This window comes from Pocillopora damicornis, chromosome 9 (assembly GCF_964200805.1).
Source record: "Pocillopora damicornis chromosome 9, jaPocDami1.2, whole genome shotgun sequence".
In the NCBI taxonomy this organism is placed as follows: Eukaryota; Metazoa; Cnidaria; class Anthozoa; order Scleractinia; family Pocilloporidae; genus Pocillopora; species Pocillopora damicornis.
This window is the reverse complement of record NC_142678.1, coordinates 21,744,245-21,812,895: the sequence shown is the minus strand read 5'-3', so window position 1 is coordinate 21,812,895 and position 68,651 is coordinate 21,744,245. Positions and strand designations below refer to the sequence as shown.

Sequence of the window (68,651 nt, the reverse complement as noted above, 5' to 3'; positions counted from 1 at the left end):
GGAACAGTTCGCCGCACCATATTAGGAAGTGTGAGTGATTATGTCGTTCACCATGCCCACGTACCAGTGATAGTGGTACCAAAGGAATAGGGCGAACAGCCGACTCGCAGTACCCCCCTAGAGTGAGTTCCAGATGCATTTTAAAGATAGAGGAGGTTCTCAGCCCATTTCATTTTACTCTTTGACTTTTGTAAATAAGTATACCGATCGTGCGAGAACAACAGTGTTTGGTATTGAATTAGTTTGGTCATTTAAGGCCTGACTGAATTCTCCAAACATAATGAAAACATACTATTCAATTATGAACCCAGCTAACAATTTTAACAAGTCCTTTGTCGTACAAGAGGTCTTAACATATATATCAAGAAGTGTTGGTCAAGGAACTGTGATTAAAATGTGTATATTTTTATCAGATATTCAGTAGAATACGTGTGGTTCAGTAAAAGATTTGTACTGTAAATTAAAACGCGTTCTTCAAATTAAAATTGGCTCTATTGTTTTGCTTTTGTCTGCACCGCGGTTTCAATTACAGATACATCCTCTATTACTCTGTGAAAATTGAGTTAAAATCAAATGGTGTTGGTATTAAACTGAACTAAAACCTGAGGAATCAGGAAAATAGGAAACAGCAGATCAGATATGGCCATGTTTGCAATAAAATAGTTGACGGGATTTCTCAGACTTCGGGTTCTGTACACAATAATTCCAATCAAGGCATTTCCAGTCAGCGAAACAGTAAATAGCAGACAGTCAATCTAAGAAATCCGAAGGGGTAAAAAATTTAGAACACAGCAATTCTCTAACCCTCCTCTCCCATAAATAAAATGCCCGTCAAAGACATGCAAGTTCTCATGCGCGCTGTCACGCGTCATGCATTTGAGTGAACACATTGGCTGGTAAGTCGTAAAGAGTAAATACACCTGATTTCAGTGAATATCATTCGTCGTTCAACTATCAACGGTAACAACATGGCGAGTTCTGAAGCAAGAGTTGTGTGTATAGCAGTAGATGGAAGCGAGCATAGCGAGAAAGCGTTTAACTGTAAGTTCCCTAACTAAATTGATTAGATACAGTTGCTCAGGTACACTGAATAATGATATCGTAGTCACCCGAAATATCGGGAGATCTTAGAGGTGGTTCGCTTTCAAAGGATTTTTATTGGTAACGCCTCTTTAGACTTATTATTTTCGAATAGCGCAAATAGGACGGTAAAAAATTACTGTTTCGATCGAAAGATTCTCTATTGTATCATCTGTATTGGTAAGCGAACGTCAGTTTATTCCATAACCTTGGACGCGTGTGATCAATACTGTTTAAAAACAGCTGTTAACGCTATATTTTGACTAGACCGCATAAAACGAGCTCGAAAAATCAACAGCTCTTAAGGTAAATTAAGATGATCTAGAATTATGGAAAAAAATTGTCATCTAGCAAGTCCAGTTAATTTGCGTGTCCCTTATCACGCGTCGCTCCAGCCTAGATTATTACGGAAAACAGTCACGCTTGAATCGAAACTGGTATTCGTCAGTGTATTTATGGAGAATCATTTTGCCTGTCATTTCTGTCTCTTAACGATTTTAGCAGCATATTTACGGCTTGTAATCGCCCGAAGAGGTTGTTATAAAATGATGTCTACATTACATGTAGTGCAACGTGACAAAAATACCCCACCCTTGACAATCTCGTAAACCTCCTAGATCAAATTTGTAATTCCCCTCACTGTCAACCATACAATTCTTATAATGTTAGTTCAGAGAATTTAGTATGAGATCAACTAATTATCCCAAAATTGATATTTTTCTTTATTCGAATCATTTATCTGGTTGATATTGTATTGATATTGTAAGGAGAAATTCTGTCCTGGTCACTCATGTGAGTTAAAGGGTTAAATTCTGTCTGACGAGTGCTATGGAGGAAGGAATTGATGCTCCTTCTTGGAAATTTTAAAAACATTAGAAGCTTACAAATCAGGGGCTAAACATCAAGACCTGAACATTGACAGACCCACCCTAGCAGAGACTTGCCATTACTAATGGTTCGATGGCAGCTGTGTGTGCAAAGCTTTGAGGTGGGGAGGATAGTTTTGGTCACTTTTGTCACCTTTCTCCTAAGGATCTTTCTTGGCAGACATCATGCATGTTTTTAGGCTAAATTCCATGGTTGGAAGCCAGCTATGCCACAACTCAGCTAATGGGCTTTGTCTTTGTTAGTGAAGTGTGGTTCACTGCTTAAAGCACAGGGTTGGGGAAGGGTTTTATTTGACAATGGACAGAGAGTTAATATTAGTTTTGGAGCAGGTATATCTTTTTAAGAATTGGTGGGATTTTTTTTGTATCTTACTAATAATTATACATCAGAGGCAATCATATGAAATCCAATTAGTATACGTCAATGAAAAAATATTTTTAAATCCTCCTCAAAATTGTCTCTGTAGAGATGATGTATCTATAGATAAGTGGGAGTCAGGGAATTTGGTTGGTGTCCTTAATAGACAAAATTAATACACCCTGCTTTCTTCATTAGAAATCTTACTTTTGGAAATTTGAAAGTGGTCATGATAATTGTGGGAGTATTAAAACCAACAAATTTAGTTTTTCCAAGTTCTCTTTTAATTGAGATATCCTCTTCTTCCTTCATCTAATGGGTACCAGTATCTTTGATTTACTGAGCTGTATATTTTTACACAACCATTATTGATGACCCAAACTTTGAAACAGAATTATTTAGCACTTTGAAGACAAAGTCATGTGTAGCATTTTTTTTTCTCGTTATTTTCCATTGTTTTCTGTTTGCAGGGTATAAAGATCAAATATACCGCAGTGGAGATCGCTTGGTTGTGGTCCACTCTCATGAACTACACCCACCTGCCTTGCCTCGTAAGTAGATCTTTCAAATATCTGAGGTCATCTTCCAATCATATTCTCTATAAACCACTGTACATATGGCTAAAAATATACCAAGATTTTAAACAATGATCGAGGCCTTCACAGTTAAACAGAGCAAATTCTATCCACATAGCTGTTAGGTACTACTGTTGTTAAGACATATTTTTCAGGCATTTTCATTGCTGTTATTGATTTATTCCTCATTTTTCTATTTCAACTGTCCCTCCAGCCATCCATTGAAGGCTTTATTATTGTTATAGTTACCATATTTATCTTTATTGTCATTTTAATTATTATTATTAGTAGCAGTAGCAGTAGCAGTAGCAGTAGCAGTAGCAGTAGCAGTAGCAGTAGCAGTAGCAGTAGCAGTAGCAGTAGCAGTGGCAGTGGCAGTGGCAGTAGCAGTAGCAGTAGCAGTAGCAGTAGCAGTAGCAGTAGAAGTAGAAGTAGAAGTAGAAGTAGTAGTAGTAGTGGTAATGGTATTAGGACTGAGTGAAGTCCAGTTTAGTCCGTAATCATATGAGTGATAACAAAATTGGATGACTGCACACACAGGAGTCTGATTTGTTTATCACAAGTATGATTACAGACAGTATTGGACTCCACAAAGTCTTATTACCAAAAAATCTTTAAAATTACAATTTTCGAAAAATTTCCAAAAATTGTGCTCAAAATTTGCCAAATATTTTCAAAAAATTTACAACAAATTTTTGAAATCTTACCATTTTTTGTTGAGTTAAGCTACAACTTTGAATGTGATTGGCTTATTGAACTGTTCAATAACAACTTGATAAGCGAATTGGCAGAAAATAGGATTTTTTAAACCAAGTGCAATGGAGGAAATTGTAATTTTTATGATTATTATCATTATTATATTATTATTATTGTTATTATTACTATTTAAGTAATTTTTTTGTGCGCATTCATCATGATGAGAACCACATGTCAAGTTGCATTTATTTAAAAACTTTCACTTCAAATACTTTTGCTATCTTCCTCAAAAGGGTTTTCCTGAGTATGCCTTACTCAATGTGAAAGATCAGAGTTAAATTTTAAAGATCCACGTGTGCCTTATTGACATGCAGCGCGCGCGTGTGCATCCACGGCTAATGGAAGCTATGGTTTTGTAGATTGTATCACGGTATTAGCCATACGTTTCCTCACCTTCCCATGCTCATTTGTCAAACCTAGATGCTATTGCTACAGAGGAATGGAAGAAGGAAGTCCTGAAACACGAACAGTACATCAAAGACTTGGAAGAAAATTTTAAAACAAAGTGTGAGGCAATGAAGGTATTTAGTTGGTATCACTCAGAACAGCGTGCACTTTTTTTATACTTAAGTGCAATGTATATACACTGTATACTTTCAATGCAGTTCGTCTGCCATGCTTTGAAAGCCCTTGATTTTCGCGTTTTAAACTAAACGCTTCATTCAGAAAATTTGTAGTATGCGCAAAAGAACTTTATAAAATAATTCAAATAGTACGCGCGCTCTGATTGGCCATAAAACCATTTTACATGAGCGTGCGTAAACACAGTTTTCGTTCCTCATTCATTAGTTATTTTATAAAAGAAATGTAAAATGGTTTTCGTGTTTACATAGCCTGATGTAAACACTTGGGAGGTTGGGAGATCACTCGATAAGCTGGAAACCACTCCGCTTCGCGTCGTGGTTTCCTACGCTTATCTCGTGTTCTCCCAACCTCCCGCGTGTTTACATCAGGCTATGTAAACACGGAAACCATTTTACATTTCTTCAATTGACTTGCTGCCTCCACACGTGTATCAAAAAAAAGTATATGCATAAGCGCCCCATCAACAGTAGCAAAGCCGCTAAAAATTAACCGAATATTTCCTGTGGACTAATACAAGAGGGATATTTCGTTTCGAGGAAACATCCTGCATGGAGGAATCCGTCCGCGTATGACTGCGTTTTTTAACTCTCTAGGCACTAGTACTGGCCAAGAGTTTCTCGCGCTTAAAGCTGGTAACGTGTTGTGTTTGTACCTAGTTAATAGTTTTCCAGCGCTTTTATCGTTCACCAGTCTTCTGTGCTCTTCACTGGTTGCACGTCATTCAACGCTTGTCAGTGATTATGAGTCAAAAGGTGGAATTTCTTCACCCGTTTTCCCGCGCTTTTTATTAGTTACGAGTCTTCCTCCGCCTGTCAACAAGTTGTATGTTTCCCGTGCTAAGCCGTGCTAGGCACTCACCGCGTGTTTTCCTTCCCTTTTCCTTGACTACAGTTTTCTTGTGCTTTTCAGTAGTTATACGTTCTAGAGTGTTAGACCCTGGGTTACGTGTTTTCCCGGATATTTTCCTGGTTACATGTCGTCCGTTGATTATTTTAAGAAATGCAAAAAGCTTATTATTTCTAAAAAACAATTGCAATAAAAAGCTATACTTTGCCAAAATTTTTAGGTTAAAACTCCCCATACCATGGTTATGTTGATTTTATATTCTCTAGGTTTCTGCCAAAATCATCATCCAAAGCGGACATCCGGGAGACCATGTTTGTAAAACTGCCCAAAAGGAAGGTGCTGCCTTTATAGTGGTTGGCAGCCGAGGGATGGGCACAATCCGTCGCACCATATTAGGAAGTGTCAGTGACTACATCATACATCATGCGCACGTGCCCGTGATACTGGTTCCTAAGGTGAAGAACTGATTTTACCCAACCTCTCCATTCACTGAAAAGAAGCATTTAAGATGAAGGAACAGTCAATAGTAGGATGAAAGAATGTAGCTTTTTTTACGATTGAATTCTCTTGAATTCTTTCGTTAGAAGTTGGTTGGGGATTCAAATAAACATTTTACTATTATGATAACCGTTTTCGTGTCTTGTTCTCCCCTTTGTTATGGAACAAGGACATCAACAGGATGTGTCTGTGTAGCCGGAAGATCTTAGGTTGGAATCCTCGCGTAAGTCGATTAAGAAAACTTCTCTCTGCTCAGCTGGCAGAGTACTTCACACCGAAAGTGCAAAGTCTAAGATCTGAATTCTCAAGAAGGTTGATCTAAACAATTTTTTTCGCTCAGCTGTTTGAGTATTTGATGGCAAAATTGCGAGATCTGGAGTTGTGAAACCTTTGGGAGGTTGACCCAAGTATGTTTTCTGCTTAGCTTGCAGAGCAAGACAAAATTAAGTGTTGTTGTGAGGCTGGATTCCCCATAGTCATTAACGCAAATTTATTTTGTGCTCAGCTCATAAAGTAACGAACAATTTTCTCGAAAAATTTTTTGGATATCGATAGTACAGGCGAAAATAGGAAATACAATCCCTGGTTGACATAGTCTACGTGTAGCCGTACCCTTCCCCCTTTAAGGTGAAACGTACCACCATGGGGGGGAGGGTACGGCTACGAGTAAGCTACACTTGACACAGTCCTCTGGTGGTTACAACCGACGACCAAAATGGTTCTGGCCTACAGTTTGAGACCTATTTAATAGCGAGGGGCGGGAGGGTGGGGAAGGGCTTCGATACGACGAATTTTTGACAAGAGTTTCCGTTACGGAATCGTCACTAGAACTGTACAGGTCAGCGGTTGACCATCAGACTGATAATGCTAAAGGAGTAATTTGAAATCTTATTCAAGATTCCTCTTGATTTCGTCTCGGCTTGTGATGGAAAAGAAAGTCGTCTTTATTAAACAAAATTCCTCACTGGATGTTAAGTAACAACTAAGAGAGCAAAAGGTCTTTATTACTTGGAAGCAAAAGAACTTCCCACCTCAAACGCTTCATAACTTGATATATTTAGCTGGCGGCAAAATTTGTTCAGAACAGTTGTTGTATAAACTGCTAAAAAATCACTGGTTTTTCGGGCTTGGATATAATGTTTTGATCTTCCATGTTACTTTAGTTTTTTCATGCATAATTGCAATGGAAATGAGCAGTCGTTTATTAGCCAGAGGTAAGCGATGAAAAATTGGGAAAACCTTCTGGCAAAACATGCAGTTTGGTTACAGAAGAACCCTCCAACTGTGATGCAACATTAATGAAACGAAACGCGTCGACTGATTACTTTCGAAAAACAAAGCTATCAAAAAAAAAATGCCAAACTGCAGCTGCATCTGCCATCATCTTTCGATTTCAATTTTAAAAATTGAAAGGAGACAAACACTGATTAAAACGTTAGCAGGTTCCTGCTGAAAATTGTGTCCGGTTTCATGTTGAACCCCCTGTGACAATTACCTTCCCTTTCAATTTAAAGAAACAAAAACTTTTAGACAAAACAAATACTTGACGAAAAACCATTGTAATATTCTTCCGTCCTTGGTGATTTCCCGACAGAAAAAAATATACTCGATTGCAACGTAATTTTTAAAATCTCTTTTTGTACCGGCATTCCAACCTCTTTTGTTTCCCTTGTTATTAAGTTAAAACAAAAGGCCTTTGTTATTATAATTATTTGCGTTGGGAATTATAACTTTACGAACGAAATTGGACAGCTTTTCGATTCACCTAATCTCAGCACATATGATTGTAAAAATTTAAAACGATTCGCTAAAAGGAAGCAAACGTTTCTAATAAAGTGTCTTGTACTTCTCTTTCGTTTAATAATTTCCATCGTTGAGTAACCTGTAATTTTGATTCAGCTGTCTGTATTCCTTGAAAATAAGAATCGAAATAAGAATCTATTGTCACACTTTAGGGTTCATTAATCCACTTTTTCACCTTTTCTTTTGTTAATTCGAAGTCTACGATTGCTCTATTAAGAGGCAGAAAATCCAATATATTTCAAATGCGCTCCGGGAATAAGATCAATAACTTGAAAAGCTACTGATGGCCTGTGGCTGTAAAATAATGGTACTAGGCCAGATTTTCCCCCGTTTTGGTTGAAGTTGTCTTATTGATAATAAACTTGGTTTGCCTCGGGAGAACGATCAAAAAGAATTCATCAAGAAAAAACCCGAGAATTAATGTAATTGACTTGCTCTGAGGTAGGTGTGATTGGGTTGGAAATAAAATATTCGTTTATTCGTTTTCCTTGTCTTTCTCGAGTTATTTGCACAAAAACTTGTTACAAGGTAAACGATGTTTGAATTAGTGGCTAGACTTGAGACCATATTTTTGGTTTTCTCGCTGTGAGTAAATTTATGAATTCGCTCTTCAGCATCTGAATTTTTTTCGGGAACGCATTTTGCAATTTCCCTTAAAAAGCTGGTCCAACATTAATCTATATTGTAAGCAAAGAGATGATTAACATACGGCGGTAATAATTTGTTGGTTTTTCATCAGCTTGGGATTGAAGTGTTGTGGGAACGTACACGAAACCGGATGATTAAAACAATCAGTTTGATGAACTATCCAACTTGTTTCACCACGCGGCGTAAAAAACAAGTTCACAATCGCTGAATTGAAAAAAAAGGGGCGAAAACAGGAGTTTCACAAAATAATTATAACACTCATCCGCGCCACGAGACACTGGATGCTTAGAGTACCTGACGCGAAGACAAGTCTGTGTGTGTGTGTTTACAATGAGTGAACAGTCTTCAAACCTGAGTGCAAACTGGAGTTCCTCTTCGATCCAAAATGGGGCATACTCCCGGATTGAGTTGGCTTCTGCATGCACGCTTGCATTTCTGAGTCCCATAACAGTGGCCACAAACATTTTGTTAATCACCACAATTATCAAAGATCCTCTTAACTATTTCAAGAAACCGACAAGTTATTTTGTTCTTGGTCTTTCGATAGCAGACCTTTTGTGTGGCTTGCTGGTTGAGCCGTTTTTCGCCTTATACTTTCTTGTACGCTACTTTGCAGCCGGCGATAAATTTCAAGTCATCTCACACACGCTTTTTGTAATCAGCTCAATCCTTTCGACAGCCTCGCTGAATGCTTCCTTCGTGATGGTGCTGATGCTGTCCTTTGTACAGTTTATTGCCATAGAATATCCTTACAAATACAAGATTTGGATCAGAAAGAGATTTGTACTCTCATCCGTTATGGCAACATGGTTGTACTTCACCGTATTCAGCCTCCTACCTGTTTTAGGCATGGATCAAATCTTGTTTTTCAAACTGAATTTGACACTGCATTCCACAGTTATCTCAGCGATACTCGCCGTCCTTCAGATTTTAATATATAGGGCTTTTAAAGGACACTTGCAGGTTCACAAAATCACTCGAACGACCAGTTTATTATTTCATCTTCACAGCAATGCCGCATCTCCGCAAAAAACTAGCGGAAAAAGACTTCTACAAACTCGCAGCCGCAATTACGACAGAAATTTTGTTCTGATGACGTTTTACCTCGCTGCAATATTGCTCTTTTCGGCTTTTCCACACATTGGTGTATTTTACGTTTTCTTGTACAAACAATACCGGAACCAGAAAGAGGAAGTCGTTTTGAATATTTTGTTAAGAATAACTGATCTTTTTCTTTTCGTAAAGGCTGCTGCCGATGCATTTATTTTCGCGTGGAGACTGCCATCTTACAGAAAGTCCATACGCTTTTTACTGGCGAGAAAATACAATCCTCAAATCGAGACAAGTGTTTAGTTTAATTCAATACAATTTCGTCAAAAGATTTTGTTTTCCAGCCTGATTTGAAACAATGAAAGGACATTAAATTAAATCTCCGCGCATTATGCACTTGGCAAGCAGATAGGAATCGTGTGATGATTCAACGTTTCACACATGTAGTCAGCGAGGGTACTTTTCTTAGAGCTTATGGGAGCTCCTAGATTTTGTGCTCACAGATCTTTTGTACATCAAGGATGCCACATCACAACACACCGTCCCAGACTCTTCTCTTCTTTTGTACATGTGATCAAAAGGAACGGTTCGTGAGTACGATTGTCCCTGGGGATGAGCAACAACTGCCTCTGAGACAGTTATCGTTACCAAATATGATACGATTGAGTTCTGTTAACATTTCTTTCACTTTTTCCCAAGTTCACGAATCTCCGGTGGAAATTAAGGAATAGTATTTGCCGCCACTTTATCATGTATCAAAAAGTGCGCGTTTTCAAAGGAAATCGCTGAGGACTGGATGGGGGCTTAGTACGCAGAGGATGCCCTCACGCCCTTTTTTCTTATTTTCCACATATTGAGTGGAGGCATGAAATGAAGAACAAAAATGAGTTACGTAACACTACTGTAAGGGAAAGTACAATGTGGCAAGCTTTAAGCTCAAAGGGTACATTGTTCAGTCACCGTCTTTCGAAAAGGTTTATCTTTCGAAATAAACAAGAAGAAACTAACTTGGTGAGCCATGAATCCTTTAATTAGAGACAAATGACTACTTAACGCTTCTCACCCATATTTGAGCTGATCAACTGCTAAAATCACCACCGAGAACACACTAATAAAAATTTCATGAGGTAAGGAAAACATTGTAACTTAAACTAAATGAATTCTCTTTTCGTATCATGTACAATATTGACAGAAGCTGCTTGTCTGAAGGGGGTGCGAGGAAGGACTGCATGAGGCCAAGTATCTCAAAGTCCTCAAGGCATGGAGGAAGGTCGCGCAGGACCTGGAGAAGAGCGAGCGAATGAAGGTACAGAGGGCGCGGCTGTAGAAAACGCGCCAAAAAACTCAGAGGCGAAGCCGGTGACGTCATCAGGTTTTCGAAGCAGTAAGAATTGCAGAAAGTCGGCAAGGAGAGCCCGCAGCTCTGGATGCCTCCTCATGTAGGTTGCGTGATCGTCAGCCAACTCCGCCTGAAAACACACGAGAGGTGTAAAAATCAGTTCTAACAGTCCTGAAGCCTGTTTTTACAGATTTACATTATGATTCTGCAAAAATGTTCTCAGACCTAACTTTATAAGAAATATGCAGCACACAAAATGGAGAATTAATTATGAGATACTGAGAGTCAAAGAGTCAAAACTTAGCAAAGTTAACACTGTGTGTCTCCTTAATATGTCGTAAGTCGTTTACGCTCTCACCACAACTTAAAGGTACATACAAACGGACTAAAATAGTTACCCCTACCTTTCGGTCTAAAAAACGCGAAAATAGTTGCATATCTTCTTCCCATTTGAGTGGTTTAACTTCTGTTGTCTCTTCTGATAAGTCTGTATCTAAAAAAATTTGCAAAAATATTATGACTAAAATAATCTGTAAACAGCGATCGCAATAGATCTCAGGGGTTATTTCCAGTTTAACAACTTCTTGACGCCATCTCTATTTGTAAAAAATACAACATTCTGAAAAAAAAACATACAAACAAAATACTCGAAATAGCTAATCACAACTTGGAATAACGAGATGAATAATCTTGTTTCATGTACACTCACTTGTAATCTGATGTTCCTCTGGAATTCTTGACAAGGTCATGGTCACCCCAGACCCCAGCTGTGTTCGACTTGCGAGATGCCTACGAGAAAGAGTTCTCTAAACACACTCGCCTTTAAAAACTTTCAGTCAACTTAAATTTCATGAGTTTCACAGTCTCCATTGTTTTACAAAAGTGTCTTTGAGTCTAAGATACATCTGGCCTTTTGGAGTTATGGGAGAAAAATTTATCGAAAATGTAAATTAGTGGAGGCAAATCAACCTAGTTGGTTGATAACAAAACACAGAGGAGAAGCTGAACACGAGACTACTGAGAAACAAATTGAATTTCCGGTCAGAATAAGGGAATTGAACCTGGAAGCTTAAGATTTCACACTCAACACCTTAAACCACTAAGCTATGCCTCCACAAATCTGATTAAAACAAAGAAAAATGTTACACTAAAACTCACCCTGTCGACAAGAAGTACGATTCCCAAGTGGTAGGCGACTCCTCAACTGAATGAATCGTACGATTCAGTCCTACCGCATGAACTTGTTGCAAACCAATTCTCCTCTCTGACTTGCCAAGCATTTTCTGTGAGGGAGTAAAGGCAAGATGCTAAATTTCTTCTCCCGAAACAAAAACACAACAATATAAAAACTCAATGTGATGCAGATTCGTACATAAGATGAAGTACACAGACTAGTTGTTGAGTCAAATGCAACAAATGTCATGTCCTCGGGAACTCCTCTTTTTACCATGATTCTCTGTAGCAACAGATTAGAACCTGCAAAAAAATACAGATAAGTAAATAATGCATGTCAAGAGACAATGGTCACGTGAATGAAAGAGGAAACAAACACAAGAATGAATGAAAACGCCATATGAATATAGAAACTGACCTTCAGATATAAAACCCTGGAACAATTCTTTTTTGAAATATTTGTCAGTTCTCTGCATTTCCTACAAGAAATGAAAATTATCAAAGCAAGCCAGAAAACACAGGTGAAAAAAATTTTTGGCACGGATTGAATAATTTGTCTTTAAGAAAGTAAGATGTGTGAGTTGACCCAAGTATGTTTTCACAAAACTCAATTGCAAAAAGAAAAATATCATGAGGCCACAAACTCAATTTCTAGATTCTTCAGAGCCTCTGTTGAGGTCTATGGTGTATCAGTTGCATGTACCAAGAACTTTAAAATGCTAGATGTATTTTGATCAAGTGTCATACAAGCAAATCCAAAGTTGTCAAAAAAGGCCATATTGAATAAGGAGAAATAGCTTAAGATGCCCCACAAACTTTGAGTAACAGGCTAGCATGCCAAACACAGTGAAAAGGAGGGTAACCAACACACAACTGGTCTACTTTTGAATTTTGAACTTATTCCACCCCACTTACAGTGGAGGACTAAAAATTTCTCTCTCTATCCTCCTTTGACTTTCTGACCTCGGATTGAGATGTCCTTTCTTTTCCCCTTTTATCTTACATCACTATTCATTTATCTATTTATTGTCATACTTCAAAAGATGACTTACATCTCCTTGTGATTCAGTCTTCTTTACAGAGTATGTCCCATCCTCATCCAGTACAATAAGAGTCTTTTTATCCAGAGGGTTATCCGGTATCTACAAACATATCAAAGTCTCCTGAAAAGTACTCTACATTTGATCAACAGTTTCTTGATCAATCTCTCCTCAGCAGTGTGAAGTGACTGATGCATATTGACAAACTGCTCTTTAACTTGCTTTACTTATATTTAAGTAAAATTTATTATTACCAAGATGTCGGATCAAAATATTCCCCAATTTTTTAACTGTACTTCCCATATGATAAGAATCTCTGTTCAAAATATAATTCAAAACATGGAAGTGTTTTGCAGTCATTGCAGAAAAAGGGGTAGTTATTTTTAAATAAACCACTTGCCTGCATGGGTTTAAAATCTCCAACTGAAAACTCAGTTGTACACTAAATTTGCCTCATATGTTTATCAGAAATTCATCTGTGTAATAATAATGAACACAGTTTTATGAAGTCCTTACCTTGACATATTCATAATGGGTTTGTTCAAATGTCTGAAGAGATCTTCCAACATAAGCTGTAACAAAAACAAAACAGTTACTAACAGTAATGAAGTAGAATTGTTTCCATACATTGTAGAGTCAGTACAAAAGTAAATATCACATGAACATGGAGATCACCTTTTCAACCATCCATTAACCCTTCCCACCCTAACATCAGTATGCATATTCTCCATATTGTTCTCTATATTTCCTAAGGTGCTAGCAAGGAGAATTTGTTTAACAATCAAGAGCTTCTTTCGTTGGTGATCATTACCTTCATTCCTGCGACCTTAATGTATGATTCGAGGGTGAAATTGTAAGGAGTAATTAGATACTAGTCACTCTTAGTGTTCAAAGGGCCAACACGTGATTAATAGCTAACCTGTTACTGATGTCCCAATAGGTACTTGGTCTATAGACCCATGGCTGTTAGCATGAACAAGATAACAAGGCTCTCCTCTCCACAGAGTGTTTTCCACAGTTATTGTCATTTCACCTATTTCCTAGAGTGAAGAAAAGCCGCCTCAAATATCATTGGGAACTACCTGTACATGTAAAGAAAATTACTGCTATTTTGTTTCCACTAGCCAGGGTCTACTTAAAACTATCATTAAGAGCATCATGCATTCTAAACAAAGATACACTGATGTTTTAAAGTCTAATTTGTCTGTGTTGGTGTTGCTCTACTTCAGTCTATGGATGGTCTTCAAAACTTGCAGAGCTATATCAACTTTACTGAAACAATTGAGCAAAGACTGTCCACTTTTGTTCTTTGCAGTTCTTATCTTGCATCTTAAATAAAAGAAAAAACCTGTTTGTTTTTTTAATCATAACAAAACGTTATACAAACAAAAGCAATGAACCTTTGTATAGGAGAAAAGAGAAATTTGAGTGTTGTAAAATAAAACCAAAGTAATTATATCAGTCAGTTTAGAAGAAAGGTAAATATCACTAGAAGCCATTTAACCCATTGTCACCTTGTTGTTTACATCAAGTGAGCATTAATCAGACCTCTAGATCCATTCTTCAGTAGTTAACATCTTTGGTGGTTAAGTTCATGCTTCACTCTATAAACCTATCATTAAGTATGCCTATTTTCTTGTCAAAATTTTGAAGGTTCTATAACATTCTTGCCAAGATCTTCAACGATCTTCCATTTCCTTGCCAGGATCTTCAAGGATCATTGACATTCTTGTCAAGATCTTTAAGGATCTTCAAATCTCTTGCCAAGATCTTTAAATTGCATGTCAAAATCTTCAAAGATCTTTCAATTTCTTGCCAAGATCTTTAAGAATCTTCAAAATTTTCAACAAGATCTCTGAAGATTGATGACAAGATTGTTCAGGATCTTGGCAGGAAAGTTAAAGATCCTTGAAGATCCTTGCAAGAAAATAGAGATCCTCAAAGATCTATATTAACCAGAATTTGGAAGATCCTCAAAGAATTTTCAAATATTTTTAAAGAATCTTCAAAGATCTTGTCGAGATCTTTAAAGATCTGTACAAGATCCTCAAGGATCTTGGCAAGAAAATGAAAGATCCTTGAAGATCTTGACAAGAACTTTGAAGATCCTTGAAGATCTTGGCTAGAAAACAAAGGTCCTTGAAGATCTTGGCAAGAAAATGAAGATCTTAACAAGAATTTTAAAGATCTTCAAAGATTTTCCAAAGATCCTCATGAAGATCCTCAAGAGGATCCTCAAAGGTCCTCAAGAAGATCTTGTAGGATCCTTAAAGATACTTGAAAGATCTTCACCAGGAAATGACAAATCAAAGTTAAAACAAGGATGGGAATTAACACTAATGGTGAATTAGATTGGTTTTAGTTTGAATAATTCAACATAGAAAATATTACAAAGATGGACTTACTCTGCCAGTCTGAGATGTAGTCACCAGTGAGTCAGAAAACAACAATGACTCCCATATCTCATCATCTGTTTGAAGAAAAATAAAGGTTCAGTTGAGAAAAACTGATTAACCCTTTGATTGACCTCTAAGAGTGACTGGCTTCTAATTTCTCCTACAGTAACACCTTCCAATCTCACATTAATCACAAGAATAAAGGGTTTGATCACCAACTAAAGAAGCTCTTAATTGTTACCTGTTAAAATTCTCCTTTTCAGTACTTTAGCGGAATGTATACAGAACAGTATGGAGAATTTGCACATATGGGAATTACAGTGTGAAGAGTAAAACTTAGTGTGCTGTAACCCTATTATGGATTTTCAAACCCACAATACTCCACACCAGACCACAAATTAACCCTTTACACCCAGACATCAATGACCATATTATTCATTCCTCATAATGTCTATACATTTCCTTTGATATGAACTAGACAAACATGATTAACAATCAAAGCCTCCAAAGGTGGTGATCTTTCTTTTAGACTCATGATCTTTATAAATCATTGAGCAGTATTATACTGTAAGAATAAACTAGATGCTTGTGACTCTTATGACCAGGGTTAAAATTGTTAAATTCTGCTTTCTACTAGCTTAACCATGCAATGTATGCTTATGATTTGTGTCTGTCTTTTTTGCGTCTATATTTCCTCTTCACCCTTGTTTATATAATTTACTTACTACAACAATATCATTATTAAATATTATCACTTTATTGTAGCAAGCTTGTCATGTTTTCTTTTCAAAAAAATGAATGTCATAATGTCACAATTTTTTCCCCAAATGTTATGAGTGATAAGGTCCATACGCTATACTACATCAAAAAAACTTAAGACAACATACTTAACAGTGACTATACTGAGAAAAGTACCTAGATAGAAAATAGTCCATTTTAGGGTTTTGTGTGTGGTTGCCAAGCCTTTGAACAGGGGTGAGGCTTAGTGTGACCTTGTCATGATACAAACCTTACTGCTTTCAAATGTAAATTAATTTCTTATCACCCTATCTAGATACTGGTAGTGGCTGATCCATCTTTAGTTTGTAGAGTGCCCTCTAAACTTCCCAAATGCTTTATATCTGTATATACGTCAATGAACACACAGCTGACGTATGAACCAATCGTCAATCAGTATGGTACTTTGTATGATGTGTGAAAGGAAGTTTAATTTTTCTTTGCTTGACAGTACACACATCATCAGCAAACTCAATGGGAATGTAGCACACACTTGCACAACTGAAATCCTTCAGAAAACATATGAACTTAGTGGTTTTGTTGTAAAGGGTGTTGAGAAACCTTTGGGGTAAAGGCTATTACTACATTCCGTGCACACAAAATCATTAACTTCTAAGGAATGCATCAAACATACAAATGTTGAAATGGGTTGTTTGCTAATGGTACCAGGTTGAAGTTAGTATAATGAATGAGACTTTGTGATATTAACAAACCGCTCCTTTTGATGCCAGCCCACTGGCTGCACAATGAGAGAAAGACAACAAGAAACACATCAAGAAAGAATATATAGCACACTCTTCCTTTCCTGACTGAGGAAGGTTATTTTAGCAGATGTAAGGTTTTCCATCAGATTGCTCAAAAAATCCTTGATCAACATTTGAGTCTTGTTTTATATTCTCAAGATCTATCTGCCCAGTGATGCATGCATATTAGACATAAAAGGATAACAAACATAACTTTGATTGACAAAGAAGAATTTTTTATTACTAAAGAAGTTTCATTAAAAGATGCTGGTTTCATTTTTTTGTGCATAGGAGAACACACAAAGACACTGATCTCTCCCACCACATAATTATGCCAAAAAAAACAAAAAAAGTCATATGAACGGACGAATTAACTTGTTTGTCTGTACAATTTGCACAAGATGAAATAATTTAATTTATTTAACCACACGGGATAGAAGTGTACAGTGATAAATACATTTTAATTGAAAGGACACCCATTTCTAATTTTTTTATGTCATCAGAAACCATATCAAATGTAAGCTTTTAAAAGCTTTCTTGAAAACTAGATTTCTTTTTTCATTCTTAACAAGTCTATTCTTAACAACAGAAATAATTCTGTTTAGAACAAAGAGTTAGTTTGGAACCATTAAAATGAGCTGTTCAAGTGACAAAGATTTGAATAACAATGTTGGTCATAAACCGGTATCCCACCTGGCCTAATATTGTGAAATTACTCAAACGACCTCATTTTTTTTCTTTGCTTTTATGTAATTATTTGAAAGAAAATCAAAAGCAAGGTGGCAATTTTAATACAAGTATGTCCGATAAAAAGCTTTCTTGAGAACGCAACATTTCCAATTGCTATATATGTTTCTAATTTTAGACGATGGTAAAATAAAGATATCAAGTTCCACATGAGCAATTCAAAAACTCTAAAATTCGTGCTATCTTTGCAATACAAGCCCTTGGTACTAACTGTTGCGAAAGCAAAGAGATCGAGTTTCGTACAACTTAATACGTCCATTGTCATATTTATTCAAATCAAAAACAAATGTTTCATTCAGACTTCTCATCGCCCTTTTGTTGCCGTCGGCTATCAGTTTGTGCGGAAATTTACATTCAACTTTATTTGTACTATCGTTCGTTTGATCAAAAACTCTTAACTTAGTTGGTGTATTCATTTCCCTAATCTCGTAGGAAAAGTGGATTAAAAAGATTTTCTTCGGAGGAAGGCTCATTTGAATTTTTTTCCTCTAATCAATATTGACATGTGTTGTCATATTTTTCGACATTCAATCTTTTATTGAAATGCTCCGGGAATCAATGCAATTTGGTATTTAACGAACTAACAAAACATTCCTCACTGTGCTTCCTTTCAGCTGGATAAAACATCCTCAGACGAAACCCAAAATGAAACATAAGTTTAAACCAAACCTTTCAGTTTTAATTTAGCCCCCAAGACAACGACACGTTTAAACAAATGTATCGCTAGGAAGCTAAAAGTCTACAAAATACACACGAGGGGTTAAGTTGATGCAAAGCGCATCTTGCATTTAAGAGACTGACAGTTTTTTCAATAAACTCAAGACGACAAGATTTCTACGATTCGCCAAGCAGGTTGTTCGTGGCATAATTCTAAGATGATAAACGAAATTTCAAAACTATCCAAACTTACAACAGACAATAACATCGTCAAAATAATGCAAGGGCAAGTGCTACTTAGCCCAAACTTTGATCGCTTACCTACACTACCCAGATATGCCACCGCTTTCTCGCTTGCTTTCGCCAGGGAAGCGGTAAACTTTTCGGCACTGAAAATACAGAAAAGAGCTCAAATTAACATAGCTGATTTTTATCCGATAAAATAAATACAGTGCAGACGAAGATGACAGCATCGCGTCGACAAATTGGCGCTTCGATCGTACCTTACTCCGTTTTCTGTGTCCATTTCCTTTGTGTGACAAAAGAACCAGCTGAATTCACTGCGTCACTTATTGATCAACATCTTTAGAAACTGAAGAGAAGAAAAGCGTCCATATCACAAGTTACTCAGCATTGCCAACAGGCTCCATATCAATAACAAATTCCCGCGCGGGGAATTGAGACCCTGTAACCTTGGCGACCGTTACGTCATAGACGTGAGTGAAGCCCCGATGAGCGAAGCAATCATATTCGAGTCGTCACTGTGACTCTGATTTTGTTGGTGAAAGAGTCATCTATTAGCCATTACAATCGAATGGCATGGCAAAAAAAGGTAGATATTTTTAATTTTTTACGGAATGGGGCTATTGAAAAAATATTATATGTTGTGATTGAATGGACGAGATATCACACTTTCATTTTCCAAGATCTTATGTAACTTCCGCGTTGTGCGACGTTGTAAAGGAAATTAAAAACGCGAATTGTCACCAGATCGTGAAGAGGCCTTGGGCTACATCTTTCAAAGTAATTGACAAGTTTCCTCCCTTTATGCAAAAATAACTGATGCAAACTGATCCATTGCTTAGTTATTTGACACATTAGTATCGAGGGGGTTGGTACAGTGGATTGGTGCCATTTTACCCACGAATATCAACATGCAAAAGCCATAAAATTCAGATTCTATGAAGAGGAAAGAATTTGGCACACAATATGGCTCAACAATTCAAATATGAATTTAAAAAGCAGTTCCAAATTTTCACATTTATTTCAATTAATCATTTTTATTGTCTTAGTCACTCAACACCCCATTATTGCGCGTAGACCGAGTTTTATTGCTCTTGTACAAAACTCGCTGAGTCATGGAGGAACTTTCTGTGACAATTCAAGCTAGTACAACACTACAATCATTTCCTTGACCAGTCATGGCCTCATAAAATACACCACACATAATTTTGACAATTTTGGAGAAAAATGAACCATTACTCACAGTTTTAGAAAGCAACCACATTACAAACGATCCGAACAGCTGCTGAGAACATTAATAAATCACTGTTTGGTCTGGATATTTTTGTAAGTCTTCAAAATTTTGGTTTCTGTTTGATTGGAATGGGTCCAGGGTTTATCAGGTTTTTGGCTCTTTCATCATTTTTTCCACTCCACCAATCATAGACATCATACATTATATTTAAGATTTGGAAGTACCATAATGGACTGTTTTGAAGATGACATCCATACACCATGTGTTCACTTCATTTTTTTTTACCATTGACTACATTTCAGTCCATTCATTAACTTTTCCTCCAAGAAAACAATAAAAGAAAATCAATGCCTACCAGATCTTCAAAAATATTTATGAAAAAGCTGAACATTTTAACCAGATATCTACATTTTGATATGATCTTTAATCCTGGCGCCCCAGGCAGTTATAATGCATGACAAAGAAGATGATAAGCACCCCTCAAATATTTGTGGATACTATCTTTAAACCTACAATTACTGTAGCTGATTTTCATTGAGAAAGTAAAAGTTCTATTATTCTATCCTTCGGTTTCAGTGTAGGAGTTTGACTTGTGCTTGGGTATGAAGCAGAATCCAGAAGGGACAGGACCTAAGAGCATCTCACTGGAAAGAAAAATGCAAAGAAAAAAATTATCAGATTCTTATCATTTTGCACTGATAATTCATCAGACATTAGCAGATCACTTTCCAAAATTTGTAGTAAAAAAATTTTAACATTTCTTTAATTTGAAGAAAACAGCAAAACCATTGGCATCAACTCCAAAAACAGCCCAGAAAGCTACATGTCAGTGTATATTACCCTATGCAGTCATCCTTGTTAAATAATATTTCAATCTTTTTCTTTCTTCATCAGAGTTTAACCTTCATGGTCTTTCAAAACGTATTGCTTTACAAGAACTTTACATCACTGCTTTTTGTGATCTTAAAAGTTATTTTCAAAATTATGTGATGATGATCATGCATTCTGTATCCTTTTCCAGCAAAATTACACAGTCTAGTGAACCACAAACTTTTTATTGTGAAATTCAAATGACGAGAAGGCCCACAAAAAATAATTTAAGCAATTAGAGTTCAGCTTTTAGCTGGTTTTGCTAATTATAACTAAAATAAGCCATTTACATCCTAACATCTGCGTGCATATTCTCTATAATGTTCTCTTTGCAATTCCTAAGGTCCAGACAAGTAGAATTTGTTTCCCAGCCAAGAGCTTCTTTCATTTGTAATCATTTCCTTTATTCTTGTGACCTTAATGTGAAATTCGGGGGCGATGTTGTCAAGAGAATTTAAATGCAAGTAACTCTCAGGGATCAAAGAGTTACAAAAAATGCAGTTCATGCAGTACAGTCGAACCTCAATTATCTGGATCTCGATTATCCAGATTTCTTGATTATCCAGACTTTTTCTCCAAAGCCAGTTTTGTCATGAAAATTTATTAGTCATGATCAAGATCTGTAGCCATATTCTTTAAAACTAGAGCATTGAAAAGTGAAGTAAATGCAAGTTTGTTTGGCTTTCAAAAAGCAAAAGTAACGCTTGCACACATTGTGACTAATGAAGAACATTTGAATGAGTTCTGATGGGCTTAAAGTTGCTTTCTTGCTAAGAGAGATTTCACGTGCAATTGGCTTGTTTGGCATGGTATATATGCGAGATAAACAAGCTGCACAGTGTCATGAATGTTTATTCACGATCATCTAGTCCATTTGTGTTTTGTTTCACAATTAAATGTCACTTTTGTAATTTAATCAGTTGTTGTTCCTCATTAATATTCATATTCTTGATTATCCGGACCCTCAATTATCTGGACTATTTTGTTGAGTCCCAACGAGTCCAGATGATCAAGGTTCGACTGCACTGTCCCTCTGCACTCCTGGCTGGAGAGAATGAGGCATGGTAGGAGTAAAGAGTCTTTCCCCAAGACTCATCATGAGAACCCCACCAGGTTTCCCACCCAGACCTCTTGACCAAGAGTCCAGTAGACCAACTGTTGGGCTACTGTACCTCACATTAAATTAATGGTAAACAGGTGAAGCATTTATTTATAAACAACATATATACCTGCCACAATATACAAACAATGGAATTACCAGAATAAATTAAAGAGGTCAGACAGTTCTGCATGTACTGCTTTACCTTATTTTAACCCAATCAGCAGAGTTTCCACTTGACAACAAAGTTTCCAGATCATTTCGACCAAAATATGGTGGAGGTTTTTCATTGATTCGCTGTGGGAGCCGTTCTAACAGACCTGTAGGAATATACCTAAGAAAATTATAAAGTTAAGAGGAATGCTACACTTTTTGAGCAATCTGTATATTATTTGAAATGCAGTCAATTCCTGTTTGAACTTTTTGTTGAACTTTCTAGGCTGTAAGCATATTTATTTACTATCTGAGCAGACTTACCGACATTGAAATGAAAGCCACTCAAGAAGAAACCGCCTTGTGTTTTCCACTCCCTACAGGAAATAACAAAATATCCTCATCTACACATGTTGCTGAGTGTGTAGCCAGTTGTGACCAAATATTCACATTATATACCTGAATGTAAAAAACAACTAATGACATACATGTCTAGAATTAATTTAGGGAAAACATACCATTGTATCAGATCCCCAGTGCTCCAGGCCAAAATTGGCAAAATCCTGCAGCATGTCAAAACGTTCATTGGACGATATGTCCCAATGTCTGAAACAAAATAAATCACCGTTCATAAGAAAAATGCATACTCTACAATAGCACCATATCAAACAGCTATCAAAATTTCAAACTCCACCAGCTATACATAGATTGTACTCCTGGAAATTTTCACATCTTTGCAAGACATGGTTACCATTATGAAATAAAATTAACTGTAATTTTTCATTTTATAAAAGCATTAACTATAAACATCAGCTCTGATTAATGAGAAAGTTCCTACCTGTTTTCTTTTATCTCTGTAAATATCCATGGTTTAATCAGAGCCCCTCTGAAAACAAAGTTGAAAATGTAAGCCCTGTGAATTCAAAGGGTCTCCTTGCCATCTGTTATAATATTGTCATTTCACCCTTTTCACTTCCACGATCTTTAAGTATTTCTCCTCACTGTCTGTCATACCATTCTCATGATGTTAGTTTGGATAATTTGGTATTGGATCAACTAATATTACTCTAATTGTTTTTTTTTAATTCTCATCACTTGACTGCTTGATACTGTATTGATATTGTAAGGAGAAATTCTCTCTTGGTTATACATTGGATTTGAAGGGTTAATACTGTAAGTATCTTAAACTTACACATCTAGTGATGTTTACTTGGATTAATAACTATCTAATGATAGTAATCTCTATGATGGTGAATAAAATCGTATTATACTTAAACACAAAATAATACTAAGAATAATACCCTCCTATAGGTAATTCCAAAGTATCTTGTAAGTATTTCATTGTTTTAGAATCAATCATCATAAAATTCATGATAATATTTACTGGTATGTATACCACCATTTGAAAAAAACATCACATTATATCACACTGCATCAAGTAATAAAAAAAGCTAAGTAATACTATTATATGAATTTCCTTAATATTACAAGTTCAGGGAACTACTAAGCATTGTACCTTGCAATCATCAAACCAGATACTCCAGTTTGCTCTCTTCGTAAAACAGCATCTTCATAGGAAAGGATGTCTCCATTTCCTGAAAATAACAGAACAATCAGTAACTTACTATAAAATCTTGTACATTATGAAAAAAAATTCTGGATGAAATCTGTGAATGCTGCAGTTAATTTGTTTAACCCATTACACCCTAACATCAGTATGCATATTCTCCTACTGTTCTCTATACATTTCCTAAGGTGCTGACATGGAGAATTTGTTTAACAGTTAAGAGTTTCTTTACTTGGTGATCATCTCCCTTATTCTCATGACCTTCATGCTTGATCCAGGGGTGATAGTTTGAGGAGAAATTATATGTTTATCACTCTTAACACTCCTAAATACACGTACTAAGGGTTCCTCAGGATAATTTCACCTTGCGGAATATTGAATAATATTCAATATTTTTTTGATATTATCAAAAATTAAATCCAACATTGAAACTGTTTCAAAAGATAGAGAAAAAGTAATAAAGTAAAATTCTCTTACCAAAGAGAGGCATTGGTGCAGCAACCTTAGCACACTCACTAATGTACTCCCAGTCAGCTAGTCTTGTGTATCGTTGTTCCCTTGAGCGTCCATGGAGCTTCAGAAAAAGACAAAAAGAAAAGGTTTTTCTCAAGCCTAGAGCACAGCAGCAACATAAATATCAACCAGTCACAGCACACTACTAACAGCAAATTACAATTCCATTTGAAAAAAATAGAATCATCATTAATTATCATTAATTATAGTTATGTAGAACTGTAGAACAGCTTACTCCCTCCTGGAAGGCTTGAAACTTTGATTTGACACACACCCTGACTGACAGGTTTGACAAGCACAGATTACACCCAAATTTCAAATCTTTTGTCTCTCAGGCATTAGGCCAATAGCAGTGTTGCAACTTCTTCAGATGATGGTTTATATCTGGTTACTTATTTCCCCACTCCTCTACACTTAAGGTTTACATGACAGCTTGCTGGTAACTATTTATCATTTTGCTAGGACAGAACGAAATAGTTTACTTGGCCAAGAATGCATAAGAAGTGAAACAGCCAGAACTCTTGATCTGGATGTCAGTATGCAACCACTAAACCTTTCCCTGAGGCAGAAAGAAGCAGTTTGAGAGTTCAAAACTCAGTTTACCCAACCAAGAATGCATAACATGTGAACCAACCAGAACTCTTAATCACAACATGAGTTTGCATATATGGATGATGATTAGACCATTACATGTTCTTTGTCCTCAATTATTATGATTGTCTTTAGCCAATTTGTTTCCAATTTACTTACAGTTGCCAGTGAAATGCCCCATGTCTTAAGATTGGAAATGAGCTTGTGTGCATTCCATGAAGTTTTCTTATCACTGATGCCAGTTCTCATTTTCACAGTCAGAGGTATATCCATGACCTTGAAGGGAGACAAAAAAAAAATATAAAATGAAATTGAAAAGTAAAATACACCAATTGATATCTACACTATATAAGTTAATAAGCTCATAAAAGTAGTCCTAAGTACTTTTATTTCAAAGTCTATAACTTAAGATAATGTTTTGCCATTCATAACTAAAAAATAAGATGTTGATTGACCTTTTAAGACATCCACCAATATTAATCATTATGAACTTTTTAATTGTGCCAACAATGTGCAAATTTATATATTAATAAGTAAATCTTTAATAACAATTATTCTTACAGTGAAATAAAATGCAACATATTCACTTCCTTGTTAACAATACACTACCAGAATTTCCTTCGAAAATCATTTTTTTATTGACAGAAAAGAAAAACATATCAGTGCTTATTTCATAAAAAGCTTTCCTAATCTACTTACATAGTTCATTCCTCTGACAATCTGCTCAAATTTTCCCATGCGGCCCATCAAAGCACTTCCAGCTCCCTGTAGAACCAAGGGCAAATATCATCTTTTCATCCCATCCATAAAAAACACAAAGATTTATTCCCAACATGTCTTAAAAGCCACAAAGTTTGCACCCCTCAATTCATCATACCTGTTTAAATACTAAGTCAATGGGGCAACCAATATTGATATCCACAAAGTCAACAGGAACATCATTCTGAAGGAGCTCAGCACATTTTGCCATCGAGTCAGGAAATGAACCACATAGCTGCATATATAACAGAAAATTCAGTATTCTGACAAACAATATGAAATATACCAAGTGATATTTATTCACTATAATCATCATATAAACAAATTGTTTTTGCATAAAATTATTGTAACTGTATTTGGACTTTGGTAAACTTGAGGCTACAGACTGGAAAAAAAATCAAAAGGAATTATCATTTTTGATAGTACTTTGCAAACTAATGATAAGTCCCTTACTTGTGCACCAAAAATGTCCTCAGAGCTGTGGCGCTTCAGCAAGGCCCATTCTGACATACTGCCCTACAAGGACAATTTGAGTTTCTTAATTTTTCTCACTATAAATATACTTAAAACATAACTAAAAACAAAATAAAGAATCCTTTAGGAATGCAAATCAAGATAACATTGTAAAATAATTTTATTAGCCAAAGAGACTGACCTGAAGTAGTTTGGTACACATGGCCATTTCACTGCAAGTTATATCTGCTCCAAACTGTTTGCACACTCTGCGAAACGGCAGGTTACCAACCTACAAGTGCAGTAAATAATGATTGTGGATATATGAAAATCATATATGTGCATTGCGGTGAAGAAACAAATATAAAAGATTCTTGCACCTAATGAACACTGCTGAACTAGTACTTGAAATAAGACCTGAAAAAAATTCAGGCCCATATGGGATTTGAACCCATGACCTCTGTGATACCAGTGCAATGCTCAACCAACTGAGCTAACAAGCAAGTGCAGTGTTATTAAATACAGGTAAAACATAAAGGTAAATGTCTTATCAAGTTATCTTCTTGGCTGGAGCTATTAACTACAAAGTACATGTAAAATAGGGCTGACATGAATTGCAAATCAAGCCTCTGTTTGTTTGAAAAAAAAGGTGCACAGAGTCCATGCATAATAGATTTAAAGAAAGATGTTTTTCATGTCATCAAGAGTGTGGGACAAAGAGTCCCAATAATAGATTTTTTGTGAAAGCAAGGGTCAGAAACGACAGTACAAAAAAGTAACTTACAAGAAGGCCTCAAAATTTGACAAGGAACAATTAAGTTAAATCAACCAACGTTAATTATCAACATTGCTTTTCATTCAGCCAATGGTTTGAATATTTCTCTAAATAGGAAACTTACATAAATTTCAAAGCAGGATTCTAAGAAAAATCTTTAATCTAAAAAGTTTGAGCTTCTCTTTGGTTTAAAAATGTTGGAACTCTGGAAATTATCCTTTATCCAGAGTCTGCCCTGAGAATGTGGGTAAAACTCTAGTAAGAGAAAAAATAGTAAGACTACTCAGAGTTTATTCTAACCAGGGTCTGGTCAAAACAGTACAAAATTTTCCTTTTTTTTCCCCTGACTGACTGGTATTCACAGCATTTATCACTGATTGCTGAACTGTTATACATGTAGAGACCCAGTATGATCAAATAGTTAACAATGTGTCACTGAAAAATTCAACACCGATACAGTCCCATCAGCTTCACACAATAAAGTGGTTGGAAATTATAACTTACAGTTGTTAGTGGTGCCAAATAAAGCTTGTCTGCAAAATTGATCTGAAAGGAGGAAAAAACAGGACCACCAACAGTTATTCAGTGACAGCTTATATTCAAAGCATGTGTCCTATTGAATGAATAGTTACCGTACATGCCTTTTTCATTTCTTGTGGTCTAAGTTTGATGACATCTTCGTCTGTGATGGCTCCTGCACTTTTGGGACATGGTCTTTGCAAACTTCCAAGTTCACTGTATTCTTTACCTTCGGCTTTCACTTTTGCAAGCTGTGCCAGGAACATGTCTGCTTTGGGAAACTTGTACTGTTTTTTCCTCAATGAAAATGTGAGCTCTTTGCTTAAAACAGTCCTTGTCATTGAAGGGGCAGTCTCCTTGTACAATTCCTCATTTACAATGTTTTCATAATTCTGGGAAATATGCTTCTTCCCATACCTACATGTTATTCCATATATACATTTACCATATTTCTCAAAGTTCACACAGGTTTCTCCAATATCGGGCAGCTTATGATCTGTCACATATTTTTCAATGTCATGCAGATATCTACAATTCTCACCATATGCACACAACTCTCCCTTGACTACACTTGTGCACAACTGCTGGCTAAAATCAAGTTTTGCTGCCCGAGGTCTGGCTTTGTTCATTCCACGTTTTTTCTTCTTTTTAGAAGGTTCTCCTGCTTTGTTGTTATCACTCTCATCTTCACAAACAGGTCTCTTTTTCTCAGCTTCATTGCATGATGCTTTACTTTTATCTGAACTCACTTTATTTGCAGCACTTTTTGAAACCTTCTTTAAATACCTGTTTGAAAAAATTGAGAGGAAAAGAAGAAAAACTGAGGGGCAAGGCAGGCAATAGGTTTGAAATTAAAAAGAAAATAAGAAATAGTAGGTGGCCAGGTTGTCGGTGAAGCCATATAATTTTATCAGTTTATCTTTAAGACTAAGAATGATTCAGATAAAATGATTAGGTTATACAGAAAGTCTTACGTGACTCCGACTAAACACAGTCTGAGATTGTGGGTCACACCGATGGTTAATTCAAGGAGAAGGCTTACTACAGAACGAAACAAACCAAAGCAAGCAAAAAACACAAATACCAATTAACTTGTGGAATAGATGGACAGCGTACAGCGTACAGTGTAACCTTCACGCAAGCTCCACTTCTGTAGCAGCCACGTGCAATTCAAAACGTTTGAACACACTTACTGAGTCTTGATAGGTGCTACCCCAGGCCGGAGTTTGACATCAGGAACCAACGATACAGATTCTAGATCTAATTTTGTCTCTACCAATGTATCAGATTGAGAATTATCACCACCATTAGTCGTTTCTAACGGAGAAAATCCTTTCCCTTCATCGTCCGCCATATTGAAACAACTCATTCCCAGGGCTTGCAGTTGGTTTCCATATAGAACTCAGGCCCTCGCGAAATGTTCCAGGAAACTAAACTTCAACGTCACAGTTAATTCAATCTCTAATTGGTAGAAAAAAAATACTCCTGCGCGCTTGCCGAGTTCTAATTTCCCGCCATATTATTATAAAAGACCAGTCTTTCCTTTACCTTTTAATTTTTCTTTTATTTACATTGTTAACTATTTCATCATTTTCCTTTTTTTTTCCCTTGGAGCTGACTGGTATTCACAGCATTTATCACTGATTGCTGAACTGTTATACATGTAGAGACCCAGTATGATCAAATTTTTTACAAGTTACTTGACAAAGTCAAATTTAATATGCAATACTGCAATTGTTTTTAAGTCTGGGAATAACCTAATTAAAAAATTATGTCTCTACTGTATGTTGATTTCAGTTTTAATAAAATTAATCACAGCCAATGCAGAAATTTATAAAATCTCCATTTAAAGTCTGGGGGAATAATATTCGTTATTATACAAAATGATTCAACTGATAAATATTTGCGATCAAAATGCAGCAAAATGATGTTTCCAACATTTCTTTCTAGGCTTATCTTTGTCATGACAATACAACTTGCATGATAGAATACACATGAATAAAAAGTCTTTTAAAATGAGACACATTTTAACCAAAATATCCAATAAAGATTGGGAACAAATACTTGAGACATAATTTGCAGCCATCAGTATCAAAACTACGACATACTAAATTTTAACGTTCTTGCTCTTAAATGTTTGAAAGAATTCAATGAAATTTCAATGTTATTGAATTGAGGCAATTGATCACAAAACCAAATAGGGTATTTTAGAAATTGTTTTTGTACTTAGAAGTAAAAACAATGGATATTCTTATCAAACAAAAAAGCTCTCCCTAAAGGTATAGTTTTGAAAGGATGAATCATTATCATGCATAGTTTATTATAAGTGACTAAACTTTATGAGGCATGCAGTGCTTAAGGAATAAATTTTTGAAGTCTTCTTTTTAAAGCTGAAAGATAATTTCAGGGATTTGCCCAGCAGATGCTGATGTACCATTGGGGCTAGTGTATTCAATAAATGTAAACGTCACGCCCTCTGTTTCAACAGAGGAAAATCCGTCTCTTCCACTTTGAGAACATGGTCCTTGTAACATCAAGTTTATTGTGTACACTTCATTCTTGTCGACTAAATAGGGTCTATCGAACAGAACGTCGTGTAACAAAGCGCTTGTACCAGAAGAAAATATACGTTCACCGTCAGCGAGGACTTTGGTCTGTTTCAGGAGTTGCACGCTGGCAGTATAATCACCTTCAAGTTTGCTTGCGCCGTAAACTGCTATCCCTTTGATGTGAACCGATCGGTTCACCATGAATTTTAAAGCGTCGCATTTTCTTGTGTCACAGAACCAGTCATTTCCGCAACAGCTCTTAAATCTAGAGCATCTTAAAGTCTTCTTCAACAAAGTTTCCCTAGGTTTTCGAGGAATTTTAGAGAATTGAAGTTCGGTTTCGCGGGTGGAAAAGAAGTATAAAAATATGTTGGTTGTTTCTTCATAGGAAAGCATTCCAGATCTGGCAACTTCGTCAGCAAATTCTAAGGGCGTCATCAGAGGAAATCTTATAAATTTCATGGCTTGCGAAGACACTGCTCTCTTGTTGTCAGAAATCGGTTTAATGCCTTGGCGAAGACATTCATTCTCTGACCAAGAATTTATAGCTTTAAACATTTGAATCTCTTTAACCGATATTGTGTTTCGTTGTACCAGAAGCGACAGTGTTTCTATTTCAAGCTCTAGAAATGCCTCTGATTCTAGAACTTGAGTTGTGTATGTGTCTATCACCTCCCAGCACCTCTTCTGCAGTTCTTCTTTTCCTAAATACCTTGCATGGCTCAGAACCGTTAGAACATTCTCGGGATTTAAACTCGCTTCGACATAATTGATACACTTGGCTGCTAACACCGGCAACATGTACTTCTCTGCTAAATAAAGAACTCCAAGGGCATTGTCCAGCGTCAAAATTGCTTCGTCTGTATAAATGAAGCGCAGAAGTTCCATAAAACATTCAACCTCGGAGTCACTAACGGCCACGTCTGATCCCTGTTCAGCCATTCGACCGTAAAACATAGCAAAAAACACTGGGCTACTGATGGCTAAAACGTATTTATGACCAGGAATTCGGACTTTATCTTTACCCACCATGAAGTGCACATCACTGAGTATCTCATTATTAAACATCAGTTCATTCCTTTCCCGTACGGTCGTTGCTTTGAGCTGGCATTTCTCAAAGCTCGGTATCTCACTCGCGGACGCCATCTTTGTTGTTGTGGTTTGCCGATAATTTTTGAATGAACAAAAGATTATGTAACTTGCTTTGATTTATGGGTAATGTACATGTGTTGTCACGCAATCACGCAATTATAGTGTGTTGACATTCAGTCTTAGACATATAATTGTTGAGAAGGAATAAGACACAATCATTAAAAGGAATTTGAATGAGTCTCTAGCAACGCATATAGAAATAACAGCAGAAGTTTCCTCAAGGGCATTATGCATTAATAGCCATGATTAACGAACACCGCCTTCTATCACATTGAGTATAACGGTTTTAATTAGCTTTAGGCAATATTATGAAAATAACAAAAAAATCTGCACTGAAATAAAACAGAAAAACCATAAAAATGAACGACTCACAACTAAGAGTAAAAGTAAAGCGAGTAAGCAATCCTTGAAGTCTTCTGAAATATTCCAAATGTAAAACGAAGAAATTTCTCACGACGGATCCGGAAACAATTTCTCTGCCCACTCACTCACTTACCCATTTAAGAAATGCATATCAAATGCTTGGGGAGGCATTCTAAAAGCCTAGAAACCCCGTAGTTTTGCTGTATCAAGTATAAACAGACGCTATTCACAACAAAAGACAAAGCCAGTATTCATTCTTCAGAATTTAAAATAGCGAAAAATACTAATTATTCGTGCATTTATTCAAGTCATTCGTGATAAACACAGTTGAAGGAGAGGGAACAGTGAAACCCATCAAAACACTCAGGACAGGATGTCACCTCTTGTGATCAATTATCAATATATACAGAAGTTGACAAAGGGCTGAAGAGTGTCTTAAGTAAAACGGACAAGTTTTTCAATACGTCTGTCGACAACGTCCGCCAACATTACACAATTGACGACCATTAATTTATCAATATTAGTTTTCCGTTCTGGGTCATTAAGTGCCCTGGCATTGTAAAGTTAAAAGGGTTCGTTTTTAAAACAATAAAATTTCTGAATAAAAAACCAATTAAGAAAAAGGGCGCCTTCTCTCGGCCAATTCCGCTTAAATTCAATTGGGCTGATCAAATTGTCTCAAAGATCTTTATTGCTGCATTTCTTTCCTGGTACAGCTTGCTTGACGCAAAAATTTGACGTTTGAATCAGCCCTTCCTTTGGCCTTGAGAAATTTTGTACGCACGAATGAAACGAAATTAGCTAAATTTCGCTAATTTCGTTTCATACATGCGTGCAAAATTTCTCAAGGCCAACGGGAAGGGCTGATTCAAACGGGCACCGCTGGTTGGTCAAGGCTTGCAAGAGAGATTACAGGGTACTGCTGTCTTCGCCTTCTTTCGTGGCCTCACGTCTGTGTACCTTGTGTATCTGTGTTTCCGCAAAGGTGATTTGAACTTCCTGGCATCCACATCTTGCCATTCGTGGGCGAGTAATAGCCACTTTTCTTTGAAAAAGAAGCTATCAACACATGGTTTTCAAAGTTTATTTTATTGCTTTCAGTTATCACTAACTGAGATTACTGTAGTTTGTTTTTGAGTACTACTTGTGTTTGATTCCGAGATCATAAGGATCACGAATCCAACTTGAATCGTAAAATTTGCTCCTAGAGGGAGGGGTTATTTCCCTTTTTTATCTCTTAAAAGAGTACTCTGAATACGAGATAAACAGCTTTTACCCATCGATGGTTCGAGTTCTTACTTTGCATTAAACAACCAATTTCAAGTAGCTGTCGAGTTTGAAACGCATTACAAGTTTCAAATTCTCTTATCATAAGAGTGCAAAACTTTGACAAAAATTGCAATTACTTTCTCCATTAAGCAAAGAACCGTCAAAGTTTTACTGATAAAATTACTCTGTAACCTCTCTCTGGCATTTAAAGTGCAAAAGTCATTTGCGATGAGTGAATCGAAGAGAGCAGGCATTCATCCTCTTGTTAAAACCAAATAAATGTTTATAAAAAGTCTCTTAAACTCTCTGATTTTCAACTAGAAAAGTCGCATTTTATCAATATAAGTTTCAAGAACCTTTTTTTATCAAAGTGAATCGGATCACGTTTTACGAACGTGTCTCTAGTAAAAGGCTTGATATAGTTCAGGCTGCAAAGCTCGGGTTATAACGAGGGTTCTTGACATTGTAAGCTAAATGTCTCCAAGATTCATAATTACCACAAAGTACCCTGTAAATGATCGAAAAAAATATGAAATGATAGTCTCTCTACTTGATCGTGTGTAAGAAATTTAATTGTCATCTGATAAGCATGAAAAAACCAATAGTCGGTTGATGAGGGAAGTTTACGGCTGCCATAGAAGTCCAAGCATTTACAAACTTGTGTCACACTCACAATACAATTACTTTTTTATTATCGACTTTAAGAAATCAAATAATACTAGAATGCGTCTATAAAAAGCACAGTCGTGACCCTGTGCTGCATAAAAAAATTATTTGTCATCGAACAAAAGCAAACTTTGAAACAAGATGTTCTCTGCAAAGGTAAGAAATGAGAGTTTCACTGATGTAGTGAAGAATAATTTGTCCTTTCTGTACGAGTATGTCAGTTCAGGTAGGGTATGTGAGAGCAGTAAATGCTAAAGCCAAGATTAGATAGAATTGGATTGTGTTTGAAGATAACTTCCACACAGGTTGGAAGCTCAGAGAAACTTGCGAGGGGTATCTATTCAGTTAAGGAAGTTTCTCAGTTTTTTAAAGGGATTAATAGTCATGCATGAGGGAGGAACTATCTCCCTGGCTGCCTCAAACAAACATTGTTATTTCCTCAACTGCTGTAGCCATCCATGGCGTATAAGTTAGTGCAGGTAGTCATTTCTGTAGTTTGGTTACTTTTTTGTTTTTCATTTTAAGCGCGTCAAAGTTTCTCATTTGGGAGTATTTGCGCAAAATCAGCCTGTTTGTATCTACGATCAGTTCAGCATTCTGAAAGTTGTTAATAAATTCGCACCCTTAGCCTGTTTTCTTGTGTCGACGCACGTTACCCTCGGGGCAAATAATTATTGCAGGTGCAATATCAGGAGAGCAAAGGGCATGTTAGAATTCCAAAATCAAGCAGAACGGTCAAAGTTTGCGCTTGTGCGAACGTTGTGATGGCGAAGAGGCGTTCGAAACAAAAGGCCGGTCAGGTAAATAAACAGCAGGAAGTGACTCGCTGTGAAATAAAATATACAGATATGTATGAATGTTTCAAACTTTTTTACGGCAGACTTTGAGTGATAGGGGTTGTTTCTCATGTTTGCCTTTGAATTTTTTGCGGGAAATTGGCGTACAGCCGGCCAGTTGATCTTTCTGTGAGTGTCTCATGTTTGACCGCTGTGTTGTGGAGAAGAGTCCGAATCAGTTTCGAACTCCGGATTCCAACGACTGTTTACGATAGTTCTTTTCCTTTCTAGTTCCTACTGCCTTTTTTGATGACCTACTTGACAGTGGGCTCTCTCCAGCCGATGAATGGGTTAAATCAAGATTTTCAAGGTCACTTACCTCCAGCTTTGGAATCAGCAAATGACACTTTGAGGTAAACTCCCACGACAAAAGTCGTAGGCATTTATGTCAAGCAAAAACCATCACTTAATCTTCCTTCTATGCACATCTCTGATTTATTTAAGAATTGTTACTGAGCAGTCTTCATTCGAATTTGTCATAGAAACAATGGAAAAAAAGCCACATTTTTTAAGTTGCCAGACATAAAAAGAAAGAATTAAATTTTATTTTATTTTTAATTTTCTTCAAGTCTGAGGGCAATTGATGTCCGCACTTTCCACTCACTTTCCGTGCGACTCAAGCAGATGAATTAAACTTTCACTGCAAGAGTGATACACGACATTTAAACTACAGACATAAGTTGTCACAAATTTTATGTTCCCGTTCATGTTCCTCCTTCAATCAAAGATACTCTACACGCCCGTGATGTTTGTTGATTGTAGAGGACGTAAAAATAATAACAGGATTAATACCCTCAGCAATTTGTTTCTGCCTACGGCAATTCAGATTACAATAAATTCTTTAATGATATATATCCGCTGATAGGGCCGAAAACAAAAGTGATTTGTCATACTCTCCTTATAAGTGGTACACATTACGAACGTGACTGTACAAGTTCAATAATGTATTTTCTCTCCATTCCACAGCACTTCCTCTCACGTTGCAAAGCGATTCATAAACTCTCGTGCCTGTCGTGAGATCTTCTCAAGTATCGACCCTCAAAAGTATTTCCAAAGCAACGACATCTTTTTTCCTAGGTTTGTCCACACCGTGAAATGCGAAGGCACTCCAGACAATCCAGTGCACTGCGGTTCAGCGCAAGGGAGTATGCGCTGTTTGACCAGAATGAGCGACGTGAAGGTCATGCGCATACCAAGTTCCGGACAGTGCTCCTGGCGCAGACCCGTTATGATCAGGAATGTACCTGTAGGATGTTATTGCGAGTATTAAGTTACTCAAAGTGATTACAAGGAACTTCAATTTTACACATCTCATTAAAAGGCATTATTTAAATGAAGTGTTATTGAGAGAGTACAAAAAATCTCTCATACATATGTGCTAGATTATTATGATAGCAAACTTTAAGATATCCGAGCTGATATGCAATGTAGAGTTTAAAAAAATAGATAAATAAAAAAAAAACAATTGTCATTGGTCTCATTAGGATTACTAGGACTCAGTGGCAAATGTAGTGTCGTCACCCCGCTGTCGTATCCAGATGGTGGCTAAAAGTATTGGGCATGGATGAAGTATAAATATGGGTATGAGACAAACGCTCACATTGTTTCACATAAACGCGCGGTATTTCATGTGTAAGTTGCGTAACACCAACTCTTCTTCAGGTACACTTAAGTAGCGTTTCAATACAGGTTTTAACAATGAGAGAGGCTTGGGGTTTGTTGTAACTCAAACTTGACTCATAAAAGGGCAAACTTACTCTCTTACGCTCGTTCGGAATTCATGCCCGCGTTAACGGAGGATGTGGTTCAATAATCGTAAGCTGGCTTTTCCGAATAGAGAATGTATTGTTCTCTGATTATTAGGACTGATAATTCGATAATCCGGGAAAAATGGAAGGGAATTGTCCTTAGAATATCCGTACCTATGTCGTAAGCTTACCAACATCCTCCTCTGCACTTGAAGAATAACATAACATTGGCGACAAAATGCCAAGAGTCGCCGGATCTTAAACAGACCCGGATAAGTGACATACTTGTGAAAGGAAAAAAAGACGCGCAAAATTGTACCTAATGGCAGTAAATTAAACGCGTCAGAAGAAAAAGCCGAAAATTGTGTTTCAAATTCGATTATAGTCAAGGAAAACGAAAATGTCCGATGATCGATTTGACACTTGAAACCAGAATCATCTAACGACATTGATAAAACACGGGTGAGCGTAAAAGGGCCTTTACATGCAAATTGATTTGTCATACACAACTGTATCATGTTATCATTCATTACTCTTACGAGTGTTAAGAACAGGGAACACTTTTTTAATGCAAAATATTCCTTTTTTTACTACTATCCCTGAGAGTCAGGGTGTCATGCGTCCAAACATTTATGACGGATTTTGTGTAGCGACTTCATAAGTAGCTATATCGATTTACTCGGTCACGTCAGATTTTGAAAAGTCTTGACACTCCACTGGGCGTCGTTAGGCTTCTGTGCTCATTGAAATTAGCAACAATTGGCATGACAACGAATCAATAGCGACCTCACAGACTCGGATCTTCAGCTTGGCGAAAAAGTTCCAATTGCAAGTTACGTTGATAATCACCACAACATGTGTAAATATAGGTTCATAGGAAAATTATCTATCCCAAGTGAGAAACACGCATATTGATTCATATATCGTGGCATACATCCCAGTTTTACCCGGTGTTTTCAATATAAATGCCTTTAGTGGATACTAAAATAGTGAACTGCGTTGAAGACGCGCTCTGATTGGCTACTCAAACTCCGAACATCCTTTGCTTTCACCTCCAAGCAACTCACATGGGATTTAAGCCTGAATATATTGTAATCGTTGCTGGAATAAATGAGTTAAAATCATCTTTTTGCGGTAAAAGATTTCATTTTTTTTTCATTTTATACTAAGACAACTATTCACCGCAGTGTCGGTAAATATTTCTGCCACTACAAGCCACTCCACTTCGATGAATGATTGTTGTTGTCCTCCAGTTTCGTCCGAGAACGTAATCGGTCACGTGACGCTTTTAAACTATCTGCGCGTAGGCAAAAATACTAGATGGATTTTAACACCCAAAAACGTCGTTGTTTACCGCAACAATAACAAACAGGTGCATAACCAGGGAGACCAAAAGTTACCATAGGCAAACGAAATATGAATAGCAACCTATATGGATCACTATTAGAGATGCAGTTAAGTTCTAACTTTCAATCTGAAAAGCCCTTGAATATCAAACTTTTCGACGGAAGAAACTCATAAAAACTCGAGTGATTTTTTTTTTAAGGCCGATAACTGAGTTTGAGCTAATTTACTTTAGGTGGTTACAGTGCTTTCTCGCTATACGTAAATTAAATGTTTAATATATGAAAAAAAGTGCAATAAGAGGATTAAAAACCCATCTAATGAGATAATGAGAATGTCGGTTAATAAGACAGAATTCTGTCCGCTTTTCAGTGGCTTTAATGTCCTAATCATATAACAGCAGCACTAACTTGCATAAATTTGCCAATCAGATCACTGCGTTCATTGCTTGGCAGCAGACTCACGTAAAAACAACACTCACATATCGATATTTAAGAGTGACAATAACATCTTAGCTGCTGATCAGTTTCATCGAGTTTCGTCGCTGGCTGATACCTGTGTATTGAAGAGCAGATTCCAAATTGAAGTGCAAGGTCCTATCCGTTTGCTCACAGCAAGACACAGGAAACCAATTTGCCAAGTTGTCATGCACCATTGTTCCTTTTAAAACCATCGTAAGTAAGACTGTTGTTTTGTTTTCTCCTGGAGATAATAAATGTTAGTCATCTCTATCGTTCCGACAGAACGCTAACAAAGCTATTAACGAGAAGAAGCCGAAGCAAATACATGTGAATTCAACGTAACAAACTTTTAGACGCCATCATAATTGCATTTGAATTCGACGTGAGAGTAAAGAAAAATTGTGATGTAACAAGTTGTCCTATCGAATAAGAAAAATTAACATCAGTTTCAATGCCAGTTTTGCATTTTGCAACTGAAGTATGCTAACGATGCAGTGAAAGATAAATTATTGAACGAAATAAACTTTTTTTCTCCTAAAAATATTATTTGCGGCGTTTAAAAATATCAGTAATGCAGTTTCGCGGTAAATAATCTATGTTATCCCTCAAAACAATTTGGAAATTTTCACGATTTCGTCGAAGTACCAGAATTACACCAGATCTTATGATTTTTTAATAAACACAGCTAAGCTAGGATGAAAAATTTTTTCAAGTAATGACATCTTTCGATACGTTTCGCCGAGGTGAAATTTTGAGAGCTCGGTGCACGTGAAACAGATAAGAGGTCAATAAGCTACTCCTGAGCTTAGAGAATATGAGAAATATTTTCTTCGCTCCTCGGTGGCACTGAGGGAGTTGCAAGAATATTGCCTGAAAACACGGATGCATTTTTCATACGCGTGCAGGCTATCACGTACTCGCCAACTGACCCAAGAAAACTTAAAGTACTGGGGCAGTGAGTAAACTATACACCCATAACCCATGACCAGACAATTTGTTTATCCTAATTTTGAACTAGCATACCTGTGCGGATTGCAAGCTGCAATGTTCCGATCATTAGCATTGAAAAAAGTACACAAATACATATGAAAAACAACTAGGAGGTGGTCATTTATACAATCGAACTAGAATTCAATAAAATGTTGGTTTTTGTGGAGCGAGAGAAAGAGGATAACCTGGAGATAAACCCTCCGGTAAAAAACAAGAACAAACGAAAAACTTTATTGGATGTAAGACGATAAATGAAGATTACAAACGGAATTCAAATGTCTGGAGGTAAATGCTTTCCGGCGCCATCGTTCCATCTCTCATCCCAATCTCTAGCGCCTCTTAGGACGATTTCGTTTTATCTCAACAAAGTCACCAATGCTCAAAATGTTCTCTTTTCCATAACCAAATGCTGGCTTCACATGTTTGTGCTGTATGAATAACCCAATTCTCCTTATGAGGCAAGGATACGGCACGCCCTAGACTATAATTTCATGAAGCTAAACTATTTAAACTCGCCTTATCAAATCAAATCAAATTTTATGGAGCTTTACGGTTACGCAATCATCTGTTGTATTCCAGGAACATTGCACATAAACAAGGTTCTTCGTCATTGCTACGTTACTCATGATTCACGTACGCACTGCCCACTATGTCAAGGGACAATCAAGGAAACATAGCTGGGCATCATAAAGCTAGCTTGTCTCCCGCTGCCTTTTCAGCGGATCTCCGGCCTGATTCAATTGCACTTTCTGACTTAATTTCCTCCTTCTTGTGCTCTTTTGTCGTATTTGTGAGATGAAGGACCATGCAATGTGACACATGAGCACTGGTTTGCGAGAAGTAGGAGCTAAAAAATGCAATGAAGACTTCATCTTCGTGCTGTAGTAAAACAAATTATCATAGAGATTGCCTTATGGAATAAAAATAGGAGGTTTATTGACGAATAACTTATTCGCCAAGCGTAGCGTCAAAGCAGAAAAAAAGTACAATAAGCTCTCCTCTATGCTTGAGCAGGACGGAGAGAATTTCCGACTTTCGTGCGCTGTGGTTATCCATTGACTAGAGCTAAAACTGTTTTTAAAAGGTTGTGCGGTGAAATTCAGCGAAATTTCCTTTATCCAATAGGATTTGCGTTTAGATGTAAAGGTCGCTGTGCACAGGCATGCACCAAGATAAGTTGTTTTTCATGCTTTTAAGGGGCCACCATTTCTGTTAGTTTTTTTAAAAGAGCAGATGCTTTTTCTGCCTGAGGAATCTGCGTAACAAAGAACCTTGTTTAAATAGCGTCACATCTCGTTAAGTCCTCCAAGGCGAAAGTAAACAACAGACTTAGACACAGGTGTTAAAACATAGATTTTTTTGGAAATAGGCCAATCGCATAAAGTGAGATTTTGATAATTATCCTCATATCGTACTTTTGAAAGATTCCAGCGGCAAGGGCAATACTTTTATAGGGAGTATTCACCTGATTTCGTTACAACTGCGCAAAGCTCTATTCATGGTCAAAGGAGATTGTTAGCTATTTCAAATAACCAATAGAGCAGTGTTTCTTGTTACTGCAAGGTAAGTAGTTAATATACACTTTTGGCATCGCAATAAATTCTTAGGAGGAGGTCAGTCAGTTTGGTTTGCATTGTTTTTTCGCTTTTAAACTTGCATAATGCATGCATTCTGTGTGCTCTTGCTTGCATTCAAACTTCTTCAGTGGTATGTAATACGCACAGCTGATTTAAGGATCTTGTCGGGTAATGGCTCATCATAGTTCTGTTACTCTTGTTGTGTCTGTGAATGTGCTCATATTACCAAAAATGAATGAAACACAATAACAACCGGAACAACTTTATTTAAATGACCTATTGATCTAAGTATTCTGTCGGGTGTTTTTGTGATACAGCTGAACATTCTCTGCTTCAGAAACTCTGGCTTTTTGGCGGCCTTTAAGAGTACTGTAGGGGGAAAAGACCTGAACTTGCGCTTCTCTTTCATGAACTGTTGTTTTTGGCGCTATAGAATCACTGCGGAACTGCTGACCATGTAGACAGAACATAGGGTTTTTTTTGAAGAACGGCAGTTATAAAGATATAACTGGTATTATTAAGATATTTTTGGCATAAAACCAAGAAACATGCATCAAAAACCAAATTATCTTGTTTACATGAGATTTTACCGACCATTGATATATCGACTTAATTTACTTGTTATTGATTCGTCTAGTTGTTTACCAATTTTCTGAGAGAAAAGAAAGACTTTCAATCAGCTAGCAGCATTCCAAGGGGAAATCTCTGGCATAGGCTAAAAATGCCAGAATAAACTCCTCGCGAAGCCTTTGGTGCTTTTTTAATCTCTCGAAAATTATAAATATTGCATCGGGTTTTCTTTGCTAAGTATTACGCCAATTTTACAACCATAACGACCGGGACACAAATCCAATTTAGTTATGAATTGCTTTACTCAAAGAGACATTTGTACGCCCCGGAATGTGCGGCTTTCAGAGGGTTTCGAGCATCAAAACAAGTCGTACAGATGCGAGACTTTTCGGAAGACGGTTATTATCGGTCGAAATCTCAGCGCTGGTCTCGAAACCCCTCTTATAGTGGCCTTCATTTCATATCTGGGAAGTGTTTGTGGAAATTGTTTCACTAAAACTCTAAAGACTTGTTACAAATATGTCGGACTTACGATAATCAAGCTCGGCCAATGTAACAAATGAAAAGCAACGTAAGCTCTCAAACGACATTGTTTTGACAAACATTCTAATATCGTTAGTCGCACTTAATATCTTTAAGAGTTTTGTCACAATAAGCGGCTTAAAAATCGAGAAAAAGACAATTGATAGTCAATTGATCCCATAGCTTTCTGTCACCAAAAACAATAAAAAAATTGTGTCTAATTAGCTCTTATCTGGTAATTACAGAGCTTTACAAGTAATTAAAAGAACTTCTTTCAGAAAAACAAAGCAATTGATAAATTCTTATAATTATTCTAATACACAAAAATTCTACTAGCCCCCAAAAGAGTCAAGAAAAATGGGTAAAGATCTGTGACCTTAAAGTGGTGGAGGATTTGAGCTGGAGATCGATTTATTTACTACCAAAGTTGTGTACGTTCAGAACTAAGATAAGGAACTTCCAGTTCAAATTCCTCCACAGTCGAATAGCAACGAATTCCTTTCTATCTAAAATAGGTATTTCGGAGATTGCTCTCTGTTATTTATGCAAAACAGACAAGGAAACATTAATCCATCTTTTCTGGGAATGCTCGGTAAGGAAAACCTTTTGGGGAAGAGTTCATTGTTTCTTCGTTTCAATTCATTTGATACCAGCTTCACACGTTTTGGATATCTATGAATGTTTAGGTTTTAGCCGGAGAGAAAGATGATATTTTAGTAAGCCATTGTTTTCTCCTCGCAAAGTATCACATTTATCGCTGTAAATTTAAGAACATATCTCCATCTATCAGAGAGTATGCGCAACAACTGAAATATAATTTAGAAATTGAAAAACAAATATCTATCTTGACTGATTCACAAAATAGATTTCAACAGAAGTGGGACAAAATACTTCATGCACTATAATTGCTGTATAGTTTGCGGGCGGGCTCCAAATATGAGCCTGCTCGCAGGCTATATCTTACTCTCCTTGTGCTGATCTTTTTTTGCTAAACGTTGTACTTTTGGGTTTTTTATTTTTTCAAGCTCTTACTCTTATCAATCCCACCCACAATTTAGCCTTTTTGTCTTTCGTGACTGTTAATTTTTTGTGAATAAGTTTTCTCTTTTTTATGAGTACTGTTTAACAAATAGAGAAGCCTAGACTGTGCTCTGTTCTGTTGTAAAGCACTTAGGAAGCGGCTAGAGCATGAAAGAAGTGTAGGGGGAAACACGAGACGTAGTCGAGTGTTTTTCCCTACTTCTTAAGAATTACTTTCAATTTTCAAAACAAATCTTATTTCCAAAGCGAATAACAGTGTCGTCAGCATGCTCTATACTCTCATAAAGCACGCTACAATAAGCCAATCAGAATTCCTGTTAGAATGGTTCAAATAATCTGATTGGCTGTACAAGACTAAAGCTGTCAAAAATGTCAAACCATCAAAGTTCAAAAACCATCAAAGTTCATATTCTGCAATAGTTTACAAACTAAAATAGTTCGGCAGGTCGAATTTAACACTTTTGCCTGAAGTTTTTTAGTTTCTAATACAGGATCTGAAAGTGAAATGTTCAGTGAAATTCGGCCCAATCGTAGCTCACAAAAATATGCAAGTTATTTCACATGACAAGTAGAAAACAAACTGTTCAAGGCGAGTGTATTATGAATGAACAACAGCCGAATTCACTTAGACAAAAAGATCGCTCGGAATGACAGCGCCGTAAAACTCGGTTGCAGTGACTGATCTGGCCTTCCACTCAACGCATTGGAAAGGTAATCAGGGCAAGCTCTTATTTTTTCACTCGAAGGGTAGTCGATTTAGTTCCTGAGGCTTGCTCCACTGCGATGACCGAAGATCGCCATGATTAGCTAGCCGCGATAGACCATAAGTCGCTCTGACACCATCATGATTAGTATGAATTTTAACAGTTATGCCAGGTTATATTTTTCATAATTCCTATTTTTTTTTCTAATTGAAATCGAAACTTTACATACTATACAAGTGTTAGCTGTGTTTGATTTTTATTACCGTACGTAAACTCGCAATCTAACTGAGCGTGAAAACCGTTAAAAAAACTCGGACTGTCTATCTTGTTTTATCTTTGAGGATTTTTGTCTCTGCTCACGTTACAATAACGTAAATTACTGCGCCTGGCATTTTTGCAAACCTTTGCTCGCTTGTTCCGAAATTTCACTTTTATTAGCGAAAGAAAAGCTAGAAAGAAGTCCCGGAAAAGATCGGACATAGTACGATTTGGCAGATGGCGTGACAGCTTTAGCTCAGTTCTATGCTCTATACTCTCATAGAGCACGCTCTTTCAACCAATGACAGTACGAGTTATATCCGAGCTTTATTATAAAAGTAAGTAGTGTGCGCAATGTACGTAGAGAGTTCCGTGAAAGGAACCTTAATGTAGTTAATGTAAGTATTATGTTGTAAAAAAAAAAAAGTGTGAAGCAGCTGGAACTGAATCCGCCGCTTCGTAGCCATCCTTTGTGAAGACAGAGTAAGAATGATGTTATAGAAGGAGCAAAGGATTTACATTGACTTTATTTCTCGAAGAAATAACCCCATAATTGCAGAGCGACCGTCTTTAGGTTAAATGTGATTGCGTTTATACGAGTTTTTTGAAACCCTATCAGCTTCAATGACTCTAGCAGGCGAACCTTTCCGTTCGTGGCACGGTCGGAAAGCGATGCTTTCTGAGTGAGACACGAAGTGCCAAGAGTAATTGCCTGTCACTACCTGCGCTAGCTAGGCCCTTAGTAAGTGCTACAAGCGGTTTTCGTCATAAGAATAGGACTAAACAGCTAGCCGTCAAAGTGTAACGTGATGGCGATGGGTTTACGAGTTTCAATATCAAGATTTTCCAGAGTTTGAATGCTTAAGTCAGGACGTAATGAAAGGTGTATACCAGAATGAACATAGAAACAAGTTTAAACACCTTTACCAAACCCTATTACCCCAAGAGACCTCACAATAAGATTTGATTGTTATTATTATAATTATTAGTATTATTATTATTAAGTTTTAATGTACCACTTTTTTGCCCGTCAAATTTATCCTAAAGGAAAGTTAAACTTAGAGAAAGAAAACCCCTTCTGATCGTTCTGTTCTCCTGTGCAGCATCATTTTCCGTGACTCGAATGGTCCTTTGACGTGTCTACTTCTACAGCAATACTTAAAGAACAAATTTCTTTCTTTTTTTTTTTTTTCAGAAACTTAAAAAATACCTAGCTCAAGGGCACTGCATTTGGATTCAAGATGAATGACTCACAACATACAGGAAATGTTACTAGCAGAGGTGACCTTGAGTTTATTGCCATCACTGCCATATTGTATGTCATTATAATCATCGCTTCACTTCTAGGAAACATCATAGTATGTGTGGTCATACTCAGCACCAGATCCCTGCGGCGATCTGTCAACTCGTTTTTCATCCTCTCGCTAGCAGTTTCTGATCTGACGACAACATGTGTGGTGATACCGTTCGAATTGGAACTTTTAATTTCAGAAGGCAAATGGCAACATGGTGAGGTAATGTGCAATGTTTGGACAACAACTTACCTACTGGCAGTGCCAACGTCTATTCTAAGCTTGTTAGCTCTGACAGTTTATCGATACCGACTCCTACAAGACCCTCTAGATAGCTACAAATCATCACCACTAATCACACGCAGGCGCGCCTTAATAGTCGTCTGCTGTTTATGGGGATACTCCATGCTCTTTTCACTTGTCCCGGTCTTTGGCTGGAAAACGTACCCAACAAGTGTCTTTAATGGATACTGTTATTTCAACGTCTCTTGGATTTACTCAGTCTTGAGCTCGATGATTAATTTTGTGACGCCAGTTATGACTGCTTCCATCCTAAACTGCAGAATGTTCTGCCTTGCTTTAAAGCTCTCCCGCAAAGCATTGAGGGTCGATGAGCGTTGTGGTAAAAACCGACACAGTTCAAGCTACAGTACAGCGATTCAAAACTGTTCACTCTATGAGCGTGAAAACACCGAGTCACCACTGAAATCCAAGCCTTCGAAACACCTCTACAAACCACATCTTGTTGATGATAGGGTGTTATACCAATCTGCACAACAGGAAGACTTCCTTCTAAAGAAACTACAAAAGCGCAACAGTCGCGCAGCTAAGACAACCTTTTTGATCGTTTTTTCCTTCGTATTCTGCTGGTTTCCGCACACATTATGTAGCATAACGTTTAGCATTTGCAAACAGTGTTTCATCAATGTCCCATACAATATTTATACGTATGTGAAAGGCTTTTTTCTCGTGTTGGGTTATCTGAATTCGGCCTTGAATCCAATTTTATACAGCTTTCGCAGTCCAGAGTTTCAGAAAGCTGTCAAAATATTTCTCGTGAAGAGGTCTACCTCATCGAATAAGCATTCGGGGAGAAAATTATCACACCCTCGATTGAGCATTACAAAGAGCACCAGTGTGGATCGGGAGACTAGGCTCTAGTCAAACAGCAGAGAGCGCCAGTCATCATGGTCATCAAGTTTCTAGGTTACCTTTTTATCTCTGAAAAGTCAATATCACCCTAAGTGCTCAATAATCATAACTAGACAATAAATTTAAGCCATTTTCAATTAAATGTCAAAAGTAATTTAAGATTGCATTCGGTTTTGTTTACTTTGTTCTGTGATTGGTTCAGAAAACTTGCTTCAATCTCTCAACCAACCGAATGGTATCGAATGGCTTTTGCGAGCATTTTCGAGCATGCGAGCAGTGTGTTTATTTTTGCGAGCACGAGCAGTTGTCAATTCTTTCTTGCGAGCAGCGAGCACTTAAGAAAATACAGATGGCGAGCAGCGAGCCCTTTAGTAAAATACAGATGGCGAGCAGCAAGCACTTGGAGTACTTCGTAAATATTTCGTTAGCCGGAAAAACACAACAATAGGTGCAAAGCTAAGGCGGTTAAACCAGTCCCAGTATATACATCTTATCCAATTGTGCCCTGCTTGATGCCAAATTACGTCACTTAGCTTCACGTGAGTCAGTCAGGGTGGGCGCTCAAGAACTTCAAGAGCTCTCAAGGAGATCTATTAGATCCAAAGCCCGCGATCTAAAGTTTTTCATCTCTTTCTAACCCGACGCTAAAATGGAAGGTATGTTTTTTCTTTTTTTTTTCGGTCACATGGTTCTTATGAAATGTAAATAACGTGACATTCGGTCTAACAAGCATTTCGGGCTTTGGTTTCGATGATCGGCAAACTGGTTTCCCGCTGATTGACTGAAAAAGATTCAACGCAATGAAGCTTTATTTATTTGGAGGCCTCTAGAATCTAACCAATTACAGCCGTACAGATCTGAAAAGCTCTAATGGTAGCTCTGAAGGTCAAATAGAACTGGTAATAGTAGTATTTCTCTAGATTACTTTCTACCTTCGCGAGTGCCTTTCGAGAAGACTTCTTACATTTTGTGTTTCCGCGCGACTTGGAGACATAGTTTCTAGACATGTATCCTCGTTTGGCTAGGCCTTTAGTTTTTGATTAAAATAATTAAAGCAACATTTCATTCAAGAATTTCCCTGAGCCGGTGAAGCACAAACGACCGAGGGTTGTTATTAATGTTATTTTGAGTAATCGGGTTTCACATGCCACCGTTTGGCATCAGATTATAATGTAACATAGTACATAATTATTTATGTATAAAAAATAACTACAAAGCAGGATAAACAAAATTTCGAGAAATCGAGCACATGTTAACGAGAATGCGAGCGTGCGAGCAGTTTCAAAAATTTTGCAAGCACAAGCAAGCTAGCACCCGTGTAATTTTTGCGAGCAACTCGAGCAAAGGCCAAATTTTGTGAGCACTTTTTAATTGAATGGGACCATTCGATACCCCTCACATGCAAAACTAAAACTAAACACGAATTAGTCACCCATGTTTTCCCCCGCTTTGGATTTGAGTTCTCATTGGTTCTTTAAGGTATTCCCTTTCTTCTAATAGGTCGTTACGATAACTGTGGTTTTGCGCTAAGTATGATGTCTCTGAATAAAACTCAGTAAAATTGTTCGTTAATATGCGTATCCAATCATAGCTCATGTGGGCGGAACAAACATCAAACATGCACGTTGAACAAAAATTGATATTTTTATTGCCTCCAAGCAAGAGATGTCTCATCGTGGTTTTTGTTTCCTCGTGTAAACAAAACAGGAAGACCAGGGGCGAAGGAACACTGCCAAATTGCGAATATTTCGCTCGCACACACATTGCAATGAGGCAAAAATGTCGAACTGGCATTTTTCAGGGTGCAAAATTGTTCCAGTTGGGGAAAAATACGCGTTCAACTGATTGGAAAAAATGAAACCCGCTTTCCTTGAAACTTTTTCCGATAAAAACGTTTTTAGAGCTGCCCGTTTTTTACCTTTTCAAGTTTTGATAAAAATAAATTTCCATTTATTCAGCCGGTTTCTTTTCTTGAGAATATTTCAAGATCATTATCAGTGTTTGCTGACAAAAAATGGACATCAGTTGTATTAAGTGGTAGAGTGAACTGCGAATGACTTTATCAATCGATTAGTATGGAAAATTTACTCTGGGCGATGACGTCTAAACATCTTGATTAAATTTAAAGTCATCTGAAACTTGCCCCCGTGTTAGAGACATGCCATGAGAAAGTCAAGCAGTAATCAAGACTCTCTATTGAGATCCTAGGAACTTTCTAAAAGACAGGTATGATCCAAAAACTTTGTCTTCCAATTCATTTCCAGAAATGCGAGGGTGACACACTTTGAGTTACTATAGTTAGCAACAAATGGTGATTTTGTTTTCGGCCGAGGTGCAAGGCAGTGCTCTGATGACAATGATAAACCACTCAATTTCGAAGTTGATTTTCGCCTCGAAATTACAACCTTCTTTTTCATATTTTGCCTTAAAACAAATGACGACCTTATCATCCAGAGACCATTTTAGCTTTCAGAATAGTTGACTTGTAAGGACGAAGGGCGGAGAGCAGAGTTAGCTTTCTCGAGATGTCTACAATAGTTTTATTCCAGCAAACGAGCCAGAGACTACTTGGTTCTATTAACTGAGTTGATAATGTGAATTGTCCTCTAAAACTGGTGTGACGAGCGTTAGCCCTTCTTAGGGCGAAGGTCTTGGGGCCTACTGTTTTCTTGCTTGCTCATTCAGTAAAAACTAACAGTTCGTTTCCGCTCAGTGCGTCGGTCGTATGGATGTCTGGCTTAGTAAAAATTAAAGCTGACCTCGAGGCTAAGTCACTAAAACATTCTAGACCTCAAAATAGTTACAGAGATTACGATATATATAACCGAGATTGACGGGAGGAGCTGGTCAAACATGAATCTGCCAGAACGTTATTTTTGGAACAGAATATTCGCCATTCCTAATCCTTTGAAAGATATTTGATAAAATGATCAAGATTTGATAATGAAAACAATATAATTCTGCACTGTATGACCATTATCAAGGAACATCTTTCTCCTGGTTCACAGAGAATGGTAATTTAAAGGAAATAATGAATAAATTTTGAAGAGTTCTTTTGAGTTATTTCCGTGAAATGACTGTGATCACGAGTATATAGGAAAGACCAAACGTCAGTTTGGTAAGCGTTTGAGAGAGCATCAAAAAGCGGTCTTCTTTTGCAAAAAAGAAAATTCAGCTCTGTTGGAGCACACATGCCTGACTAATCATACAATTGGGTGGGATAATTCTAAAATTATCACCTCTTATCAACGTTACCACAGGCGCCTTTGTTTGAAAGCCTAGCATATGAACTCCGCCCACGCTCCTTTAAATCGTGATGATGGCGGCTTACTTCCTGACGCCTATTTACACCATGTCAGAAATAAGGGCAGCTAATTAGTGAACATATTGAAAGACCTCTTGTTGCAGCGTTTAGATCACCTCTGATGAAGGCACTAGACAGGAGTATCGCAACGTTGGGTCTATGAATTGTACCTTCTAGGTTACATTCATTAAATTTTTAAACCAGAGTAGCAACAAACCTTGTCTAACCTGAGAATGTTTTGCTGTAATGTGTAAAGGTCGGAAATTACGAATTACCTTCATTTGGAGTTCAACAACAGCTTTTATCTGAAACACAAATTGACAGGAGATAGAGTACTCTACGAGCGGGGTCGTTTTTCGCTTAAGTTTTTTTCCTTTTTTAATGGTATTCTGCAGACAAGTCAGCGCAGTCAAAAGCACCACGCATATTGAGCAAAGTCAATTAAAAAAAAAATTCAGAATATCTTATCGAATCAATTATTATATTTCATCCCAGTGACAGTCGGTAACGAGTCTTCATCTGAGTTCTTTCTAAAATTCCCGGAGACATTGTCAGTTTGCAAATGCATTTCAAACTGATTTGAAAAGGACGGTTTAGTTACTTACAAAATTTGATTAAGATATCAGAAGTGTTGATGCAATTATCATTACAGAACGAAAAACATTGCGTTTCGAACAACATTAATCGATTTTTCGAGCTAATCAGATGCTAGTGAGATACATATAGCAATACCCCCCTCCGTTTTCATTTTTGCAGGCTTAGCAAAGAAAAAGGTTCTTGTTCGCCATGAGTGAGTCAGAAAATGCGATTAACTCGACCGCTTAGCCTGCCATTCACCATTTGCATCACCGCAATAGATTGTTCTTGATTTCCAGTTGACAGTATCAGTTGACGAATGCATTTTAAACTTTTTGTAAAATAATGGCTTAGTCACTTAATGCTAGTACATGTATGCATATTTGTAATTGTCACAGCCAGCGATTTCCCCTACGTTTTCCATTTTCATGGGCCTTGCAAGGAAGAAAGGTTCTTGTTCACCATGAATGAGTCAGAACATGTGACTAACTCGACTGCCTCACCTGCCATTCACAATTTTGGTGTTTCACCAATTATAATCACATTTTCCATGTTTTCACCTAATTTGTCCGCTATTTTGTTTGGTTATGCTTTCGTGACTCCCCTGTAGATCAATTCCGCACTCAATTTCAACTTTCTGCTTTGTTTGGGATTAATTGATGCATCCTTAACTAATACACATGCTGAAATTTTGCATACATGGGTGACATTGTAAATTGATTGTTATGGGAAATTAGCCTCGCTCGTAAAAGGCCGATGAGAGAGTGAAAATTCATCATTTAGTAAGCCAGGCCACTCTGAGATCCCAAGAACATTAAAGACAGGTATGGTCAAGAAGATTAAACAGTTCCCGAGTTCGAGCGTGACACTGTTGGTTTACTAGTCAGCCATAGAGGTAATCTCAGAGGGTGATTTTGTTATTGAGGTACAAGGTAGTGGTCGAGTTTCAATCATTTCAAACATTTCTGAAGTTGGTTATATTATCATCAAGAAACGGCAAATTCGTCTTTTTTTCATGTTGCATGAGTATTGAATATTATAACAACCTATTAAAACGCCCAGTGACCATTAAAGGTTTCAGGATGGCTGACTTTTAGGGGCTGAAATGTTCATTGCTAGCATCAGCGATTTGTCGAGAACGAGCCAACGAACCCGCAACAATTTTAGATCATTGACTATAGTTTTATATGAGAAATGGAACCTAGAACCGTCTTTCGCTAGCTCCTCGAAGACAGTAAAAGTCACGACGCCTGGAAATGATGATAAAAAAACGCTTCAGAAGAGCTTTTAGTCCTAGTACCTATCACATTCTTACCTGCTTTTTCGCAAAAAAAAAAAACAAAAACAAAAAAAACGGTGCGTTTCCCTACAGTATGTCATGAGTATGTCTAGTAAAATTCAAAATTTCAAAACAGTTTACAAAAAGTATTGGGGGCTCAGTCGGGAAGAAAAAGTGAAAAAAAAAAAACAGATTTGCGAGACCTTTATTTCTAAACGAACAGATTATTTGCCTTTCCTAATGCCTTGTAAACATCTTCTTTGTATACTTAACCCTTTCACTCCCACAAGTGACCAAGGCAGAATTTCTCCTTACAATATCAATACAATATCAAGCAGGCAGGTGATGAGAATAGAGAAGAGTATCAATTATGGGATTATTAGTTGATCCAATACCAAATTCTCTGAACTAACATCATAAGAATTGTATGGCAGATAGTAAGGAGAATTACTAATTAGATCTTGGAAGTGAAAGGGTTAATTTATGAAACGATCGAGAACTGTTAATAACAAGAATATTATTCGTCAAAATGTAAGTATCATCCGATAAGATATCTCTCCTCTTGTAGTGATAAATCTCTTTAGATACAAAGCATGTTCGTATGAGGTAAATTAATGCTGAAGAATTATTTTGAGGAAAACTAAATGGATGTAAAAAAAAGCTTTTTTATGGTCTGAATTGATCTTTGATTCCATTTTCACCTGCTGGTGAGCTCATGGAAAGAGGCCTGGGAACGCCTTTTCTGCATTATCATAGTATTGCGCAAAAATTAGAAATTACCTTAGTTAAGTACCCCAACAGCTGTCATCTGTTTTCTCGCAGCAATTTCGTAGCGACATATTGACGCTGCACACGATAAAATACTACTTCAAACAAAAGTTGTTTCCGAAACGATCAGACAGGATTAAGGCGATTGTTTTAAATTATGGGTTTCATAACTTTCAAGAAAATTCGGCAAATAAACAAGCTCAGTCAAATACACCGCTCGCATTAAACAAAGTCAGTTTTTGAGTTGCAAAATTTCAGTCTTCAGAATATCCCATCTTTTTGAAAATCTGCATCACTTCGGTAGCCTATTCTAAGCTTTCATCTGAGATCGTTATTGATTACCAAATGAAATTATTATACTTATTACGAAAACTCTAATTGGTCGAGAGCATATAATGAGCATACGTGTGAAGTTGACATCATAACCCAATATCTGCACCACATATATTAGGTTCGAGCTCAAAGTCTGCCTAGTTTTTAAGCCCTACGACCGTGTGGTGTTCTCAAACTTTTTCAGACTCTAAGGGAAGTGTTTTCTCTCGCAGAACGTTTGAAAATGTATAATAAAACAATTCTTGAATTCGGTTTTCGCATGCTATCATGAATTATGCAACCTCGTGTCTGCGTTATCTGTTTATGATTCATGAAATCATACTCAACCTCATCCAAAACTTGCTTGTCATCAGTTGAAAATGCATTTTGAACTGATTCTAAAAGGATGGCTTAGTTACTTATCAAATGTTCAAGAGATGAAAATTGTAAGCGAAAACACGACTGAAAAACAAAAAAATATTCCCGTTTCATGTATGCAACATTTAATTTTGGATGTTAGTACAAGTATACATATTTGTAGTTGTCGCATGTACAGCCAGCATATCTCCTACTCTTTTCACTTTTGCAGGCCTAGCAAGGAAGAAAGGTTGTTGTTCGCCATGAATGAGTCAGAAAATGCGACTAACTCGACCGCCTCACCTACCATTTACAATTATGATGTCTCACCAGTTATGGTCTCATATTCCATATTTTATGCCATCATCATCATCGCTTCCCTCTTGGGAAATATCACAGTCTGTGTAGTCATACTCAACACCAGATCCCTGCGGCAATCCATCAACTCGTGCTTCATACTCTCCCTGGCAGTTTCTGATCTGATAACAGCTTGTCTGGTGATGCCGTTTGACTTGGAGCTGATCATTTCATTCCAGCGCTGGATACATGGTGAAATCATGTGCAACGTATGGACTACAACATACTTAATGGCTGTACCCACGTCCATTCTAAGCTTGTTGGCTTTGACAGTTTATCGATACCGATTACTGCAAGAACCCCTGGACATCTACAAGGCATCGCCGCTGATGACTCGTAGGCGCGCCTCTATAGTCGTTTGCTGTTTATGGGCATACTCCATGCTCTTTTCACTCGCCCCAGTCTTTGGCTGGAAACGGCTTCCAAGAAGTGTTAATTATGAATACTGTTATTTCAACCTCTCTTTAACTTATTCAGTCTTAAGTTCGATGATAAATTTTGTGATACCAGTTATAATCGCTTCCTTCCTGAACTGCAGAATGTTCTGCGTCGCAATCAAGCGGGCGCATCCTCCAAAAACTGGCCGCCGAGCTGGAAAAACTAAACACATGACTAGATTGAAAGAAAAGAGAGGGAATGTTTCAGTAGCTAAACCAGAAAGCATTGAAGACCCAGCAAGGCTTGGTACAGTCCAAGAGAGCTCCAATTCACCTACCACAGAACAACAACCTGTCGAATCTATGCGATCGCGACATGAAGCCATCCTCATCAGGAAATTACAACAACGGAACATTCGTGCAGCCAGGACAACGTTTCTGATCGTTTTCTCGTTCGTGGTCTGTTGGTTGCCTCACTCATTTCTGAGCATCACGTACATTCTGTGTCGGAAATGTGCTATCGATATCGCAAAGCATCCTGAATTGCTTACCTTCTTTCTTATGTTGGGTTATCTTAACTCAGCCATTAACCCTGTTTTGTACAGCTTTCGGAGTTCTGAATTTAAGAAGGCAGTTAAAGATTTCATTAGAAGAAGGCGCCCCTTTCAAGGTGTGCAAATCCGACCAGAGAACACTCGCGCTGTGGAAAGGCGTGCACCAACTCTATAGACTATACCATCCGTTGCCGATTTTGGAGTTAATTTGACATCTAACAGTCGACTTGATTTTAAAATGCTAGAGCGATTTGTGAAGCATAGTTGTAATTCTCGTGTCACAAACCTTTGAAAAAATGAGAGTTAGAAGGAGAGCGCAAGTAAAAGTGCTGCTAGGGGAGAAATAATTTACATATAATTTCACTTTTTTTTTCTCTCCCAAGTTATTCTGTTTCTCTTTCCTTCTCACCTCTAATGTCTGGTTTAACACCATTAACTCAATATTCCAAATAAAGTTGAAATTGCATGATCTCTTTCACAGTTTGGCCCCTCAGTGTTCATGATCGCTACATCACAATAAGTATCTACTGTTTCAAATTCTCGATTATGAGTCTTGAGAACAGACTCCTCAATAGCTGAAAATATCACATCCACAAGGAATAAGCAACTGGGTTTACATTAGAACTTGGTATCGCCACAAAACAGTCTCAGATAGCTATTACGGTGTGTTTATTGAAGACTATAAACTTGATCAAAAAGTAATCAGAAGCCAAAACCTTAACAAACTATTGAACCGTATTCGGTTGACTTGACTTATTTTTTGTTCAGCTCTACTTAATTTACCTTACTAAAATATAATACGACCTTTTACAACCTGTTAGACAAGTCTATTTTTTACCATCGTATCTGGTTACTAACGCTGTACGTTTTACACTCTTCTATGTTTAACATATCTGGAGTTTAATTTAAATTTATAGCTTATGACCTACTTATCTCCTAAAGACACAAAAATAAAATTTAATTCTAAACGTTGTACACTACTGTTACTGAAAATGATCATAAAAAACTACTTCGCTTTTAACTTTTTTTTCCACTCTTTAACTCAATTATTCTGAACGTCAGTTACTTCAGCCACTTTACTGAATGATGATATCAGTTATTCCCTAAATCGAAAAACTCCTCCACACGACCGCGATCATCTACTCTCCAGCGGTATTCCTGCCACTGGTCATTGTCATGCGCACGCACCACCCTTAATGTTTGCTCTTCACGGCCAATCTCTGCGCGGACGTTCAATGGGGCTCCATCCTCTCGAGTTAACGAAAAGAAGTTCAAATTGAGCCGGGTTGCAATCTGCGGGGTAAAAAACATGGAAACAGTTCTCATTGCATCATGTCCAGCAAGGAGTAGCGCCCGCTAAAAATACATGCAAGAAGAGGTTGTAATGTGCAAACGTGAACACACCCACAAGTCGGTGGTGAAAAGTAATACTGTGGGAATGGTGGTAACCTGCGATCTGGCGATTTTTCCCTCGGCGAGCGCTACTGCAAAAATGTATGTCGGAATGTCGGAATGTCGGAATGTCGGAACAAAAATGTATGCGGAGGGGGGGGGGGAAAGGGCATGTACGTATGGGTTGCGGGGGAAGGTTTTGTTTTAGACGGTTCCAGGTACTAAAAGCTTTGGATCTGTCGAAGGAACTCATTTAATCTGATGTAAAGAGGATGAGAGATAGCAGATTCAAACCCTTACAATGCCGTGAAGGTCTTCAGCAAGACGTCCATAAGCTGTGGTGGGTCTCTCACGGATTGAAAACAGCCATTTTCCACTGTTGTCTGTGATTTGAATCTTTGCGAGATCTAAAATATCAAAAACCATAGGCATTAATTCTACAGGTTACTCATCCAAAAAATAAGTAAATATATAAAATCTACATTCTTGGAGATCAGTGCGATTGTAGTAGCAATCAGCTAAATCAGAAATACAATCATGTAGCTTGTTTCTACAGCATTTTTCGATTGAGTGTTGTAAAACCAAACAGAGAACCAAAACAGCTAATCAGAACAAAGCTACATATGGCAAAGAGCCAATAAGAACTCAGAGAAAAGACATCTATGCTGTATTCCGATGACGTGACGCAAAGGTGAGATAAACAACTGCAGAAGAAGACTTAACCTATGCACCATTTATAAAGTCGTCATGTAAAAACCAAAATAAAAAATGAACTATAGCGTGAAGGATAAGTAACAAAACAGATACCCAGGGATATTTGTTTTGATATAATGAGTCACTAGTGGATAACCACCCTGTCCCGGATCGCAATGTAAGACTAAATGCCTGATATACATACAGATTTTATACAGTTAAAACCCTTAACTCCCAATATCTAATTGTTCATTCTCCACTCTAGCTGCTACACATTTCCTAGTACATTAGTTATGAGAATTTGGTATTAGATTAAGATAACAACTACTACCTGATAAGCTTGAGTATTCTTATCACATATTTGCTGAATAATGTACGGATATTTTAGGGAGAAGTAACACGTCAATCACATCCACGTGTTAAAGGATGAAGACAACACAGGAAATGTAAATATGAATACATTGCACACCAGCAGAACAATAGTGAAAAATTTTTTTCTAAACATTTGAACTAATCAATAGTATTTAAGATTCAAAGATTGAAAGTTTACCTGTGATGGAATACGACCAATCATTGGGCATACTTGATGGGGGCAGATCATCGATACTTTGTATTTCGAGGTGATTTAACCCTGGAAAAGAAATTTAAAACGTATGTTACCTTCTGTATTTTCTCATCATCAAGATTAGCATTTGTCCAAAGAAACTTTTCCCAACTTAAAAAATGCACTTTGTGTCACCTCCTTCAAAGAATCTTTGTCAATAAATCCCTTACCACCAACATTACCCATGAAAACTATTAAACAGAATCTTACGTTATTTGTCCCACTTAGTATTAAAATAAGTTAAAAAATATATATATACCAACCTAAATCTTGGCTGACATCAAAATTGTCATCTCTCAGCTGGTTCACATCATTTTCACTTACATCAGTAACCAAATTGGACAGCACATGTCTTTCTAACTCATCAGCCGAAAGACTGAGAACCAAATCTGATAAACAAAACAATCAGAAAACAAAGTGCAAGTAACTCTAGGGACTGACTTTTCTCTACTTCTCTACCCACCCCTGTTAGATATTGAAAGGATTCTTGGGTGAGAACATCTTATCCTGTTTGTCCTGTTTGTCCTGTCTGTTCATTGACCTTCTACTGTATCAATGTCAAATGGTACTAGTTTTTCCTTGGAGCTGCTGTGGGGGGGAGGGGTGCACACCTTCATTAACCTCCCTCCCTCACCACAATAAGAGGATCAAGTCAAATTTTGAGGAGCCAGTTGAGCCATTTCTGTCACTATATGGAGGGAGGAACTATGCAATTAAAGTGTCTAACTTTCAGTTTTAGAGCCCCTAATTTAAAATTAAAACAAACTTAAGGGTTTCCTTTGCAACAAAGCAATCCTTCTAGCTATGAAGTAATTTTCAAAAGTCCTTACCACTTTGAAGTGATCGAAACTGTTGCTCAACAGAGAGATCAGCACCCAGCCAAGGTCCATTAGGGGGGAAGATTGACCCATCCACTTGAAAGTCATCAGCCTCTTCCAAATCATCAACATTATCATCAGTGCCATCATCATCATCATCAGTGCCATCATCATAACAGTCACTGAAGTTTGCATCATCACCCTCCAGATCTGAGGCACGATCATCACACAGTAGCTGGTCAGCGGACATTTCTGACGTAATAGACTTCAATACATTACTTGAGAAAGAGCTAATGCTGGAGGCACCATCAGAATATTGCTCTGTGTCCCCCCAGGTTGGAAGGAGAAAACCTGATGCATCTTGAGCTGAAAATAACATAAAAGGTGGTGTGTCATTTAAAAATGTACTGAACACGAACATTCTATCTTGCCTCATAATGACAAAATTCCTGGCTTCCAAATAACCAGTCTTGATAGAAAGCATACAGAGCCACTTTACCAGGCTGAAAAGTACAGCAAGAAATCTAGCTTACTTTTTGGGATCAGGTCAGCATGTGACTTATTTTGGGAAGCTTAAGCCAGTAAGAAAAACGGCTACTTTGCATGACTGTCCAGTATAAAATTTAAAGGAAAATGGAGCACAGTTGTGCCTATGTTTTTCTTAATAAATGGATTCTTCAGGGTTATTCAGTATTTAGTGGTTTAGGAAGGCTTAAAATAATATAAATGCATTTTTATCAATAAAAATTATTTGAGAGGGCAGTTGATGAGACTAGGGTACTAAATTACATCAAAATCATCCCTGTGGATACTATCAAGGCTACCTTACCAGCCATTATTGCTGGATGTCTCAGCAGCTGCCTTGCAGTCTTACGATCAGCTGGCTTTAGAATGAAGCCCTGGCTGAAGAGGTCCTCAACCTCTGGGCTGCATGGAGGAGAAGATGGTGGTTCCTTAGCCGTACCAATCTGTGAAAAAAATAGATGTAGCTAAAGAAGTTGAACACAAACCCTAAAATATCTATGCAAACTGAAAACTTTTATGTCAGGTGCAGAAAAAAATTCTGAGTCCCATGAGGTATGCCAACCTTAGACCATTGTATTCCAAACTCAGCTGCCCTACCACTGAGCCACATGCAGAGACTTGTAGTGAGCTGGATCACTTGGAGGTTTACAAGTGATACATATCTTGCATACTGCTATGATCAACATTGGAGGGAAGTATCATGTGTACAAACAGAATAACAAACATAGTAAAATTTACCTTATAGATCAGTGAACCATGACATGAATCCATCCAAGGTGGAAGTCCTGTCAGCAGTTGGTAAAGCAAGCACATGCAACTCCAAATATCTGTGCTAAAAGAGTGTTTATCACTCCGACACATCTGATGACATGAAATAAAGAAACTTGTCAATTTGTAAAAAATTGTCAAGAGAGTAGCCATAATTCAAATTAATTTGTTATAAACTATAAGAATGTGAGAAAAACCACAATGACTATACCAAAGAAACAAAAAACCCCTTAACCCTATAACTCCCAAGATCTGATTTTTAATTCTCCCTTCCAGCTGCTACACATTTCCCTTTAAATTAGTAATAAGAATTTGGTGTTAGATCAAGATAACAACTTCTACCCGATAAGTTTGAGTATTCTCATTCTCCATTTGTTGGATAGTGTATGGATATATTAAGGAGAAGTTACATGTTCATCACTCCTGGAAGTTAAAGGGTTAAGTTACATACAGGTGTGTAATACACTTCTACTGACAACAATGATTCAATTTATGACAGCTACATTTACCTCTGGGGACATAAAAGGTTCTGTGCCTCTTGGGATGTTATCCTGAAGAGAGCTCTCACATCTGATGCTTGTTCCAAAGTCAGCAAGTTTCACATGTTGACCAGTCTCATCCACAAGAACATTACCACCTGTGCACAGAAAAATACAACACACTCACTGACATGAAAAAAATTACAGACATATATTAAAGGATAAAAAATGAATACAAGTGAATTTGTTCTGGTAAACACACTCTGCTGAATGAATGTTCACTGTTCTATACAGCATGGTGAGAGATAAACAATTATGAGACTTTAGTGGAAGCCCAAAATTGGAATAACCAAGCATAAGCTGCTCATTGATCTGGACACTTGTTTACTAATTTAGACTAGGACTGTCATTTTACTCATTCTCACAAATGCTAAGTGATGTGGCTTATAGCTGACAGTGCAAAAACAAAAAACAAAAACAGCACAGGTTGAAGTTAAAAAAATAAAAGTAAAAAGGTGAGCAAATTAATTTCTTTTCATTTTATGTGAAAATGACTTGAAAGAATTGAAGTAATTTATTTGTAAGCATTAAATTGAAAATGTAATCTGTTAAATTTTCTAACAGATGACTTTTCATAATGCTTGCAGATTATGTTACCAAAAGCAAGCCACTAGGGCAGCATCCAAACAGCCATTAAAACAGCCCATGGCCAGCACTTAATGGGAGCCATAAATTTAGCTTCCATAATGTCACAATGTTTTGATTCATTTCAATGAGCACACAGAGTTTCCTTGAAATAGGAAAAAACTTCAAAGATACCAACAAAATATCCCAAAAGATGCATAACAGAGATGATTAAGGAGAAAAATCATAAAAAAAAAACATAAAAAATTTTTCAAGATTCACAAGCATAATGCAGCTCCATGATTATGCATACACTAACCCTTTATGTCGCGATGCAGTATTAATTGTGAGTGCATGAATTCTACTGCAGACAGAACTTTTCCAAGGACATGGATTGCCCAGATCTCATTATTATTCATTCGTCCAGCATACTCCTCAACAGAGCCACCTAAAAGGAAGAATGAACACAATTGAACTACTGCACAAGGATTATAAACAAAATCAATACAAGAAAACATAAGATGAACTTCTAACTGTGTGGTGCTTTGAGGCAAGAACAGAGTAAGAAAATTAAGGGGGTAAGTTTCCAAAGAAACTATGGTGTCACATGATTAGGGAGTATTACACGGTAATTTGGTTTTATCAACCAAGTTGATAATGTGGATTAGCCACTGCAAAGAGTTTTTAAGCTGACTTTTCAACCATAAGGATCTTCCTTCAACCCAGCAATATTTTCCAAGTTTCATTACCAGTTGCAAGAACTCGTTTGTAATCCTTGATGGACAGAGGGAGGGAGATGTTAGTAAAGTACCTTAGCAAAGAAAAGAACACTGGCTAGAGCTAAACATTTTGCTAGGGAGTCAGGTGTAGAGAGTCCAGAGCACAATTCACAAGGAGAGTCCATCTCTCAGACAAAAAACAAAAAAAAAAACTTCTACTCTACTACAACTTCATGAGAGCCCAAAATATCCATCAGGATCAAAACAGACATTTATTTCAGTTAGTAACCTTGCATGTATCCTAACCTTCATTTCAAACTTATCATTACAAATTAACACATAGAAATCAGGGAACCTTGTACTAAAATCAAAGTTACATTTACACAGAATGAAAAAAAATTGCACACACCACTCATATATTCCATGAATATAATCACTGTGCCACTCTGTCTGAATTTCATGGCACCATACAATTCCAAAATGTTTGGGTGTCGTCCAGACAACCCTCCCCAAATTTCAATCTCATTACTTTCAAACTTGCTGGTGGGAATCTACATGGCAAAAATATCACATAAGAATACATCATCGCATAATCAAAATTGATCATTTATTATTTATTACAAATGTTTGAGACAAAGCATTAAAATGAATGAATGAGTAGCAGTAATTACCGGATGATTTTTAATGGTATTAACCCTTTAACTCCCAGACTAAGTTTGTAATTCTCCTTACTGTCAACCATACAACTCTTATGATGTTAGTTCAGAGAATTTAGTATTGGATCAACTTATTATCCCCAAATTGATATTTTTCTTTATTCTCGTCAGTTATCTGGTTGATATTGTATTGATATTGTATTAATATTGTAAGGAGAAATTCTGTCTTGGTCACTCATGGGACTTAAAGGGTTAAGAGTGAATGGAGTCCAATTTGGTCTGTTATCAAACTGACAGACAGCTGTGTAGTAAGGGTCCAATTTGTTAATCCTGTATTTGTTTAAACACAGTATTGAATACATTACTTTCAGTCACAAGACAACCTGAGTGGATATGTGTTAACTGTCCTCCTCAAACACTGCCCTATAAGCATTAAAAACTGCAAATCTGACTGCTGATAACCAATCACCTTTGAAAATTTTGTAACAGTTAATATGTATAATAGTTTTTAAATAAATGATAAATTGATAGACTTGTTAACTTAAGGGCATGTAAACAAAGGGGGTAAGTTTCTAGAGAGGTAATGTTGTGGTGCTGCATCAACTGAGTTGATGAAGTAAACAAGCCACCTTAAAGAGTTTCAAAGCTGACTTTTGGACCATTAACCTAACAAAGGGCTAATGCTCAAAACATCAGCTTTGATATTCTTTATAGTGGCCAATTTCACATTAAAGCAAAAATTATTTCCTTTATTTGAAAAAATCATGTACCTTTTTGATGGCAAAAAGAGACTGGTTTGACAAGTCGAGGCAAAGGTAACAACGGCCACAAGAGCCCCCTCCAATTGAATGAATTACTCGCCAATGGGTTTTCTCAAAGTAAGACCCATTCTCGCCAACACCCAACTTCTCCTAAAAAGAGCAGATAGCAACAGTTTGTTCTAAGAAACTCCTGATTTAAGCCTGGCAAATACCAGCCATAACAGCTGAACAGCCTATCAAGACAGACTAAGGAGAGAGAGACGGAGATCCCCCCCCCCCCCCATGATCTGATGAATACAAGTAATTCCCCTTTACACAAAGTAGATGCTACACAGCCTCTTGTGAATTGATTAGTGATCACAGAAGCATTTGGTGCCATATCAAGATAATAATACATTCCAAATAGTATGTTACTTTCTACTTGTTTGCTAGATAGTGTATTTTAAAATTGCGAGAAAGAACCTCTTAAACCCTTGATAGAATTTGAAGGGAGATTTAAATTCCTTTATATAGGAGGTTCAAGGAAAATGTAAGTTATTATTTAAATATCTCTTGTGGGAATTTGAAGGAAGGTTTTAATTCCTCTATATAGAAAACAAATGTGGGTGATTCAGGGTAGTCATGTATATTTTCAAGCAGCCATCTAATGGATGTTCATCTTCCTGAGAGCTGAAATGCAAACAAGACATATGACATAGGATTAATTAGCAGTACCTGGTTCAAGGGCCAAATGACCTCCCCTTGTTCCTGCACCACATCACTTCCCACAGTCTGGCTTGTACAAGTATTTGTCACAGACACATCAGCCACACTCAATGGTGCACTTGGTGAACAGTCTTCAAATTCAGCCTGGATGGATTCCTGGCTAACAGGACCTCTGGTAACTTGGACATCAGGTGGTCGGTCCACATGGTACTGATTCCATCCATTTGCACTTCGCAAGGGTTCACAGTTAGATGTCAAGCTTCTATCAGCAATCACGATGTCTTTAACTGGAACTGTGTCTTCTTGGGCGCTTGCAGCTTCCAGTCTTGCCAAAACTTCCTTAAAACCACCCAGGAACTCTTCACTGTCTTCATTTGTGGGTGTTGAGGGGGGTGTGGGTCTGAAGAACAACTGATCAAGGGCCCATGTCCATTTCCTGTTCCCTGGAAGGCAGTTTGTAGTGGTACGCATGTACTCCCTGATGTAATCACACCTTGCAACTACACATCGTCCTAACGGAAGAATGCACTTTGAAACATGGTTCCACAGCATATCCTTATAACAGATGCAGTCTTCACATCCACCCAACACACGCATAATGCAATTTTGCGAGTGGTCAAGCAAGTATTGGATTTGCTGACAGAAGGCATCGGTACACTTCTGCCACTCTCTCTCAGAATTCAAGTTTCGGCGACAGGTAAAGGCTTTCTGCAGGTCTTTATCTGATTCAGTTTTGCAGATTTCCTCTGATTCAACCTAGGAAGAGTTAAAGTGAAAATGGAAAGCTTGTTATATAATATTTGTCATAAATACATTAGCAACAAAATCAAATTCAGCATATTAAATGCTATGAAAATAAACCTGCCCCTGCATACCCATTAAATTCTTTAATTCCTCTTTGATTGGGGTTTCAAGTTTTTTCCAGAAAGAAAAATTTGCATTGGAGAACTATGTTTGAACAATAGTTTTCAAAGACATTCCAAGTTAATTCAAGATACCTGTGACTCAATGGGTAAGAAATGTGAGTGAGCTTCCATCTTAGCTGCAGTAACATCAATCCGCAGGTCCTACAATTTCATACAGAAGTTTAGTCAAAACAAAAGTTGTGCTGGTACGAAGAACTTTCATGTTTTTTTAAATGGCTGATCTAGGCTTGATTCGTAACCAGAATGGACATTGTACTCTGAGATAGAAGAATGGGAATTAAATTTTTCCACATGGAATTTTCAAAAGCATGACACAAATAATCTGAATTACTGTTTTAGCAAGGGCCATTTTGGTTGCAATGCCAACTAGAAAAATTAAGTGACAACTTGTGTTTTGCTGTCATGCAGCCAGTTTCAGTTGCCAAACGGTCACTTTGAAAAAAGTCGCACTTGGAACCCTGTCTTGCAACTGAGATATTCTCTTGATGCATTTTGTGTCTGTGAAGACAATACACCTGTTACCAACTGAGTTCAATATACGCATTGTAGGCTATGGCTGCCTTTATCTTCTCAAATTTATGGCCCAAGCGCAAGGCACACTGGTCAAATATCCAAGCAGAAAATCTCAGTTACAGACCAAGAAAAATTGGGTTCAAACAGAAGGGGAACAATTTAATTGAAGCAAACTTTTAAACTTGGCAGCCTTAGAGTGAAATAAATTGTGTTACCTCCAAAATTGACAAATCAAATCAAATGTTTTAACTGAGAAATATTAATAATGATACATTAATTTTCAGAGACAAAAGACGAGCTTCCCTTTACCTTGTTCGTAAAACATCATGAGAGCTTTAACTAACCTGTTGAGCAGCTTTCTTGGCACTGTCAGAACCTGAACATTTGTCATTTTTCTGTGTAGATGATTCAACACTTTTACCAGGCATTGTGCTGCAGCTACTTGAGGACTGTGGACCAGACTGTACACCAGACTGTACACCATCTCTCCAACTGTCATCTGTGAGAAATATACAAATCAATCCAGTGGTAAATTAAAATGCTCCAAAGTCGTATGTACCACTGTCAATTAAAGTTGGTAGCCTATCAAAACTGCCAGCTGGTCTATTATCTTACGCCACATACTTTCACATCATAAGTGCTCATGAAAAATGGTACAGTTATTGAAATACCCATATAGAAATACCATCAAACAGAATTGTATTGCAGCCATTCTCCAGTTGTCAATGGAATTAAATGCAAAACTTATTACCAAAAAGTTTAGATAGTAAACTAATTCAGGTCTGCTTTTAAGTTCCAGTAAAATTACAAGTCAGAACACCTGGGAACGTCAATTAATTGTATATCCCAGTCATATGCGTAATCTGCCAAGCAACATAGCCTTGACATTACACTTGCTGCCTGCTCTTTCTCATTTGCATTCAATTTTAAAACTTACTGACAGCCCTGGTATTCAAATAATCAAGCAGTGGAACACATTCTCCTACCAGTTCTGTGAAATTCGCTACAATCCTCCTCATTGTTGCAGGAACCATGACTACCATTATCACCATCATTTTCACAACCCTGTTCCTCAGGCGCATGCTCACTTTTGTCCTCATTGTCCATGTCACTACCGCTACTACCTTGACAGCCACCAACACGAAGAGTCTGCTTCCTGTTATCATCACCATCACCACCATCTCCTCCACTACCACTACTGCCACCTGAGTAGCTGATGCTCCCATTGCCACCCTCCGCCTGTGGGGAAGGTTTAACTCTATCTGGAGGTGTCTGATTTTCATTCCTACTTGAAGCATTCGTTTTATTCTGAGTGCTTCCTGTATCTGCTGGTTCTCTGGTTAGTAAACCCACAATGACATTATCACAAGATGATGTTTTCAGTGTCAGATTTTCTTCCTGGGCCACAACCCAGTCATGCTCCTTAGGAATTTTCATGGTTTCCTTTCCAGTCCATGGGACATGTAGGTTGGCACTGATCACAAGAAAACAAAACGCACAGTTACCAACCTATGCAGTCTTTAAATGCAGCCATGTGTTGAAATTTTGTGATATTTTGTCAACATGCAAACTATAACATATCATCACATACAGTGGGCACTGTACTTGTAAAATCACAATACAACACAAACATTGCACTGTTACAGTCTCTATGAAACCAATGCAACAACATACATGGCAAATAACGAGCTGCCATTTAGCATATATGTTATAAAGAAGGTGTTTTAAGTTTGTACATACATTCATTTAATGCTCAGGTTTGTTTCACTCCAAATGGCATTAAGAAGACACTTGCAAATTTCGTACTTTAACCAAAGCTGAACTTATTCTCATCACAGTTCCGTAATTCAACTCTCCTTTTTACTTATTGTAACGATTGGTTTAGACAGAAAACAACAGTCTGAATTTCCTTTCAGTATGATATAGAAAACAAACAACTCTAGCATTTTTGTGATGCCTTACAAATTCCGCAAAAACGTTGGGTACCGACAAGCGAGGGAAATTTCCCATCCTAAAAACTTTCCCTAGAAAAGAATATTTACGAACACCAAACAACATATGCTTCTTAAAACTTTAAAACAACAGTGCGTAACGTTTCAAGAGATATTAAAGCTTGTCGCAAATCTCATTAACTTCTACACGTGAAGAAATGAACTATCTAGTAAGCTATCTGTATTCAAAAACTGAAAGAAATTTTTCCTTACTCTGCTTCGCCAACACGCACTCGTATTCCTCCTTTCGAAGAAATCCCCGATTTGACAGCATCCCAGAATGATGAAGAGTCTACAAGGGACAAAAATGAGAGATAGGTCAGCGAATAAACGTTGAAATGTAAGCTGCAGTAAACAGCTGAACGAGTCTCAATTCGATTACACAGGAAGAGGAGGGAAGCGTTGTTAAATTGGCTAATTACTTACTTAATCCCGCCGCAATGTCACCAGCTTCGTCTTTTCCTACAGCTATGTTCGTGTTCTTGCTTCCACGGTCACTTAGGAGCGTGATAAAGTCTTGGATTCTAAACGGAGACAATTTGTTTCGGAAGTCGAACGGATGCACATAAACATGGGAGCTGCGTTCGGCAGGCTTCACTAGGTCGCTTTCAAGCGCAGAATCAGCTTTTGATACTCCAGATTTCATGCTTTCACTATCGTTTAATGTAAAGGAGTTCTTCGTCTGACCATCTCGAGACTCTGACGGGCTAGAATCATCGTTTTCCAAGAGAATATTCCGCCAAAGTTCACTTCCTTTTCCAACCAGATAAATGATGCGGGCAAAGATCGCATCAAACACAGGAATATAAACGTAAGGTTGAAGAAAGATCTGTGAATTTTGGGAAATCCACACTAAGGCTTGTACAATCAATCGGAAAACGTTCATTTCTGTCCAAGAATTGGTACGTGTTACCCTAAGAGGCGCCATTTTGAGAATGAACGAGAAACGATGTGTATGGAATTCAAGGAGTAAAAATCATGTGATTTATCACGTGAGTGGGGGAATCCCTAAACTGATCAACAACCACAACGTAAGCAATATCCGATCTTTTTCTTTCTCCTTCTCTCTAAATACCCCGAGCTTGTTGAGTTTCAGGTTCACGATTTTTCAAATTATTCTCTTTTTTCCCCAGGTTATAAAACAATGCTTTAAACGTCTATGCCTTTTGGCAAACAACACCGAAAAATGTTTTGGTTCTGCCCTTTTAAAAAATTAAGTACAAAACATTTAAATGATTACGTAAGCGTCGTTTCAAAACACGAAACGTGATTGAAGATAGACACGTTTCCCGCGCTTTTCCTAAAGGTTATGTAACTGTTCGGAAGCAAGTGAGACAGCCAATAAATTCAGATTATTTTTCAAGAAACTGCTTTACCGTGCCTTAAGGTCATAAGGTGAGAGGATTAACTCGTCACTAGTAAACACATGTCAAATTAATTTCTTCCAAACATTCATCGAGAACAATTCACTTTCCTCTAAACAGAGGATCCGCTAAACTTTGCCTTGCCACCAACAGCTGTATTTAGTTTTAGCTCAGTCCTGTTTAACGTAGCTCCTGAATGAACTCATATCGTGAATTTACACTGTATCTTTTCGAAAATTTCTTTAAAGTAGGGCTATTCTAATGCGCCATTTATTTTTCGAGAAACGTGAATTTAATGAATGATTTTACAATGTCAGTGATCCGAAGGTTGATCCACGACCTAAAAGCTTCGCTTAATTTGTAACTGTAAAGTTTCGCGTGATCCAACCAAGGGTTCGCGTGACCTATGCTTACACAGATGGTTTCGCGCGTGATCAATAAACAACTTTCATTACGTGACCGATATTCATGATTTTATCAATTCATCCGCGTGATTTAATTTGAATCCCAAGTCCAACGGAGGATTCATAATTTAAAAAAATTTGACTTCCATGGGCGAATTCCGAAAAAATCGTAACGTTTGCCATTATAAAGCATTATTAGAGAATGTGCTGTGTTTTTGAGGAAAATGGCGATCTAACTATTTGAAAAATTCAAATGATCACAGGAAGGGGGAATCCTTCGACCTGGTGGCAAGTTGTTTTCCTTTTTTAGTTGAGCGGTATACAGTTACGTAACAAAAAACCGCTTCTACACTCACAACGTGATTTGAGAAGGTCACGTTGCGTCTCTCAATCGATTGTATAGTAAGTTCTTGCAATTACAGTAGAACCTCGATTTAACGAAGTGTTAAGGGACTGGGGAAATTTGTTCGTTATATTGAAGGTTTGTTATATCAAAAACATCAATTTAACGAGTTTTCGGGAAAACAGCTAAAATGTTTGTTATATCGAGGCATGGTTAATAATTGATTTTCTTTCTTTTTTTTTTTTGTTCGGTGTGACGTTGCGCTACTTGGCAATTTGGGATCGGAACGATTATTGTAAATAACATTCGTGCATTTATGTCGATATGAAGAATTATACCTCACAATTTTTCTCTAGATAATTAAACTAGTGACCACTCTGCGAACAGCAATTGTAAATTTTTTTTTTATTCTCCGACGCGTTTCGTCTAACTGTCGTAAACTTCATTAGAGAATTTTTTACAATTAACACTAAACGCCTGTATTTGTATGCCATAGTTAGCGGCTATTACGGTTGGCCGATATCAGAAACAGAAGCAGGCGAAGTTGTGAACAATTTGGAAAATTTTTCAAGCAAGGTGTGAAACATATTTGGGAGCCACGGTTTTAGTTTAGTGTTAACTTCAAAAACTCCCTGAAAAAGTCGACGACAATTAGACGAAACACGTCGGAGAATAATGTAATTTCTGACGTTTGAGTGACTTGGGAACGAATTAGTCAAAAATTAATATTCTGATGGCACGTCGAAGAGGTTCGCTTGGGATCATGGAAGTTTCGGATTATTTAAGCGTTTCGCGGGAAAATTAAGTCATTCTAGGTCGGTCAGTGTTATGTTCGACCACTTTTTTTGTTGTTGTTGTTGTTGTTGTGATGCAATTTTCGTTTTCCAAATCCCTGTAAAATATCACTTCATTCATTGATTTTTCTTGGTGATTAGCAGTTTAACCAGGTTAGTTTACCCTTTCCTCGTGATATTGTGCTGCTGCATTAGATGAAGAATACGTTTCCACATATTTTTTGCCACTTCTAAAGAGTGGTATTTTAGTGGTTTTTTGTATCTGGCGTAGCACAGGTTCTTTTTGTAGAGGACTTAGTTTTCAGTGTACACATGTTAAAATCATATCAGGATGCGTAAACTACAAGACTGGCTGACTCATCCTATATAAATTTTTCACATTGAATAACTCGTCTGAGTGTAGTCAGAATAAGAATTTTTACAACAACTCGACCGTCCCACGTGATCTTGCTTACGGGAT

General features: G+C 37.3%; 10 protein-coding genes, 1 long non-coding RNA gene and 1 pseudogene across 19 annotated transcripts in view; 7 read left to right on the top strand and 5 right to left on the bottom strand.

Annotated features, from left to right (window-relative positions):
* LOC113679651 (uncharacterized) overlaps positions 1-485 on the top strand; it is a 2,837-nt gene extending 2,352 nt beyond the window's left edge. For all 3 annotated transcript variants that reach the window (XM_027196611.2, XM_089182415.1, XM_089182414.1), the window contains exon 4: positions 1-485. This exon is cut by the window's left edge and continues 105 nt beyond it. In XM_027196611.2, coding sequence (XP_027052412.2) covers positions 1-90 — 90 coding nt within the window. In that variant the 3' untranslated portion in view covers positions 91-485.
* A 366-nt stretch (positions 486-851) lies between these two features.
* Positions 852-5,714, top strand: LOC113679652 (uncharacterized). The gene is made up of 4 exons (XM_027196613.2): positions 852-1,041; positions 2,796-2,876; positions 4,077-4,177; positions 5,354-5,714. Exons 1-4 carry the CDS (start codon positions 969-971, stop codon positions 5,552-5,554), a joined length of 456 nt encoding a protein of 151 aa, XP_027052414.2. The 5' UTR covers positions 852-968; the 3' UTR covers positions 5,555-5,714.
* Positions 5,715-8,215: 2,501 nt separating this feature from the next.
* Positions 8,216-10,090, top strand: LOC113679663 (uncharacterized). The gene has a single exon (XM_027196624.2). The coding sequence runs from the start codon at positions 8,367-8,369 to the stop codon at positions 9,387-9,389; it is 1,023 nt and encodes a 340-aa protein (XP_027052425.2). The 5' UTR covers positions 8,216-8,366; the 3' UTR covers positions 9,390-10,090.
* A 4-nt stretch (positions 10,091-10,094) lies between these two features.
* LOC113679662 (ciliogenesis-associated TTC17-interacting protein) lies at positions 10,095-19,174 on the bottom strand. The gene is made up of 12 exons (XM_089182411.1): positions 18,462-19,174; positions 18,280-18,347; positions 15,044-15,108; positions 13,558-13,678; positions 13,155-13,210; positions 12,651-12,740; positions 12,017-12,077; positions 11,798-11,901; positions 11,584-11,708; positions 11,135-11,214; positions 10,830-10,918; positions 10,095-10,555 (listed from the first exon to the last, which is right to left on the bottom strand). The coding sequence occupies exons 1-12, from the start codon at positions 18,482-18,484 to the stop codon at positions 10,340-10,342; spliced, it is 1,098 nt and encodes a 365-aa protein (XP_089038537.1). The 5' UTR covers positions 18,485-19,174; the 3' UTR covers positions 10,095-10,339.
* Positions 18,680-20,599, top strand: LOC149040659 (uncharacterized). Its single transcript, XR_016179751.1, has 2 exons — positions 18,680-18,790; positions 20,012-20,599. It is a non-coding gene; the product is annotated as an uncharacterized LOC149040659 (long non-coding RNA).
* Positions 19,219-28,132, bottom strand: LOC113679646 (tRNA-dihydrouridine(47) synthase [NAD(P)(+)]-like). 5 transcript variants are annotated; one of them, XR_016179749.1, is made up of 15 exons: positions 27,928-28,121; positions 26,848-27,520; positions 26,720-26,761; positions 25,643-25,732; positions 25,441-25,503; positions 25,106-25,222; positions 24,928-24,993; positions 24,388-24,504; positions 23,602-23,698; positions 23,074-23,152; positions 22,396-22,443; positions 22,076-22,163; positions 21,882-21,934; positions 21,610-21,724; positions 19,219-20,079 (listed from the first exon to the last, which is right to left on the bottom strand). XR_016179749.1 is itself a non-coding variant. In XM_089182404.1 (15 exons), exons 1-15 carry the CDS (start codon positions 28,101-28,103, stop codon positions 19,995-19,997), a joined length of 1,923 nt encoding a protein of 640 aa, XP_089038530.1. In that variant the 5' UTR covers positions 28,104-28,132; the 3' UTR covers positions 19,219-19,994. The 5 variants fall into 5 exon arrangements, 4 of the variants coding, with proteins under 4 accessions (XP_089038530.1, XP_027052408.2, XP_089038532.1 ...); XM_089182404.1 differs by having other exon boundaries at positions 21,610-21,738; positions 27,928-28,132; XM_027196607.2 differs by having other exon boundaries at positions 21,610-21,738; positions 26,857-27,520; positions 27,928-28,116.
* Positions 28,133-28,272: 140 nt separating this feature from the next.
* On the bottom strand, positions 28,273-30,623 carry LOC113679647 (BTB/POZ domain-containing protein 6 pseudogene; annotated as a pseudogene). Its single transcript, XR_016179750.1, has one exon. The product of XR_016179750.1 is annotated as a BTB/POZ domain-containing protein 6 pseudogene (transcript).
* Positions 30,624-32,627: 2,004 nt separating this feature from the next.
* Positions 32,628-35,040, top strand: LOC113679653 (uncharacterized). The gene is made up of 3 exons (XM_027196614.2): positions 32,628-32,889; positions 33,801-33,922; positions 34,536-35,040. The coding sequence occupies exons 1-3, from the start codon at positions 32,875-32,877 to the stop codon at positions 34,837-34,839; spliced, it is 441 nt and encodes a 146-aa protein (XP_027052415.2). The 5' UTR covers positions 32,628-32,874; the 3' UTR covers positions 34,840-35,040.
* A 2,083-nt stretch (positions 35,041-37,123) lies between these two features.
* LOC113679649 (tyramine receptor Ser-2-like) lies at positions 37,124-45,392 on the top strand. 2 transcript variants are annotated; one of them, XM_089182408.1, is made up of 2 exons: positions 37,124-37,335; positions 43,980-45,392. In XM_089182408.1, the coding sequence occupies exon 2, from the start codon at positions 44,026-44,028 to the stop codon at positions 45,235-45,237; it is 1,212 nt and encodes a 403-aa protein (XP_089038534.1). In that variant the 5' UTR covers positions 37,124-37,335; positions 43,980-44,025; the 3' UTR covers positions 45,238-45,392. The 2 variants fall into 2 exon arrangements, with proteins under 2 accessions (XP_089038534.1, XP_089038535.1); XM_089182409.1 differs by lacking the exon at positions 37,124-37,335 and adding an exon at positions 42,325-42,533.
* Positions 45,393-45,746: 354 nt separating this feature from the next.
* LOC149040658 (5-hydroxytryptamine receptor 1D-like) lies at positions 45,747-53,584 on the top strand. Its single transcript, XM_089182410.1, has 2 exons — positions 45,747-45,884; positions 52,057-53,584. The coding sequence occupies exon 2, from the start codon at positions 52,088-52,090 to the stop codon at positions 53,285-53,287; it is 1,200 nt and encodes a 399-aa protein (XP_089038536.1). The 5' UTR covers positions 45,747-45,884; positions 52,057-52,087; the 3' UTR covers positions 53,288-53,584.
* A 180-nt stretch (positions 53,585-53,764) lies between these two features.
* LOC113673021 (uncharacterized) lies at positions 53,765-66,270 on the bottom strand. The gene is made up of 17 exons (XM_089182403.1): positions 65,713-66,270; positions 65,500-65,578; positions 64,282-64,769; positions 63,640-63,794; positions 62,855-62,923; positions 61,866-62,612; positions 61,161-61,301; positions 60,144-60,285; positions 59,335-59,463; positions 58,422-58,549; positions 57,883-58,005; positions 57,449-57,587; positions 56,632-56,985; positions 56,065-56,190; positions 55,748-55,828; positions 54,805-54,911; positions 53,765-54,405 (listed from the first exon to the last, which is right to left on the bottom strand). The coding sequence occupies exons 1-17, from the start codon at positions 66,212-66,214 to the stop codon at positions 54,205-54,207; spliced, it is 3,711 nt and encodes a 1,236-aa protein (XP_089038529.1). The 5' UTR covers positions 66,215-66,270; the 3' UTR covers positions 53,765-54,204.
* A 2,134-nt stretch (positions 66,271-68,404) lies between these two features.
* LOC113673020 (putative methyltransferase-like protein 24) overlaps positions 68,405-68,651 on the bottom strand; it is a 4,710-nt gene continuing 4,463 nt past the window's right edge. Inside the window, exon 6 of the mRNA XM_089182412.1 lies at positions 68,405-68,651. This exon is cut by the window's right edge and continues 420 nt beyond it. The gene's annotated coding sequence lies outside the window, so the exon portion shown is untranslated.

What these genes read in the sequence shown, in the direction of transcription:
- LOC113679662 (XM_089182411.1), bottom strand. Translation starts at nt 18,484, where the DNA reads ATGGACACAGAAAACGGAGTAAG. An exon ending in GGCATATCTGGGTAGTGTAG is followed by an intron (nt 15,109 to 18,279) that starts GTAAGCGATCAA and finishes TTCTTCAAACAG; the next exon opens with ATGATGAGATATGGGAGTCA. An exon ending in AGACTGAATCACAAGGAGAT is followed by an intron (nt 12,078 to 12,650) that starts GTAAGTCATCTT and finishes CATTTCTTGTAG; the next exon opens with GAAATGCAGAGAACTGACAA.
- LOC113679652 (XM_027196613.2), top strand. Translation starts at nt 969, where the DNA reads ATGGCGAGTTCTGAAGCAAGAGTTGTGTGTATAGCAGTAGATGGAAGC. An exon ending in TAGCGAGAAAGCGTTTAACT is followed by an intron (nt 1,042 to 2,795) that starts GTAAGTTCCCTA and finishes TTCTGTTTGCAG; the next exon opens with GGTATAAAGATCAAATATAC. An exon ending in CAAAGTGTGAGGCAATGAAG is followed by an intron (nt 4,178 to 5,353) that starts GTATTTAGTTGG and finishes TATATTCTCTAG; the next exon opens with GTTTCTGCCAAAATCATCAT.
- LOC113679646 (XM_089182404.1), bottom strand. Translation starts at nt 28,103, where the DNA reads ATGAGTTGTTTCAATATGGCGGACGATGAAGGGAAAGGATTTTCTCCG. An exon ending in TCTGGTTTGATGATTGCAAG is followed by an intron (nt 22,444 to 23,073) that starts GTACAATGCTTA and finishes CTTTGTTTTCAG; the next exon opens with AGGGGCTCTGATTAAACCAT. An exon ending in GCTGATTGGGTTAAAATAAG is followed by an intron (nt 20,080 to 21,609) that starts GTAAAGCAGTAC and finishes TTTTCTTTCCAG; the next exon opens with TGAGATGCTCTTAGGTCCTG.
- LOC113679653 (XM_027196614.2), top strand. An exon ending in TCAGCAAATGACACTTTGAG is followed by an intron (nt 33,923 to 34,535) that starts GTAAACTCCCAC and finishes TCCATTCCACAG; the next exon opens with CACTTCCTCTCACGTTGCAA.
- LOC113679663 (XM_027196624.2), top strand. Translation starts at nt 8,367, where the DNA reads ATGAGTGAACAGTCTTCAAACCTGAGTGCAAACTGGAGTTCCTCTTCG.
- LOC113679649 (XM_089182408.1), top strand. Translation starts at nt 44,026, where the DNA reads ATGAATGACTCACAACATACAGGAAATGTTACTAGCAGAGGTGACCTT.
- LOC113673021 (XM_089182403.1), bottom strand. Translation starts at nt 66,214, where the DNA reads ATGGCGCCTCTTAGGGTAACACGTACCAATTCTTGGACAGAAATGAAC. An exon ending in CTCTTTTTGCCATCAAAAAG is followed by an intron (nt 60,286 to 61,160) that starts GTACATGATTTT and finishes TTTGCCATGTAG; the next exon opens with ATTCCCACCAGCAAGTTTGA. An exon ending in TTGGTCGTATTCCATCACAG is followed by an intron (nt 54,912 to 55,747) that starts GTAAACTTTCAA and finishes TTGATATTTTAG; the next exon opens with ATCTCGCAAAGATTCAAATC.
- LOC149040658 (XM_089182410.1), top strand. Translation starts at nt 52,088, where the DNA reads ATGAATGAGTCAGAAAATGCGACTAACTCGACCGCCTCACCTACCATT.